The sequence below is a fragment of the Miscanthus floridulus genome, chromosome 3 (genome assembly GCF_019320115.1).
Source record: "Miscanthus floridulus cultivar M001 chromosome 3, ASM1932011v1, whole genome shotgun sequence".
Lineage (NCBI taxonomy): Eukaryota > Viridiplantae > Streptophyta > Magnoliopsida > Poales > Poaceae > Miscanthus > Miscanthus floridulus.
This window is the reverse complement of record NC_089582.1, coordinates 8,957,893-9,029,981: the sequence shown is the minus strand read 5'-3', so window position 1 is coordinate 9,029,981 and position 72,089 is coordinate 8,957,893. Positions and strand designations below refer to the sequence as shown.

The 72,089-nt window shown below is 44.4% G+C and overlaps 3 protein-coding genes and 2 pseudogenes across 10 annotated transcripts; 1 reads left to right on the top strand and 4 right to left on the bottom strand.

Moving 5' to 3' along the window:
• Positions 1–22,038: 22,038 nt before the first annotated feature.
• Positions 22,039–24,232, bottom strand: LOC136544917 (pentatricopeptide repeat-containing protein ELI1, chloroplastic-like). Its single transcript, XM_066536980.1, has one exon. The coding sequence runs from the start codon at positions 24,156–24,158 to the stop codon at positions 22,245–22,247; it is 1,914 nt and encodes a 637-aa protein (XP_066393077.1). The 5' UTR covers positions 24,159–24,232; the 3' UTR covers positions 22,039–22,244.
• Positions 24,233–24,503: 271 nt separating this feature from the next.
• Positions 24,504–26,787, bottom strand: LOC136544916 (eukaryotic translation initiation factor 5A-1/2-like). The gene is made up of 6 exons (XM_066536979.1): positions 26,655–26,787; positions 26,379–26,523; positions 25,231–25,353; positions 25,086–25,142; positions 24,909–24,983; positions 24,504–24,841 (listed from the first exon to the last, which is right to left on the bottom strand). The coding sequence occupies exons 2-6, from the start codon at positions 26,499–26,501 to the stop codon at positions 24,737–24,739; spliced, it is 483 nt and encodes a 160-aa protein (XP_066393076.1). The 5' UTR covers positions 26,502–26,523; positions 26,655–26,787; the 3' UTR covers positions 24,504–24,736.
• A 4,450-nt stretch (positions 26,788–31,237) lies between these two features.
• Positions 31,238–32,440, top strand: LOC136544915 (mavicyanin-like; annotated as a pseudogene).
• A 3,854-nt stretch (positions 32,441–36,294) lies between these two features.
• LOC136544914 (protein ANTHESIS POMOTING FACTOR 1-like) lies at positions 36,295–41,742 on the bottom strand. Of its 8 annotated transcripts, none has more exons than XM_066536971.1 (12): positions 41,581–41,742; positions 41,317–41,383; positions 38,930–39,033; positions 38,449–38,549; positions 38,315–38,381; positions 38,126–38,225; positions 37,319–37,432; positions 37,114–37,251; positions 36,911–36,995; positions 36,757–36,822; positions 36,503–36,685; positions 36,295–36,395 (listed from the first exon to the last, which is right to left on the bottom strand). In XM_066536971.1, exons 1-12 carry the CDS (start codon positions 41,733–41,735, stop codon positions 36,382–36,384), a joined length of 1,194 nt encoding a protein of 397 aa, XP_066393068.1. In that variant the 5' UTR covers positions 41,736–41,742; the 3' UTR covers positions 36,295–36,381. The 8 variants fall into 8 exon arrangements, with proteins under 8 accessions (XP_066393068.1, XP_066393070.1, XP_066393072.1 ...); XM_066536973.1 differs by having other exon boundaries at positions 36,776–36,822; XM_066536975.1 differs by lacking the exons at positions 41,317–41,383; positions 41,581–41,742 and adding exons at positions 39,883–40,061; positions 40,184–40,227; positions 40,312–41,299 and having other exon boundaries at positions 36,295–36,685.
• Positions 41,743–45,227: 3,485 nt separating this feature from the next.
• Positions 45,228–46,792, bottom strand: LOC136543107 (GDSL esterase/lipase At5g03600-like; annotated as a pseudogene).
• Positions 46,793–72,089: the final 25,297 nt, after the last annotated feature.

Here is a 72,089-nt window from a genome sequence, read left to right as displayed (position 1 = left end):
GGAGATCAGACAAATAAATTTCTGAACATGCTTCTCTAGTTCTCGTGTCTCTTTCACGTTGGACAAGCACCTAACTCTCGCCATTGTCTTTGTTTTATTTATTAGGAAAGGAGGTTCAAGGGCCTATTATATTTTATATTTGTTATGTTTATATTTATATACATTTCTATGTGTCGGCGTTTTGAACCGGTAGGCCCTCAACTAACTAGTGAAAATATACTGCGTGCCCCTAATCCCGGATGGTGATGCAAAGAGACACAAGGTTTATACTGGTTCAGGCAATATATGCCCTACGTCCAGTCTGAGAGAGCGATCTTGTATTCCTTGCACCGAGGTGCTTGTAGTAGGGGCTTACAAGCTGAACGAGAGATGGAGCTAATCCCAGGTCTCTGCGTAGTGGCGTGAGTTGCTTGAGATGTTTATCTCGTGCAGTGAGGAGGAGTATGCGTTGTTCGTGCGTGCGTGTGTGTTCGTAGGCGTCTGAGTCCCGATGCGGGAGTTCGTCTCTCTGTCTCCCCCCAGAAGCGGCCCCGGTCACTCCCTTTTATAGTCGAAGGGAGGCACGGGGGCGGTACAAGGATTTGCTACGTGACGTTTCGTGAGCGGAGGCATGCCTAGCCCTGTAGCTTGTCACTGTGGCAGCATGGTCGGTGAAGCGGCCTTGTCCTCGATGCACTGGAGCGACGCGCCGGTCACGCCTAATCCTGTGCGACGTGGGAGCTCCTGCGGCTTGGCGCAGAGTATGGTGCGTACTGCAGACGACGTGCCGGTCGCTGTATGTTGACAATGTAGAGAGCCGAGGCCCAGTCGGTGCAGAGGCCGGACCATTGTGGGGGGCTCGGCGGGCGCGAGTCCCGAGGCTACCGAGACCCCGAAGCGGATAGCCGAGGCTCGTAGGGAGTAGTTGGTCTTTGTACGTCGATTCCGAGGCTATAGGGACCCGGACATGACTCTCCACGCCGCGCTGTCCTCGGAGCAGGGGTTAGGTAGCACAGTGCAGCACGGGCGTCAGTCGTGGGCACAGTGCCGAGCACAGCGGCCGGTAACCCCTGCCCTGTCCTGTCCCGGACGGCATGGCGTCGATGTGACTCGCGTCTTGTCGGCTACTCCGCTGTATCGGGCCGTCGTTCGGCTGATGTCGCGGGAGTGGTTGAACGCGTTAGTTGGACGTGACGTCCTGTCAGAGAAGTCGGTCAAGGCGGAGGCGACGGGGTTGTTGCCGAGCCGGCCTCGAGCGAGGCGGAGAATCGGTACTTCGTCCGAGGCCTTGCGGTTGGGGCCTCGGGCGAGGCGGAGAATCGGTACCTCGTCCGAGGCCTTACGAGCGGGGTCTCGAGCGAGGCGGAGAATCGGTACCTCGTCCGAGGCCTCGCAGTTTGGGGCCTCGAGCGAGGCGGATAGTCGGTTCCTCGTCCGAGGCCTTGCGGTTCGGGGCCTCGAGCATGGCGGAGAATCGGTACCTCGTCCGAGGCCTTGCGGTTCGGGGCCTCGAGCGAGGCAGAGAATCGGTACCTCGTCCGAGGCCTTGCGGTTTCATTTTGGGCCGAGCCCGCCTCGGGTGAGCCCGGATGTTGTTCGAGGTGGGCCAGGTGGTCCAGCCGGGCCTCGGATGCGGTGGGTTTGGCTGCGGTTGTTTTTTGGTTTCGTTATTTACATGGACTAAGCAATTTTTTGGCTCTTGCTTAGGGTACCCCTTATTATGGTATCCGACACTATGTTTATATAATAAAAAAGGAATATTCTCGAGAAAAGATAAAAACTCGAAAAGATTGGCTAACGAAACTCTCGGGAAAAGATAAAAAGAAAAGATAAAAACGGAAAATGACCGGCTGCAGGAACCGTCGGAAACACTGGATAAACAAACAAAAAAAAACTGACGCAAACAAACACAAGACGCACGGACGCGGCTGAGCGGGCCAAAAAATGCATGGACGTTTAACGCGGACGCGGACGCGGCGAGACCCTGGAACGAGCGGCCCAGCGGCAGGACGGACACGGCAGACGGACACAAAAAAAAAAAAACTACGGACGCAAGACGGACACGGCAGGAGGCGAGAGCAGGACAGGGCGTTCGGTGGAACCGTGGAAGTCTACTCGGATCATGATTATGTTGGACGAAAAATTATTAGTGCTATAAATTTTGTCTCTTTAGTATTAGGTACGGACAAATTGAGTTCTCACGGTCCAGACATGCAGAACTTTGCTATCCGGACATCGAATCGAGCTAGGTTTTTTCACGGCTACAGAATTATAGGCCCACCCTTCCGCCGAGGATGTCTAGGTCGACCCATCTTTTGACTCGAGCTGTGCCCCCATCCTCAATACTATTGCATTGTGTGTGCATGAGATGGATGCACGCGCATCCAATGGTGCTGGGATGGGAGCACATATCCTCGATGGCAAATTTAACTTTATCTTGGGCCATCGTCTCTAGTACCAGCAAGAGGTATTAAGGAATAATGGCCACAATGACAGAGTTGGTCGCTTACTTGTATTCCTATATGGATGGTGGCAACTGCCTCTTTGTCCATCTAGTAGCACACATGTCCTTGCGTTGCAACGGGATCTACATATAGGAATCAGACTTTGTATTGTCGTTAGACACAGGTTATTCTAACTTGTATGAACCTGAGTTATATGAGTTCCGGTAGAGATACGAAAGGCATGACCCAATACGTTTTGAAATATAGTTATGTAAACTATATGAGCACACGAGTTGAGTCTGAGTCGTGTATGGGATACGACGGGCGTGAGACCAATTTATGAAGTAAAAAAAGTAGGATGAAAAAAAAAATAAGTTGGAACAAAAAAGCTCTCTTTAATTATTAGGTATATAGGTGTAGAACAAATAGATATAGATATACATAGATAAGATTAATAAAGTCAAAAAGTAGATATAAATAAATATAGTTATTTATGTATTAGTTCAAACGTGACAAAAAGAACGGATGAAAAATCGTAAATAAATAAATAAAATGGCAACGGAGTCGACTTTTAAAAGATGAAACATATATGTAGTGTGACGGCACCGTTTTAGGTGCCAAAGTCGCAGCTGATTCACGTTTCCTCCTCGTGGCGACCACCGACGAGGCCCAGATCACGTCGGGGCGGTTGCGGACGAAGAAGTTTGCCATCCTCTGGTCGTGGTACTGTCTCACCGTGTCGATCTCCCAGTCCATATGGCCATGTACACGGACGGACGGGCCGACGGGTACATGGAGTGCCTGTCGATGTTCTTGATCAGCTCGTGCACCTTCTGCCCGCCGCTGGACCCGCCGCGGACAACACCGGCGCGGCGGAGGATCCGCACGTCGGCCTCGTCAATCTCGGTCATCAAATGGAAGTAGCGCGTGATCTGCTTGCTCTGCTCCTCGTACTCCCGCACCAGGAGGTTCCGGGCCATCGTGGCCAGCTTGAAGTCGTACACCAGTGCCGACAGCCACACCGTCGGCTGCGCGAAGCCGCAAACTCGATCTCGGCGCGGCCGTTGTCGGAGGCCTGGAGATGGACCCCAGACCACCGGAGATCCCTCACCGTCGGCTGCGCGAAGCAGCAAATTAAGCATGGTGGCCAGCGATCGAGCGGGCGAGCCTGCCAATGATGGTCCACGTCCTTGACGCCGTCGCCGACCATGCTAAGCCATCGTGTCGCTACACGCCTACACCATGCCTCCTCACCAAGTGACGTTTGCCCTCTCACGTGTACATATAGTCATGTTCCAGGAAGTGATCGAATTCAAGTAGTAGCAAAACACCAAACTCCTCTTTGTGTGCACACATGCCAGGCCTACCTCATCTATGATTATCATGAATTGGAACGGAACACGGATAGAAAAAGATGAAATAGGCACAGGAGAGAAAAACGAAACGGCAATGGGGAGACTTGGAAAAAGGAAAAATCAGAAGGGAAAAAAACACTGAAGCAAACAGGAAAATAAAAACATTATTTGGATTAGGATTCCTACAGGTTACTCGGAAGCCATATCAAACAGGATCGTAGGGGGCTGGACAAAAAAAAATAGGTGAAGAGAAATTTTGCCTCTTTATATTAGGTAGGTATAGGTATAATATAGATATAGATATAGATATAGATATGTACTCTCTCGATTGTAAATTAGAAGCATATGGAGCGCCTGAGAGAGGGGTCCGGCCGGTACACGGTTGGTTTACACACGCAGACGTGTGACGCGATGCTAGTTCGTCTCTCCATCCGGTGGTGTGGTGTGAAACAGTGAATAGCGCCGCGGCCCGATGGATGGACCAGGCCAGCATGAGAACACCGTCTGTCTCGTGTCTCGATGTTGATGTACGGGCTCACATGCAGTCAGGCGTCTCAGCGTCGCACGAATAAGAAAGAAAGAAAGGCTAGTCCATTAATTGCCCGGGCCGGTCCTTGGCGTGCTCGAATCGAATCGGCCCCTTGTTAGAGTGTAAACCGGCCGTGGGCCTGCCGACCCAGGCTTCCCACCGTGCCTATATGTATGCACTGATTTTTCTGAGTAATACATTGAGTATTTCCCAATTCATACGTTCTCATGGTATCATGGAGGCGGTTCACACCTGCGACCTCTCCTCGCTTCCGCAAACTCTAACTCGCGCCGCCGCCGATCCCCACGATCGCTGGCCGATCCACCTCCGCCGCAAAGCCCCATCTCGCTCGCCGGCCCGATCTCACTTGTCGTCATGATCTCACTGATCGCGCCCGCGCCGTCATCGCTGCAATCTCGCCAGCTCCCATCCTCCATGGCTGAAACCGACGCTGAGCACCAGGCTCATGAGGGGCGCGAGCAGCGCAAACGCGACGCCGAGGAGGCTAGCCGCCGTGTTGCGCGGGAAACCGTGGCCAAGGCTGCTACCGACCCCGCCGCCGTCCTCGATGCCTATGAGGCCCAGCACGCCGCCGTCCACGCCGCGGCCATCGCCATCCTCAACATCAAGGTCCTCATGCCCGTGGTGTTGGATCGCACCACCAACAACTACAATCGTTGGCGCTCTCTCTTCCTCGTCGTCCTGGGCAAGTATGGCCTAACCGATCACGTTCTCACCGACGTGGTCAACGCCGATCGACCGGCGTGGGTGCAGATGGACTGCACCGTCCTCACCAGAATTTACAACACTGTCCTCACCAGTGATAAAGACCGCCTTGCCTTTCTTGGGGATATAGCCTAATCCCTCTTTGTTGAGAGAAAATCTTTGGCTACCCATATACTTTAGCAAACGGGCATCTCCACCATAGGCATTGCCTAAAGCACAAGTGAGCTTATTCACCTCCTTCTTGAGGGTCTCATTTTTCACCATTAATGAGGCATCACAAGTGAGACCATCACTCAAAGGTGAAGTAGAAGTAGTAGTGCTACAAGAAGTGTTAGTGGGAGCAACTATAATGGGCTTATAAAAAGATTCATCAATAAGATCACATGTTAGTCCCACATCACATGATACAATCACTTGCTCCTTCTTGGCTTCCTCTTTGACTTGCTCGATGAGAGAGGAGTGAGCTTTCTCAAGCTTAGTGTGAGCTTTGCCAAGCTTCTCATGGGCTTCCATTAGCCTCTCATGAGTGGCATTGAGCTCATCAAGGGATTGCTCAAGAAATTTGACTTTCTTGTTCAATTCATTGCACTCATTTCTCTTCATCTCAAAGCAAGTATGCACTTGCTCACACATGTCCATGAGCTCCTCCTTGGAGTACTCCTCATCATCATCATCACTCCTACAAGCATCACTTTCACATTCATCATCATCACTCATATCATATTTTACCTTGGTAGGTTTTGCCATGAGGCATGTCGAAGGAGTGTCAAAGATAGAGGGCTTGTTGTTGATGGCGATGCTTGCTAGTGCTTTTTTGATAGATTTCTTGCCATTATCACTAGAGCCATCACTATCCGAAGAGCCATCACTATCCCAAGTGACCACATAGCCTCCACCCTTCTTCTTCTTTTGGAAGGTCATTCTCTTCTCCTTCTTCTCATTCTTTTCTTTCTTATCCTTCTTGTGCTTCTTCTTCTCATCCTCATTATTGTCACTATTGTAGGGACAATTTGCTACAACATGATCATGACTCTTGCAATTGTAGCATCTTCTCACATATTCTTTGCTTTTAGTGTGATCTCTTCTATTTCTTGCACCATATCCCTTCTTCTTCATGAATTTTCCCATCTTACGTACAAAGAGGGCCATAGCTTCATCATCAATATCACTAAGATCATCATTATCACTTGATTCTTTCTTGGACTTGTCCTTGTTTTTTGATGATGATGAGCTAGCCTTGAATGCTATACTCTTCTTCTTTTCTTCTTCTTCCTTCTTGTCATCCTTGTCATCCCCCTCCCTTTCCACACGGTATGTCTCTTGGGTCATGACATCACCTAGTATTTGGTTAGGGGTAATCCCCTTCAATTCTCCTCTTATGATAAGCAATCTCAACATCTCAAATCTTGGAGGTAAGCACATCAAGAACCGATGAGAGACATCATTATCCTTGATCTTCTCTCCCAAGGCCTTCAAGTCATTTACAATCACTTGCAACCGATGGAATATTTCCGGAATGCTCTCATCTTCCTTCATCTTGAAGCTTGTCAACTTATCCTTGAGAATGTACAACTTAGCACTCTTCACCGCCGGTGTGCCCTCATATGTTTCCTCCAATCTCCTCCACACCTCATTTGCTCTTTCACAATCATTGATTTGCTCAAACACCTTGGAATCAATGGCATTGTATATGGTGTTGAGAGCCATTGTATTGCATTGCTTGTTGGTCTTGTCTTGGTTGGTGGGGTCATCGGGATCAATGATAGCATAGTCATTCTCGGTCACCTCCCATACTTGATCATTGATTGAACCAAGATACATCCTCATCTTTCTCTTTCAATAATCATAGCATGTGCCATCAAAGAATGGTGGTTTGACCCCCACATGGTTGAACACAACTTGAGCCATAATTTGACACCGAGGTTGTTAAGCCTTCAATCAAACGGTGATCATGGCTCCGATACCACTTGAAAGGTCCTAATATGGCTAGAGGAGGGGTGAATAGCCTATTTAAAAATCTACAAATCAACTAGAGCAATTTGATTAGTATGATAAATAGCGAAATGCAAACTTGCTCTAGCTCTACAAGGGTTGCAAGCCACCTATCCAATAATTCTAGTTGCAATGATTACTAGGCACACAACTTGCAAAGTTACTACTCACTAAAAGCTCTCAATCTTGCTACTCTAAAGAGCTCCACTAGATGAACTTAAAATAACAAAGCAAGCTCTCAATTCTAATTACACTAAAGAGCTTGCCACAACTAGTTTGCAAGAATATAAATGAGTGAGTAGGGTGATTATACCGCCGTGTAGAGGAGTGAACCAATCATAAGATGAATACTAAATCAATCATCGGGAGAATACCAAAGAGCAAGAGACAATCAATTTTTCTCCCGAGGTTCACGTGCTTGCCGGCACGCTAGTCCCCGTTGTGTCGACCAACACTTGGTAGTTCGGCGGCTAAGAGGTGTTGCACGAATCTCGTCCACACAATTGGACACCGCAAGAATCTACCCACAAGTGAGGTAACTCAATGACACGAGCAATCCACTAGAGTTACCTTTCGGCTCTCCGCCGGGGAAGGCACAAGACCCCTCACAATCACCACGATCGAAGCCGAAGACAATCACCAACCTCCGCTCAACGATCCTCGCTGCTCCAAGCCGTCTAGGTGGCGGCAACCACCAAGAGTAACAAGTGAATCCCACAGCGAAACACGAATGCCAAGTGCCACTAGATGCAATCACTCAAGCAATGCACTTGGATTCTCTCTCAATCTCACAATAATGATGAAACAATGATGGAGATGGGTGGGAGGGCTTTGGCTAAGCTCACAAGGTTGCTATGTCAATGCAAATGTCCAAGAGAGTGAGCTTGAGCCGGCCATGGGGTTTAAATAGAAGCCCCCACGAAATAGAGCCGTTGTACCCCTTCACTGGGCACAACACGGGGTGACCGAACGCTCCGGTCAGTTCGACCAGACGCAGGACTCCAGCGTCCGGTCGCCCGATGCTGGCCACGTGTCATCGGCTTCAAACGTCGATCGCCCGATCTCAACGGTCAAGAGATGACCGGACGCGTCAGTTAGAAAGTGATTGGACGCAGGACCCCAGTGTCTGGTCGTTTCCAGTAAGGTTCCAAACGCAAAATTTCACGACCGGACGCGTCCGGTCATGCTTGACCGGACTCACCCAGCGTCCGGTCACTCAATGTTTCCTCTATGCGCCTCACGTCAGCATACGTCAGCACTGACCGGACGCACCCTGCCAGCGTCTGGTCAAAGACCAAAACCGCGCACTCACTGCTACCACTGACCGGACGTAGGACCCCAGTGTCCGGTCACCACATGACCAGCGTCCGGTCCACTCTGTAAGACCCTGTCTTTTCTGTATAGGGCGCCGGTGGCACCGTCGGACTGTCCGCACTCTATGGGCGGACACTCCGCCGGTGAAGTTTCTAACCCTTGCTCAAATGTGCCAACCACCAAGTGTATCACCTTGTGCACATGCGTTAGCATATTTTCACAAAATACTTTCAAGGGTGTTAGCACTCCACTAGATCCTAAATGCATATGCAATGAGTTAGAGTATCTAGTGACACTTTGATAACCGCATTTCAATACGAGTTTCACCCCTCTTAATAGTACGGCTATCTAATCTAAATGTGATCACACTCGCTAAGTGTCTTGATCACCTAAATAAAATGGCTCCTACTATTTATACCTTTGCCTTGAACCTTTTGTTTTTCTCTTTCTTCTTTTCAAGTTCAAGCATTTGATCATCACCATGCCATCACCATTATCATGATCTTCACCATTGCTTCATCACTTGGAGTAGTGCTACCTATCCCATAATCACTTTGATAAACTAGGTTAGCACTTAGGGTTTCATCAATTAACCAAAACCAAACTAGAGCTTTCACTATCGTTCTGGGTTGATGAAAGCTAGAACCTACTTCCTACCATGCTGGCTTTCCCTTCTAGGCATTTGTCCAACCCTCTGGTCAATATATCTGATCTTGGGCAATCCAGTAATGAAATCCATTGTAACTGTTTTTCCCATGCACAATTAGTAATTGGTAAAGGCACCACATTCTTAGCTTAGGAAAAGCGCTTTCTTTGGCTTGATTGTGGAGGAAAGCTTTTCTTGCTAATCTGGTGATATCGTAGTAAAGCCAAGAGGAATCGATTTAGCAGTCCATACCATGTAGATTTAGGAGTGACCAGTAGTTAATGCCCGGTAGCAAAGGACTCGGCTTTACTTAACAAGGGTTCGCTTTCTGGGAATTCCATCATTCCCACTAGGCAATAATATGTAAACTAGGTATGGAGTATGTTTTTAACGGTGTAAGTACCCCTTCATTAAAGATCCCTTTCCCCAGTCTACCTTCAGTAGCCCCAGGCGGATAAGCCAATCTACACCTAGGATCATTGCATCACCCCTCCAACATTCTTACTTTTGACCTTCTAACTTGGCATCGCATCTCGTGTCAGTCACTATTATTGTGAACCATAGTCTACTTGATGACTTTACCCCACCGGGTTGTTTTGCCTAATTCTAGGAATAGAGTAGCATTCTTAGGCACTACCCTCAGTTGCAGCCTCAGTCCATATAAAACAGTCAATCTACCAGCAGCAGAGGCTGCAGATACATGTCCACCACATGTTTATCTACTACCATAAGCGGGAGCAGTTGCATGTAAAGAGTGTTGTGAGGGCTTTTATTTGCGCGTTAAGGGCTGTTTCTGTTATAGCACTAGAAATCAGTGCCGTTAGTCCCTTCTCAAACAACAGTTTTAGCAATTGAATCAGCTGTTTCCTAATAGACTAGGCTGTTAGCAGGATTTGCAGGCGAGACAGATGAGGAGGCATAGAAGGAGGAATTCCATTATGTGCTAAAAGCTGCGGAATAAGAGCTCTTAGTCCTTTCGGCGTAGAGAACGAATCCTCTATTGCAAGAAGAAGGGCAATGTCGATTGTAAGGTTAAGTATTACGTACGTAAAAACCAATCAGTGATTCATTTAAGTGTTGTGCGAAAAGGTAGCCTTTTGGCAACTGCAACCATCCATAGTGAGCGACGGGAGATCAATAGGCTTCATAAGTTGATAAAAGGAGAGAGCGGCTTAAGGAGAGAAGTAGCACGCACTGGAGTGGGGGAATCCATCGAGTAATGAAGATGTTAACTTATAGTACAAGCAAGAGAACTCTTAAAAGAAAGAAATCTACTGATCTATCATTGACAGATATCTTTTAGTCTATAGCCCTACCTAGGGGGAACTCACACTTGCTAGAAGGCAAAAGCACTTGAAACAGTAGTGAGGTAAGAAATCAAACTACTCGCTTATTCTCAATATGCCTGCTCTTCGAATTCAAAACTCCTCAGCTATACCCCTTTCTACATATGTATATATGAAAAAGGCAGCAGCTATACAAAGCTTTATCTCGCCACTTGAGAACTCGTTTGCTTCTGGATGTCTTACTGGATTTCATCTATCTTTAGCTTACTGGCCTAAGATGTATATGCTTGGAATATTCGTAATCTCCCTCGTGGTTATGTTTTATTATCTTAAAAGGAGTTGCAACCTACAAGGCCTATAACGCCGTATCAGATCTTTCCATTGCCCTATGGTCACTTGCTTAAAAACTGAAAATAGACAGACTAAAAAAGAGACTGAACTTCACTTAGGCTTTCTCGCAAGCTTATTAGAGCATTGAATTGACCTCTACTAAGAGTAAGATGGCTTGGATTCTACTAAATCCAAAGAATGCTGGCTAGGGTGACGCTCGTGCTTCTTTTGAGTACGGCAAACTGAGTAAGGGGTCATGTTATTAAGTCAATTTCTTAGCTATAAGCCTGGTCTTTCACTTTTATTAGTACCCCAATCATCAGTGTCTAAAGTTTCATGATGAATATTGGTTTCACATTTTATTGTTGTAGTGACGAAATAAAACCAGATGATACCATAAATTTGTATGTGAGTTCTGATGAGGAGTGAGGTAGATTCGCAATGTTGAAGAAAGCGAAGAAAAAGGATGCTGCTATGTCTTGCTTTTGGCTCTTTCTTCTATTGGCTAGTCTCAGGCATGAGAGTTTCAATTTCTTTTGAAAAGCAAGTGCGGCTCAGCCATAAGTGTTAGTAATAGCATGAAGTAAGTTGTCGGTTCCAAGAGAGCATAAAAAGATCCGGTCACAAGGAAAGTTTCGTAATCAAAACTTTGTATCAAGTAAAATCAAAGTTACGGTAATAATAAAAGTATCCTTCTTTCCGATAAATCAAACTAAAAAGACTATGATAAGTTCCCTAAGGAAATGCGCCAGTTCATCACAATCAATCTTCGAAAAGTCAAGAAAAAAGAAATAATGTCGGCGGACTCAACATCTAATCTAGTCTTTGCTTTATGTCTTTTACTGTTACTATTATTTATAGAAAAGCATCCTCTCTATACTCTAAACCCTTATCGGGGCGAAGTCACTCTTCTAAGTGCCATATACGAGCAAAGGGAGGAGGTCTGTATGGATAGAGTTCTATCAGAACCCAACCCTGAAAGCTATGACATTACGGGCCACAACGGATGAAGTGGCGGAGATTGGAGAAAGCGGAAAAACTCAGGCAGCTACTAAAGAAGACTTGGTCCTATAATGCCGAGTTCCTAGTTAAAGTTATGGTTACTACCCGGAGAGGAAAGTGATTCATATTATGAAGTTTCCGAGAGGCGCCTAAGGCTAAGATAAGGTTAGGGAAAGAAGAAGACAACAAGATTATGGCTGGCAGCCAACTCATCGAATTCGATTTCCACCGAAACATGTTGGATTCGGAAACCAGAAAAGCTAACTAGAATCCTTCTTTTCCTTCAGATAGTGCTATATTCAGTGAATGCCTGTAGAGAAGAGATGGAAGGCAGGTGTTACCCTTGTAAAAGGTACAGGGACTATTTTGGCTTATTATGGAGCAACATTGACTATTTGATACATTGGCTATTTGCTACTTCAACCATATCGACATTCTAGAGTTTGGTACAGGTACATGCAGCTCTAGAGAAACCCATATGTTTTAGCTACATTCTTCCTTCTCATCTAGTTTGGTTTGCTCTTCCCGGATCTGGTAACTGCTTCTTCTTTGGAAATCAAGTTAAGGGTGAAATGGAAGATATCCCAAGAATGTTGTTGATTATAGAATGGAAAGAGAAGCGTGTTAAGGTAAATCAAGGAGGTGAATTATCTCTGTCTCGGTGCCTGATCTATCTGGTAGATTGGTTTATAGCACTATCCAACATCGATGTAGGGGGACGTGTCGCTATAGGCATGGTTTTCCAGAGGCTAGCGGGTCGAGATGTGAATGCCATTACCTTTGAGATAAGGCAGAACATGCTTTAACACTGTCCAGTGCAGTGGGCTGATGCATGAAATGCGATGCCTTGTGAACCGCAAAGGTGATATCTGGTCTGGTGATATAGTGGCATATTGGGGAGCACTACGATAGATGTGGGGATCGTTCATTGGTGTACCACTAAACTTAGAAAGTGCTTCACCAGGTATTATAGGTGTGAGGCACGATTTGGCTCCAGCCATTTTACTACGAACCAAAAGGTCACAAACATACTGAGGTTGAGAAAGGTTGTAACCCGGGGTATGAGTAAATACCTAGGCGCTAGATGAAGATTCCTAAGATCTTGAAGAGAGAATTGAGTAGCTCAAGAGGCGCGTGCGGCTCATTCACCTTGGATGGATCGGCTAGTCCTAGCATTCTTTTGACACTGGACACTCAAGGAGGTGCTTGCCTACTAAGAACTAGTCCCACTGTCTATTACTCTGGTGCTGAGGCAACTAATAAGAAAGAAGCTTGGGGAGGAATCCAATTAGCTATCTTCACTAGACGGACACCGATGGCACAGATTTAGGCAAGGATTTTTTTAGAATGATTATTAGCCTTCAGAGAATATCCGCCAATATTAATAAAGAGTTTGAGATTGACCACCCACAAGACAAGAGTTTGACCACGGGGTAAGGTTACCATTCCCAAAGAAAAGACCAGTTACGGACTTGTACTCTACAACATAAAAAAAGAGGACTGAATCGTCAATCCTTCGAATAGTTTACTCGACCTTCAAAGTAATGTTCATCGCCAAGTAGGCTTCCTGAAAGGCGGACAGGGCAAGCAAAGTAAAGAAGTTAGTACTTAGCTACTGGACAAGGCTATTATTACAAGTCCAAAAAATACGTTACTCACTGGAGCGATGATTGATTCAAATTTTCCTAAAGATCGTGGATTTACATAGGCGGCTCACAAGGGAAAAACAAGGTGAAATGCCCCAGGGATGGAATGCTGAAGAGAAGAGCGAGATAGAAAGCTACGGCTTATCAAGCTGAACCTTGAGGAAAATAGGTTTCTACCATGGATCTCAGTCTCCGTGAAGTTAGCAAGAAAAGAGAATTATAGAGATGATGGGAAGATCAAGTCAGCCATTCCGGTGGACAAACATGGACTCAGTCATTACTTCACCTTAGAAGGAGAGCACTTGGAATTCATTCTTCTTCTTCGGCTTGCCAAATCCTGCTGACTACTCTTTCCTACCTGAAGAAAAAGAGGGAGGGGGCGAAGATACTCTTACTAGTGCCCACAGCCTGGAGTAGAGGTGGAAGAAGACCCCAGCTCTTCTCAAAGTCAAAGATATAAGAGATTATGACAAGAGCCAATTTAGCATCTTCTCTTAAGATTTTCTATTTCTTTTGCTAGAGTTGTGCCCTCATCATCTCCCACGTTGTCCATATATATTAGAGTTATACTAAAATCAATTTCCTGGTTATTCTAGAAGTTAACTCTTTTAGTTGCGCGGGTAGCTCTCAGGCCTATTACTCCAGGCATACTTTTCTCAGACACTACGTTGCTATAGCTATGCTTCCTCAGACTTTGTTTGACTCCCCTCTCAAGCAGGTAAAGAAGCTCTTTCCATTCTTGCCTAGTGACTAAGATTTTCACACTTGTTGTGTCTAGGCTGCAAAGATTTTCTGATAAAACACTAACTGAAGTGTTAGAGGGATTCACTTTCGATAAGAATCCAAAAGCAAGTTCCCTATACTACCTTCTTTCCCTCCTCTGTTTCTGTCTTTAAGAGGCAGTGCATCCGGCAGGAATCGAACCTGCTTTTTTACCCATTTAGCCTTTCTAGGTTGGTGGGCGCTTTCACCATTCAGCCATGGATGCTTTAGCGAGTGAACTAGGTTTTTATTTGAGAGCGAACTAGGTTTTTAGTGGTATTACTTCTCGAGCTTCTATTTCTGCCGTTAAGGGAGATTCGGGAAAAGATGGAATAGGAAGACGTGTTTCCAGAACGAACTAGATACGGGTAGAGAGGGGAAGTTAGCAAAGTTAGACAAGATTGGAATGGGCATAGGAACATGTATTGATGTACCAGATCGGCTAATGCTCCCAGGTTGATGCTATGTATTCCACCGGTTGACTGGAGACTTACACGTGCCAATGCTAACAAGCCTTGTTCATATCTAGCACATTGAATGCGCTTCACAATCACTCGATACATATAAGAATACCTAAATTTACCTTTAAATCTATCAGAGTTTAGCTCATTTTTAAGAGCCAGCCTCACTACAGAAAGAAAGCAGCAATGCCCTTTCGAAGGAAAATGTTTGGGCCGATTAGAGCTCGACGCGAAGCAAAATGTAGACACTTCGGGAGTGGGTCCCCATGGACTTCCCCGTACAAAAAGAGAAATGGGAACGAGGTGTTCTGTTCTTTGCTGTGATTCTTGGCCGTTCAAGAATCACTATTTTCATGTTAGCTCTCCGCCTCCTCATTATAGTCCTCCTAAAATCCATGGCATTTCGTCGGAATACATCCTATCTTTTCACCTTTGTAGTCCTATGCATAGTCAGTACTATAGCCCCAATCATAGCTACTAATAAAATCAAACTAGAAACAAAAACCAGACGGAATAGTAGGTATAAAGTAAATTGCCCAATGTTTCCAAATTAGTCCAATTTCGTACCTTTCCGGCATAAACCGTATATCCCAGGGAGGTCGTATTTCTATGGGTTGGTAGTAATGGAATGGTTTCATTATCTAAAATGAAGAACATTTCCCACCAAAAGATCAGTCCAATAATACCACTCACTGGTAAAATAGCGCAATACTTCTTCGTGAATCTCCGCTATTTGAATATTGAACATCATAACCACGAATAGGAATGAAACAGCAATAGCTCATATATGAACTACTGGGAAGATCATAGCGGAGAAGTCGAGACCTAACAAAATAAGTAAACTAGAAGTGTCGCAAAAGACTAGGATGGGAAACAAAATGGAATGTACTGGATTTTTAGCACGTACAACCATCAAACCAGAGACCAAAGCAGGGCTCGACAAAACAGAAAGTATCATGGTACGTCGTCCTTCCTTGAAATGGATATTGTTGTTTTAAGATCAGGATTGTGACAGAAGTCGTCGGCACGGACCTTTCCGGGTCCTGGCAGAAAGATTTCCTCTGCTAACGGCTCTGGTTGAGACCTCCTTTTTAGTCCGATGCATTTGAGTTCCCATCCTCTTGATTTTCGAGTCTCGTGAAAGAAATCTAATGCAAAAAAGACAGCAACAACCTTCTGATAGTTAGGAAAAAAAGGCAATCCATGTGGAGCCCTTTCTCTTTCGCTTCTTTTGGCTGTGAGTTCTTCTATTGAATCTTCGATCGGCCCAGCACAGATTGAAATAGGAGTCGGTTCAACAAGAAGCTTTTGAAAACGCAGTGCACCCAGGTAAATAAGGAACAAGATGAATACAGAAGTTAAACGAGCATCCCACACCCGAAAGGTACCCCACATAGGCCTTCCCCGAACCCCCCAGTCACTAACGTAAACAAAGTAGAAAAGGCACCAATTTCTGTACCGGTTCCGAAAGAGCGAAGAAAAAGGGGATGTTTGTCAATAAAGCTATTCTCGGTATAGAAATAGATAAGAAGAGCTCCAATTAGGGGCAGGCGCAATAAGGAAGGTAACCGATTGACTAGACCCACCAGAACTTCAACTTTCAGTCTTCTATATGTTACCTGCCTAGAAACATGTTAGGTCGTGTCTTAACATTCCGTTCTAAGAAAGATTCCGCCAGCACGTTAGACAGCGAGAGGTCATATCCAATCAATTCCGCCCGTCTATGGCCCCGCTAGTGAGTTCCCCAGCTGCCCAACCACACCCAGCCATGAAGCACGCACTGCCAAGTTTCAATTTGGAGCTTTCCCTGCCGTCGGGTCGATAAGGCCATGATCGGCAGGTGCTGATGGCAGCCCTCCTACCGCCACCCCGAACCAATTCACCTGGCCTCCCTCTCCACCTTGCGCACGCCAGAGGAACCACTACCGCCTTCCCATCGCCGTTGACGCGACCGTGCCACCGCGGTGCGCCGCCGCACGGCTCGGCCGCACGGCTCGGCCGCATGTGGCCACCCCTCCTCCATCATCCTCCACCCCAACCATCATCTTGTCCTGGTCCACGGTAGTCTCCTGATGCTCACTCGCTAGCCAGTTAGGTCCGTAGCAGCCCCAGCTCACCGGAGTGGGTGCGCCACCGCCACGGATGGCCGTGCGTCGCCGTAGCTCACTCCAGCGCATCCCACCGCCCCGCGTTGCTGCTTAGTGTTGGCGGTTGGACCGTAGTTGAAGGTCGGCCCGACCGACGGGCCAGCGCGAGCCTCTAGTGGCCGGCGCGGTCGCACCGTGTCACCACCGTGCACTGAGTCACTGGGAGTGCGTGCGGGTGAATTAGGGAAAGGTCGGGGGTTAAGTGAGAAGGCCTGTGAGAGGGGGAAATAGTGTTAGTACTTAGTTGTGATTTGGAAGAAGTTTGAGGCCTCTTTTGCATAAAGCGCTAGCGCGCGGGCGCCTCGCGCATGGGCCAGCCTTGCATGGGCCATGGAAGTGGGCCGCTGCGCGTGCGCTATGTCGCTTGGGCCGCGCGTGTGGGCCGCGCGGGAGACTCACTTTTTATTTTCCTAAGGAATTAGAAATAGTTTTCTAATTTAATTTGTGAGCTGATGTTTGGTAATTAATATAAAATCATATATGTGTCCAAAAATTGTAAAATAAATTTTGTTAGGTTCCTAAAATTATGATCTATATGTTGGTATATTTAGTTTATATTTATATGTGTTGACACTAGGATCTATTAAATAGTATGAGAATGCTTAATATTATTAAGTTGATTATTGTAGGAATTTTTGTGGTGAATTAGCGATAGTTTTGATCCTGAATTTTTTATAATAGTTTCATTGTATTATTATGTGTTCACTGTAATTTTTGTAGCCTTAGAATAGACTAAGCATTAGGATAGTTAGATGCTCTCTGTTTCAATATACATTAAATCATTAGTAGAAATAAAGATATATCCTTGGTTTGCTAAGCTAAAAGTTTGTTAGTTGAACCCAACCCCTTGCTTGATGAAAATGATAGTTAGCTTAGTATCTTAGTCATTAGAGCTAGCTTAATAGCTTAGTATGCATATTCTTATTTTAAGAGTTGTTATTGTCTAAATGCTAAATGGTTGCATCATTATCGCATGCATATAGAGAACGAGTTGGTGGAGATAGTGACCACTAACGATCGCGAGTTCGAGGAGATCATCGAGGAGTACAAGAAGGAGATTCTTGTGTAGGAGGAGGTCCCGGAGCCGCCACTGACTGACGCAGTTGACACCGCGCCTGCCCAAGGCAAGCCCCGGTGCATAACCCCTTATTTTTTGTAATCATTGTATGTATATATGTTATGTGCATTTATGTTACAGGAATTTTATGAAACCCACATGCATAGATATATTTGTCCTATGAGTCTTACTAGTGCAGGTTCGAGTAGCTGCTATGCTTAAATTTTCGATAGCGTGAGTAACCTATCGTTACTCACAATAGGTGATTATTATAATTACTCTCATGATAAGAATGATGAAAGAAAAATAGAGATTAGACAGGGATATGGTATGGATATTGGTGGGTGTAACGAGTTGTGTCCCGCGGCCACGGGGCTTAGCTTGGTTACACTATTTTCTCTGTCCGTGTCGATTGAGGACCGTCCGTTGCTGTGGATGGTAGTCAAGTCACAGACTTATTATCCTGAGCACATACTTGCTTATGGGACGGGAAGGCTCATTACGCTCTTGTTGTGGGTTTCGGCTCTTTACGGACCGATTGATTGGAGGCTGGGAAAGGTGGAGGTCTAAGTACCATATTGAGACCGGATCTCAAGTGTAGGGGCTTGAAGTCCAAGTTTAGACGGGGACCTAGACCCCGTGATAGGAGTGGAATGGGTTGGTCTTGTTTGTGCCTAGGGTACAAACGGGGCATGTGTTTTGGGATACCTAGCTGGGATACATTGATTCGCAAATCGCTTTTCCGTGAGACGATACGACTTGGCTATGGTCTAGCACCGTAGGAAGAACTGGAAGATGAAAGATGGTGAAATGGTTCTGATTGCTCAACCCTTGCTTGAAAGTAGAACATGTGCTTACTTAGAATGGTTAGCTAATGAAGTAATCATGACTGCTAATAAAACATGATCTTCAGGACGTACTATTAGTAATGATTTTCGCAAACAAAAAGAAAACAACAAACCCACATTGCCTATCATACTCCTTGGAGTCGGGAAACTATTCCCACTAGTCGGGTAAGTCTTGCGAGTATATTGTGTACTCATGATTTATTTTACCCTATTGCAGGTGCAGCTTAAAGAGTAGCTCTTGTGTGGAGGATTCTTCTGGTGGGCACAGATGGATCCTTATATCGTTTTCGTTAGATATTTATTTTCATTTCGCTATTTAATTATCGTACTCTGAATCCTGATATTGTAATAAATATTTTCTAAGAACTCTTGTTATATAAATATTCAACTACTTTCCATACGACAGGAGTAAGTAGTAAGCTTATATGATATATAGGAAGGCCAAGCCCCGGACCAAGTCAGGTTCATTTTGTATCTTCGTTTTATTAGCTCTGTTTTTTTAACGATTCTTCTGCTCCGAAGTTCGTAGCGACAGATATAGAATTCATATGTGCATATTCATGATGGTTGGCGTCCTTTTTTTGGGAAGGCCAAGTGTAGCATATGAGTACCACAATTCTACTTACATATATTTAAAACATACAAAGATGGCATATTGTATCCACGTCAATACAGGGCAAGGTGATTCTAAATTTACATGTGAGAAAGGTATTGTTAGCTATTTTACCGCCTTGCATCTTCATAGTGAGGATAGAGAAAAGTAGTAACAAGTCCTCTGTAAGGAAGGCCGGCCAAGTGTAGCATATGATTATCACAATTCTACTTAGTGTAGCATATGATTACCACAATTCTACTTACATAATGAAATTTATTTTTTCGGGGATGTAATACTGATGCAATTTGGTCGCCACCAAAATTCTATAACTTTTCTGATAATATTTGAGCATTATTAATTTTTAGAAACTTAAAAGAGACTAAGAAAATTGATGCATAAAGTATACAAGATATTGAATTTTTCCTTGTATGTTTGCACGTGCTGTTAAAAAGTACAAACGCACTAACATATATGCTTATTTAGAATTTATGCTGTTAAAAAGTACAAACGCACTAACATATATGCTTATTTAGAATTTAAGGATGACTTTTACAACACGTGTAGCTCAAGTGGTAAGTGATCCCAGTAAATAGGCATAAATGCATTTAAATTCTCGGAAACAAAAAAAACATATTAGTGGTAATTCTCGGAAACAAAAAAAACATATTAGCATAAAACGGAGCTAATGCTTGACACCGTCCATCACCGGCTTGCCAGAATCGATGAAAAAAAAATTAGGTGGGGTGCCTCAACCCCCAGTTAAGTGCCTAAAAAAACGGAGCTAATAAAACGTAGATACGAAATGAACAAGGCTGCAAGGGAATTTTTGTGAAGAAAAACAGGTTTTCAGGGCTTTTTTTTTCCTGAAATCCGCAAGACACAGAGCTTCTCGTGTGCAAAAGCAAAATAGAGGAACTCGAGTAAACTGCAACGCGGTCACGACTGACCGTCCTCCAGTCACACCACGTTGGTTGACTGGGTCATCGGCGCATCTCGACCGTTTATGTGCGCATAGATGGTCCAGATCTATCCCCCACTTCCGGTCTACGGATCACAAGAGAGAGGCTGCGCAGCAGCAGGGCGGCAGAGGCCAGCACCGTGAGTGACAGAGGCAGAGGCAATCATGGGCCTTGTTTCTGATGAATAGTACCATTTTCGTTTTATTTGATAAATATTGTCCAATCGTGGACCAACTAGGCTCAAAAGATTCATCTCGTGATTTCCAACTAAACTGTGTAATTAGTTTTTTTTTTTTACCTACATTTAATACTCCATGTAAGCGGATAAAAATTGATGTGATGGAGAGAGAGTGAAAAAACTTGGGATCCATGGCCGGTATTCTTGGAAAGTAGGAATCTCCAGAGTCCAGGACCAAGATTCCTGTAGCAGAGATGCATCCTTGAGCTTTCCAGGAGCTCCACAGCTGCCTCGTGAAAAAATGGAGATGGTAAGCGCCTCTCTGCCTCATCTCTTCTGCTGGAGGTGCGATCCACAGCTGCCTCGTCTATCTGTCTCATCTTTAAAGAAAATGGCATATTGGGCTGGGTCTGCTCTGGTCTTGGGCGGCAGAGTGTAGGGCACAAACCGAAAAAGGGTCGTTAATACTAGTCCGCAGCCGCAGTGTGAGATCTGCGATCAGGGCGATGAAACCAAGGTTTTAAATCTCCGACTATAGCCTTCGCTATCTTCGGCTATAGCTGTTTAAGAAGGATTTAGCTAAGTTTTTCTATGTACAAGTTAGCCTTTAGTTATCGCTATAGCCCGCTATAGCCGGCTATAGCCTATTTTTGGACACAGAAAGCTAAATGGCATAGCCGGCTAAAACCTCGGATGAAACAGCACATCCCATAATTGCAGGGTCAGGTGTGCCTTTGCAGTTCAGTTCTGCCATCGCCGAGCTACACCACACTGCGTGCAATGCCTTGAGACTCTGATCTTGTGGCTCTTTTGCTGCTGCCAACTTTGGAAGAACAAGGAACGGGTTCATCTTCAGGGGAGAAGCTGATACCTCGGTGCAAATGGTATCTGACAAGGAAAAACAGTAAGTTGGATAGGTTTTATGTTTGCTACTACGTAGTTGATGGCTCTGGTGTGGTCTGAAACTATGAATGACCTTGTTTTCTGCGGTCTTTGTGATAATTTTGTCAGGCTATGCATGGTGAACGCTAGCTCAGTGGACAGTGGTAGTGGCATCTGGAAAGAAAGCAGTCATGAAAAACCGGCAAGTCATTCGGTTTTTCCTTTTGCTTGGTTTTCTGCGGTCCCTGACTATTTCCGTACATTTTATTTTGGTACACATACACCCACTGAACATGAAACTTTTGTCTCTCTTATAACATGACTTTGTGTTTCCCACTAATATCTGCAAATTCCGCTGCGTCACCTCGCTGCCTCCCTGCCTGTATACATTCAAACTACAGCTGTATGCGCAGTCACCCAGCTGCCATCCTGCATGCACCTTATCACCATTCACCAGTAAGTTTGATTTAATCACTCTCAAATTGAACATGTGGTGACTTTGCTCTAGATTTATATTAACATGGATTGCTATTTCTTGAAAGCTAGTACAATCTTCCATTTGCTCTGTACCTTAGGATTTGAAACTCTGGATGTTGCTCTCAGGCTTTGAAACTCTCAAGATTTGTAAGGATGAAAAAAGATAATTGTACTCTGTACTTCCATGTTGATTTTACATTCTGTTGTTTCACCTCCTCAAAAAAACAAAAAAAGAAATACCAACATGGTTAATTAGAAGCTTTTTTTCTTCTTCTGTGTCTAGCTTTCATCATGTGCTTCAGCAATTTGCACCTTCGCTCTAATGTTTGATCAGACATTTTTGTCCCTTGTCTTCAGAATCAATGCCTTATGCAGAAAACAATAGCATATAAATTGTATGTTTCTGTTAGATTACATTGACAACAATCAAAGACGAGTTCATTTGTTATCCTTTCATATTTGAAAAGGAAAAGACAGTTACACGTTGTTGCTTCATTGTACCAAAATTAGTTGACTGTTTACATTAACACTTCAGATGTCAATGCCATTTACTTTTATGCTTAATCAGACTATCTTATGCACTGATTACACATTGTTCAGCTGCCATCCTGCATGCATCGCATCACCATTCACCAGTAATCTCCACAAGTGCATGACCCGTCGACGAAATGGTGGAACCTGTTTCTATCCCTGAACACGATCCTCCTCCCCGTCACCTCCGACGCCAGCTTCAGCACGGCGTGGCAGTCGGCGCACGCCCGGAGGTTCTTGACAATCTTAATCGCCGTCCCAGGCGGCGTGCTGATGAGCCCGAACGCCAGGGCCAGCTTCTCGCTGTGCACCGCCAGCGCCTGCTCCTTGGCCGCGTCGTCGTCGTCGAGGTCGTGCAGCACCAGCTCGGTCCGCGGCACGTGCCCGCGCGCCCGCGCCATGCCCTTCACCTCCTCCAGCTTGGCGTAGATCTCCGCCGCGCGCGGGTGGCTCCGGTCCCCGGCCACGAACTCCACCACCCGCCGCCCCACCTCCACGGCGCTGCACCCGGGCTCCTTCTGGAAGCCGCTCGCCCTCATCATCGACCGCACCCGCCCCACCTCCCGCCAGTTCCCCGCCGCCGCGTAGATGTTCGACAGCAGGACGTACGTGCCGGAGTTGGCGAGCCCGTTGGCCACTAGATAGTCGGCGATCTGCTGCCCCAGCGCCATGTTCTTGTGCAACCGGCAGGCAGAGAGGAGCGACGCCCACATCACCGCATCAGGCTTTGCCGTCGTCGTCTTCATGCTCTGCACGAGGTCGAACGCTTCCTCGACGCGCCCGGCGCGACCGAGGAGGTCCACCATGCAGCCGTAGTGCTCGACCTTGGGCTGGATGCCGTACTCTTCCTCCAACAGCCTGAACAGCGCGCGGCCTTCGTCGACCAGCCCGGAGTGGCTGCACGCGTTGAGCACGCCGATGAAGGTGATGTCGGTCGGCCAGAGCCCCTGCGCCCGGAGCTGGCTGAACGCCTCCAGCGCTTCCCGGCTGTGCCCGTGCATCGCGTACCCGTTGATCATGGCGTTCCACGCGACGACGTCCCTGTCGGCGCCGAGGTCAGGGAACACGGCGACGGCGTCCTCCAGGCTCCCGCACTTGTAGTACATGTCGATGAGCGCCGTGCCGACCCTGGCGTTGAGCCGGACCCGGCGGCTGCTGTTGTTCACGAACGAGTGGAGCCACCTCCCGGACTCCGCCATGCCCAGCTGCGCCACCGCGGAGAGCGCCAGCACCACCGACACCTCGTCGGGCTCCACGCCCGACCTCAGCATCCGCCGGAACAGACGCAGCGCCTCGCTGGGCCGCCCGTGCTGCGTGTACCCGTCCATCATGGCGTTCCAGCAGATGAGATCCTTGCTGGGCAACCCGTCGAACAGGCTGCGCGCGTCGTCTAGCAGGCCCATCTTGGCGTAGCAGGTCAGCATCGCCGTCACCGACACCACGTGCGGGTCCGGCCGCATCCCGTCGAACAGCGCCCGCGCCGCCGCTGCCTCCCCGGCGCGCGCGTACATGCCCAGCAGCGCGGTGGCCACGTACGGTTCGCCGGAGAGCGCCAGCTTCACGGCGTACCCGTGCAGCGCGCGGCCGACCGCGAGGCCGCCGCACGCGGGGAGGGACGCCGAGAGGGTGTGCGCGGTGGGGAGGAGGCCGTGCGACAGCAGCATCTCCGAGAGGAGCGCCAGCGCCGCTTGGTGGAGGCCCCGGGAGGAGTGCGCGTGGATGGCGGAGGTGTAGAAGACGGCGGTCGGGTCGGCCGTGCGGCGGAGCAGCGCCACGGCGAGGTCCAGCCGGCCGGACGCGGCGTACGCGCGCTGGAGACGGAAGTCCACGGCTTTGTCCTGGTCCACGCCGGCGCGCACCGCCGCGGCGTGGAGCTCCGATGCGCGGCACGCGGACGCGCAGCCCGTCAGCAGCGCCGCCGCGCGGTCCGCCGTGAGGGCGCCATGCTGGACACTGCCGCCGGACGTGTGCCTGGTCGATGCCGGGGAGGGGAGCACGGCGGTGGTGGACATGGGATGGGAGTCGCTGAGTGGCCCCGTAGCTTATCTTCACTGAGCGCGGCTGCCGTAAGCGATAGTATCCGTGAAAGGCGCCAAATGCTCGGTAAACAGAGGACGGGGTCTTGTTTGGAACTTAAATAAAATAAAATTTGTTTTAAAATATAGTGAGAGAATACTTAGTTTATGGATATTTTTGACAGCTAACTTCCAGTTTGAAAAACAGATTTGCATAACAGAGGATAGAAGTGGCAGACACATTCATCATCATTTGAGAAATAACAGAAAGCAACCAACTGAATTGCTTCCACCCACAAAAGTGGTTGCTTCATTTGTTGCAGCATTCACAACCAGGGCACCTTATATATATATAAAGCAATTCCCATTGATAACCGGAGTTACTTCAGTTCAAAAAAGATAACAGAGATCGATAACCAAGTACCACAAAGTAATAACACCATCTCATCAAATTCCAGGTACCCAAAACCACAGATAACTTAAACGCCTATGTATGTATCTCAACTCAGCTTCTCAACTCTAAGCACAAGACAACAGGTATTGCCCTCAAACAGCGGGTCCGAAGAAGCAGAGCTTTAGTTCTTGCCCCCAATCTCCTTGACAGCACAGATCTGTTCCTCACCCATGGCAGACATCACGGTCAGGAGGATGTCCTTTCCTTCATCATATCCACTCTTGATCTGCAGATGTCAAGCAAAGTGTCTAAGAGATTTGGAACAGAAGCGTAGGCTTGTGCGGCTAACTGACCTGGGCTTGCAGAGCTTCATCAGTGGGAAGCCTGGTGTCATCCTTAGTGCTGCCAGTCTCAGTCAAAAGGCTGACCTGTAAAATGCCATCATCAATGTTATAAACCGGAATGTACTTGCCAAAAAGACAAAGTTGAATGGAAAGACAGAGGCCAGGTTGGAATGGAAGCAAACGCACAAATCCATCTTCAGAAATGTCAATCAGCTGATACTCAACACGATTAACATGTGGAACCTGTACAATGCAGGCATGAGACAAAAGGTTACCAAATTCTGTGCACTTAACTGAACAAGCAACGCAAGGAGTCATACTGATAGCTTACATCACAGTTGTGAGAAGAAGGAACAATATCCTCAAGCTTCTTTCCAGTGAAAATGTCAATGCCAACAAAGTGGCACTTGGCATGGCCATGCTTCCCAGTCTTGGAAGTGGAGACCTCAACAACCTAAAACAAAGCGTATACCAAAATTATTGTCAGACCAAGGGTTGCTTGACATGAGCATCACGCTAAGAGAATTGATAGATCTAATGAGAGAATATAGCTACCATACCAGACATGCAAACCAGAAAGGAATATAACAAAGTAATAAAATGGCATTCTAGTTATCATCCCCAACTCCAGGTAAGCAAATAGGGTAGCAAGAAAAATAGTGGAGTCCAGTATGAAAACATGTATAACCAGGCTATAAACACTAATGACAGAAAAGTTGAATGTTGCCTATCAACTCGTACCACCATAAGTGGATAATGACTCCAAACAACAATTCATCAATGATGGACACTGCTCCAAATAGCAACTATGTTGAAGGAAAGGTGCCAGGAGCAAAAAAGAACTTTGCCAAGTAGAAGCCAGAAGAAAAAAAAACATGGAAATAGTTCTAGTTTAACCAGCATTGTTGAGCTAAACATATCATTCAGAACCACCAAATAGCAAGTCCTAGTTTCAGTCTGCTTTCTCCAAATAATCTTGCAGGAACTTGTTGTCTCATAAATGAATATCCAACTGAAACACCTTTTTGAGACAGGTATATATGTGATATAATTCAAGATGGATAGCTTGCTAATCCACAAGGCTGTCTAGTTGTTCAGTAATAATCATCATTACGTACAGAAATTGTTTAGACAGATTCAGAGGACATGGCATACAGATTACAGAACCACTGTAGGGAAGTAGCCCCATGGAGCACATAAGCCAGATGGAAATTGTTGAAAAATTGAAACCTTACTAAAGGCACCAAACTAAAGATCAAATCTTTATCCTACAGAGCAACATATCTATCCACATCTGCAGCAAACATCCTTTCACGGGTTGATATAGCAGATCTAGCACTTGATGCATCTCTAAGCTACGGGAATTAATTAAAACAAAAGGCTACCAACAAGAAAGCAATTTTTTCCCAACAACAAAACAAGCCATGAGATCAACTGCATGACTTAACAAGCGACAGAGTGGGAGATGGTGAATCTCACCTTGCAGGGACGGCCCTTGATGACGATGTAGCCGTTCTTGCGGATGGTGCCGGCCTGCTGCGGGTAGGTCTTGGAGGCGCCGGCGTCGGCCTTGGACTCGAAGTGGTGCTCCTCGTCCGACATCTCGGGGAATCTTATAGAGATCCTAGTAACAGTAACAGAAGAACAGCGGCAGCAAGAAGAAGAAGAGCACAGAAAGATCAGAAGGAGGAAAAAAGCAGAGAGCTGACAAATTTCAAAAGATCTGAATCGAGGGACACGCTGGTCGCTGCTCACCTGCGGAGAAGTGGGTGAGGAGATTTGCAGGACGGATCCGCGACCGCAAGGCTAGGGTTCTACAGTTCGGGTTCTGCCAGATTTTTATCTGAGGGCGACGGCCGACGGGATGTGAATTGGGACGGGTATTGGGCTGTCTCTCGTGATGGGCCAGCCCATGTTGATTTGGACGGGTATCTAAGGAACGCGTTAAAGGCCCATTGACGATCTTTGCTACCGGTTGCTATCTTCTATTCTATCTTTCCACGCGAAATGGTTTTCTAACCTAGAGATGAAACCATATTATGATATATGAAATAGAAATTTGTTCGGTCAAGAGTTTCTTAAAAGTGACAATCGAAAATTGCCATGAAGTTGGTTGAAAATGACAACTTTTATATTTTGCTAAAATCAAAAGTGTCTGAAAATAGCATAATATATAGGAAAATGGTGTATGTGTCCCAAGTAACCAGAGAAATCAAAGCTGGCTCTAGGAAGGGTCATCCCTTGAATAGGGATGTTGCTAGAGGTAGAGCAGGGCTCAAGCATATGTGGTAGTATATAAGGTTCTTCACACATATCCTTGAACAGTTTTGCTTTCGAAGACGACCTCTAGTAATTATGTTGATGTGGAGGAGGTGGTAACATAGCAGGACTCATCAACCGATGGTGGAGTAGGGGTCGTGCCCCCCCCCCCCCCCCCATCCAAACACTTGTTGCTTAAATTTTCCTTTGTTAACCCTAATACACTAGCATGGATATCTTGCTACTAAGCAAGACATTTATGAATATATGTTTCTTCCATTTATATTTTTTTAATCCAAATTATATTTTCCCAATCTTGTAAAAAAATATATTTATCTAGATATTTTCCCTTCTTCTTTATATTGTTTGGTGTACCATGGAAATATGAATCTGCAAGCTATTGATATCGCATATACGGACCAAATGAAAATATTGATGATACATATAGTCTATTCATAGACTTGTTGATTATTAATAAGGTGGTATAGACCACCAATTTTTTGTTTGGCCCCCCTCCTATGCCTAATTCCTGGCTCCGGCAATGTCGTGGGGTGCCAGCCACAGCCATCTTGGAAAAGGTAGTGAGGTTGATCAGTAGAGGGTGCAATAGGGAGCGAGGCAATAGTTGGGTGGCGTGGCGTGGCGAGATGAGGCCAGGCGAAGCGAAGCAGATTGGTGGATAGAAAGTACCCTTTGCTCCAATGCAACCCCTGAGGCTTGAGCCAAAGCATGTATTGGTGCTTCAATCACCAACCTTTGATAGGGTGAGCACTTTGCATTGGAGATCTGGATCCGACTTCTTCACGTGAGCCCTGCATTTGCGTGTTCAGAGAGACAACGCAAATGCAAATGCAACGCAAGGAGGTATGTTTCCTTTGCTTGCTTTGCTGTAAATCAGAGGGTGAACAGAGATATATTTAGGTTGGCATGCAGGGGAGCACCTGAGAGACGAAAAGAAGCTTGATGACTGGTATCAAGACTTGGAGGGCGGTCCAGGCAAGTTGCTGCCCATGACCATGAGCAAAGCAAAGCAAAAGAAGCTCATCACATGGCCATGGTGCAATCCTGCATGCTTTTGATGAGATATGGGATAGATATGTGTGTGGAGCCAGCAAGAAAGTAGTAGATCAGTTGAACGCAAAAGGCACACTGATGAGCGCCAGCCACACGTTGCTGCTAAACTTCAGTGGCATTGTCGGAAACAAAGGAGCATATGGCCCGGCATCTCCTCGCTCACCTCACATGGCCGGGCCTAACTAATAACTGCCCCCTCCCTCTTCCTCCTATCATGCACAGGTCTCTCATCTCTCTTGCAGGCACGAAGCCAGAAAAAAATTTAGAAGAGGCTGAACAAAAGAATAGAGACTTTTTTTATCTTCTTTTAACCTTAGCCCATCCTACCTAATACATATATGCATACAATTTCAAGAGAGGGTTTAGGGGGGCTCCACGTGCCTAGGATCAATAGGGGGGCTAGAGCCCCCCAAGCCCCACCGCTGCCTCCGTCGCTGCTCTCTTGGATGTTTATAGTTGGTTTATTTAAGAAGCTACAACCAAGCTTTTGTGCCTATATACCATTATCACTAGTTCACTTTTTAATACTCCCTATGTTTTTACATGTCGTATTAGTTTTGTCCCAAATTAAATATTTCTATCTTTGACTATATCAATTTTAAAGCTTTATATAAGTTAACCACACACCACATGATTTATATTTCTAGATATTCACTATAAGAAATACTTTCATAATATATAGTTCGCATGTTGTGAACCACTTCGCTTTTTTCTAAATCCGGTCATCTAATACGACATGTAGAAAATTAATGGAGGGAGTAGTAACGAATCTTTGAGACGGTGAATCTTGCAAAAGGCGGGTATTGTTTTATATACAGCTATTATAGTTATTAGTGTGTAACGATGGTCCATTGCTGAAGTTCGTCTTTCTCTGGTTGCATTGGTGGTTTACATTATTCTTTTGTTAAAAATGCAAGTAATTGTAAGTTTATTATAAGTCAAATTTCTTTAGCATTGATTGAGCATATAGAAAAGTATACTAGTATCCACAATAACAAAGAATAGTAGTTGATGGTGGATTTAATCGAACTAGTTTCATTTTATAGATAGATGTTCATGTATTTTTGTAAAAAAAAAAATCAAAGCTAGAAAATCATGATTTAAGATAAAACTAAAACAATCTATATATATTTTTAGAAGGAGGTGTAATAGGCGAGACTGATTTATATATATAGTGTACTTAATGAGCTTCCACAATCTAAACGTTGCGCAATGACCAATGAGACCGAAATGCTAACAGGCAGGCATGACTTTTGAGTTGCGACGAGATCACCAACATGTCAATTCGGAGATGAAAATAAATGACTTGTAGTACCACCCGCCAGGAGTCACAACCATCATGATTTCTTTTCTTTCTTTTTTTTTTTTTTTTTTTTTTTGCTTTTTTCTTTGGACGAATTGAAACGTGTGCTTAGAAAGAAAACCATCTGATTGGTTATAAATGTCATTCATGTGGAAATAAATTAAAAGAATGCATTGGGTACGGTAGGTTGCTTGCTTCTGAAACACTCCATGGCTTAAATGAGCAACCATGCATTAGCTAGGTAGGAAGAAGGAAACTGAAAGGAAGAAATGGCCTTGCGTTGCATTGATCGTGCAGTTCTCGCACGAAATGGCTTTAACGCCAGCCGCTAGCTGTTGTACACACGTTGCTGTAGATCCTCCATCATCATGAGTTCATGAACAATACTATTACTACATACAGACAATGATGATGGACCGAGTGCCAATCAAGGTAGCACTGTTCCAGGTGATGCTCAATTGAGCCCTGGTTTAGTTCGCCAAATTTGGATTTTGGGGCTACAGTAGCACGTTCGTTTTTATTTGGCAAATAGTGTTCAAACATGGACTAATTAGGCTCAAAACGTTCGTCTCGCAATTTCCCACCAAACTGTACAATTAGTTTTTCTTTTCGTCTACATTTAATGCTCCATGCACAGGCCGCAAACATTCGATGTGACAGGTACTGTAGCAACTTTTTGGAAGTTGGGGTGGAACTAAACAAGGGCTGACTGACTGCGCGAAATGAACCAAATGCCAATCAAGGTAGCACTGTTCCAGGTGATCCTCAATTGACTGACTGCGCGAAATGATGCATCCATGATCTACGTGAGTCCATGGCATGTATAGTTTGCTATATACCAGATGGTTAATTATTACTCCATGGATTACCAGATGTCTGAATAATTGCTGCACACGCCCACCTTTATTAGCCTTTGAGGTAGTACCTTCAGTAATCCTCTCTGTCTCAAAAATAGAAGTGTAGTTCTCTTTTCTTGAAGGAGTTAAAGAATTTCAATCTTAATCAAATCTATAAAAGACTAACATATATATATATATATATATTATATATATATATATATATATATATATATATATATATATATATATATATATATATATATATATTAGGTATTGTTAGATTAATGATGCAATATATTTTATAGTAGTCTACCATGTTTTGATACCATTTTCTAAAATTTAGTCAAAAATTTAGAATTGTATTTTTTTTACAGTGGGAGTTATATATTGTCACTGTATACGTGTACGGCGTAGAAACGTGTGAATCTCAGGCCCGTTTAGGTACGAAAATTTTTGGTTTTGGGCTACTGTAGCACTTTCATTTGTATTTGGCAAAAATTATCCAATTATGAACTATTTAGGCTTAAAAGATTCGTCTCGTCAATTACAGACAAACTGTGCAATTAGTTATTTTTTTTACCTACATTTAATGCTCCATACATATGTCGCAAGATTTGATGTGACGGGAAATCTTGAAAATTTTTGGATTTTAGTTGGGATCTAAACAGGGCCTCACTCGATTTGATCTGACGTCGTCCATGCTAGTTACTGACAGATGAATAAAAAAATAAATCCAAGTCCTCTCCTTCTGCATCTGGAGGGTTCTTTCTTGGCAATAGAGTGGAGTACTGTATTCACTCATCCAGATCAGCAGCAGAGGTCACCAACTGCTGTCCGTCCGTTGGTTCAATTCGTCCCCACCCACCACCACCCCCACACACTGCCACTGCTGATAGATAGCTCAGCTCCTCAGTCCTCTCTTCCTCCAGCTACCTGCAAGCTCATCTGGCCGACCGGTCCACCTCCCATCCGTGCCAGCTCCCAACCAAGCACAGCCAGCAAGCAGATCAGAGGAATGGCGGCGACGCGGCTGGCGCTGGCCCTCCTGCTGGCCGCCGTGGTGGCGGCGTCGCAGCTGCCGGCGGCGGCGGTGGCGGCCAACTACACGGTGGGCGACGAGAAGGGGTGGAACCCCGACGTGGACTACACGGCCTGGGTGAAGAAGCACAAGCCCTTCTACAAGGGAGACTGGCTCAGTAAGCATGCATCTTTTGCTGTTGTTCTTCCTCTTCTTGTCCATGCACCAGCACGGCATTGGCATGGATCCATGGTGATGATATCTGCCATTGTTGGATCCTTGCAGTCTTCCAGTACCAGAAACGGTCGGTCGGACGTGGTGCAGGTGGACGAGGTCGGGTACGACAACTGCGACAAGGCCAGCGCGCTGAGCAGCTACAGCAAGGGCAGCACCTACGCCTTCCAGCTCAAGGAGGCCAAGGACTACTACTTCATCTGCAGCTATGGCTACTGCTACCACGGCAATGAAGGTCCACGTCACAGCAAAGTCCTCCTCGTCCTCGTCCTCCGGATCCGGATCCTCCGGCTCCTCTTCCGGTGGTGATTCCTCCTCCTCTGACACCTCCTCCTCCGATGACTCGCCCTCGCCGCCCGCCAAGAAGTCCAAGGCCAAGTCCTCCAGCGCCGCCTCGCCACCGCCGTCGCTCCTCGCCGCCACGCCATTGCCGCCGCCGGCGTGGCTCTGCTCCTCAACAGGATGCTCTGATCTGATCTGAGGAGTAGTCATGTGGCTCCATCAGTCGGTCGGTTCAGGCTCCAGATCTTCTGTGCTGATGAGTTGTGGTGCTGCACCTACACTACAGTTTTCTTCTTCTTTACTTAGTTTTTTTTTTAATTTTTTCCTTGAGATCGATGATCTCTACTACTACTAGTTTTTTTCCTGCTTCTTGAGTTGATTGCGTGATTATTGGTTGGTTCTTGCTTCCATTTTTCTTTATCTCCATCTCTCCTTTTCCTAGCTACTGTAGTCCAGTCCAGTTTGTTGATGCAGTTTTCAGACAAGATTAGTATAATGTCGAGTGTGAATGAAGAGCTCTATTTATTTATTATCTACTAGTACACCATAAATTATACTGCTACACACTGTTCTTATTTATTTATTTGTTGAGTAAAAACTACTCTATTCTCTCCGCTTTCTTACGGTTTTGTTGTTTCATTTTATTATATTAACCTCACGATAAGGGCATCGATGAGCTCAGATGCATCCATGGACAGTCCAGCAGCCACCTGTGGCAGGGCAGGGCAGCCATGTCCCATGTGCCTCCTGGATTATTTTCTTCTTCTTCGTATACATGTATGCTTGCTGCTAAGGATGAAACGGACGGAATCGAACGGAGAACTCCTCAACCGTTTTCTACTTTTATATTTAAATACGAAAACGAAAACGAAAGCGGACAAACCGAACACGAAAACGAACACGAACTTACGGAATATCGAGAATTTCGAAAACGAAACAATTCGAGCGGAATTATATCGAACACGGTCGGTATACGAAAACTCAATACGGAATACCGACCCGTAGACCAAGTGCATGACTAAGTGCATACATGATCAAGTTCAAGTGCATATAATAATTAACAAGTGCATATTATAGAAACATGAACTCGAACTGAGTCAGAATAATTTTATTAATCTTTTAGAATAGATGTAGTATTTTATTTTAAAGATTTATTCAGATTTTTCTTTTGAGTAACAAAGATTTATTCGGCTGATGCAAAAACTATCAAATGATTGACTTTGCAAGTGGGGGTTAAACCGATGAGCTTGATGGGCTATGGCCCAGGTGGGCTTTCGTGTAGATGCTGCCGGTTTCCTAACATTTAGCACCATCTCATGAGGTGAAGAGAGACGAGGCTGAGCGCCGTCTATAAGAGAGGGCAGCTGGCCACCAGTAGAAAGAACACAGCTGCGTGGTGAACAACCTGTAATTGGGCTGTATGACCTGTGCAGTTGGCCAAATTCGATTTAAACCGAATTTTCAATTCGGAATATTTCAAATTAAAAGTAGAAAAGTAGAAAACGGTCAGAAAAATGTCTAAACCGTTTTCTACTTTTACATTTGAAATACGAAACATCTGAAATGCGAAAGCGAAAACGGTAAAGTCGGACAAGAAAATGCGGATTCGATCGGATTAAATATAAAAAAAACGATACGGTTGGATTCGGGATATTTCCGTTCCGTTTTCATCCTTACTTGCTGCTGCTTTGTTTACAGTTGAGCAGCAGCGCGCGCTTCTTTGCCTCACTCCTACTCCACTGACTCTTTGCTTTGCTGCCTCGTCAGCACACCACGTGCTGATGTGCACCGACACCCACCACACACAGTTCCAGGCTACCAGCACCATCTTGTCTTTTTTTTTTTCTGGATCGTACCTTAGGCACGTTTTTCCATTAAGAGGGAGTTGCGTTTAGAAAGATACAAAAGACTCGTAATTAATCCAGGGATTACCACAGTCCGAAAAACACAAAGAACAACGAGAAAAAACGGAGGGGGGAAAACGACCCCCAGCCACAACACCCACACACTGAGCCTATGATCAGAAAACAACACAGAAGTAGCCTACAGGTTGAGTGGTTGACGAAGACGTGGTGGCAAAGCATGCACGCAAAGAAGACCAGACGAGCTTCGGCAAAGTATCCGCCCAAAGAAGACCAGACGAGCTTCGGCAAAGTATCCGCCAAAGAAAGAGCCAGAGCATCCTCAACGGCAAAGTATCCGCCACAGAAGCCGGCGTGACCACAGCGACAAAGTATCTGCGGGAGAAGAGACCACGGTGGCCAAGTATCCGCCGAAGACGAGATGAACACCAGCGGCAAAGCATCCGCCGGAGAAGTGACAAGCGGGGTGGCAAAGCATCCGCCGAAGAAGCGACACCACCCTGTAGGACAAACTCAAGTGTTGAAGGAAATGAAGCGCGCACAGGCACAGCGAAAATCTCCACAGCCAGACCACAAACAACGACGGCAGCCACATGCAGCACCAAGGAAGATGAAAGGCAGCCCCCACGCGTGCGGCGGACAGGGAGTAGTCGGAGGTGGGGTCTAGGAGCGCGGCCGCGTTGCCCCGAGTCGCCTCTCACGGGAGACGACGCGGGTACCGTGGGAGCTTCTTCAACGATTCACTTCATTTTTACACCGTCATTCATTCCAACAAATTTGAAGTCATTTTTACCTCCCCTGGCTATTTTAGATTGAGCGTCTGATTGTGATCGGCACAGCTTCTTTTGGTTCTGCCTCCTACTACTAGTAATTGTAGTAGTGCTATTCACAAAGAGTTGGTTCTTCCCTCTATTCTCACGATATAAATTAGGAGTCCGAGAGAATCCTGCCAAACAATGATTCATAGACATCCATATAATGTGATTTGTTCTGTTTTTTTGCACAGGTTGTAATTTTGTAGAGATGACACTATAACTTACTTTATTCCCTTCCATATAATCATTCTTCCCTTGGAGAAGGCTCAAGTTATGCTTTAGACATAACTTCTAAACATTGTATTCCTAAGACAGAGATACGACACGCATAATGTGTTTTTCTTGAATTCTTTTATTCATTACTAATAGTAACTCGTAGTCAAAGCTATGTTTTAAGACCTTATTGATGTCTTCAACGACAAGAATTATGGAACCTCAATCCCCTTAAGCAATACAGATTACATTCATGTACTGGGTTCTTTCAAACAACTTGGGCCCACATGTCACACTCACAGCCAACAACGTTTCTGATTTTGGCAAGGTCGCGAACATCTCATTTTGGCCATTTCCAGAATCTGGGCGTGGCATGACAGGGACACTAACTATACAGGCACTTCAAACGCGATTTTCTTTCTCGATCACGCAAAAGGTTTGCGTATCTTTGTATTAACGTAGAGAAAAAAATTAATATAACACGCTTTAGCGGCACCTAGGGGGTCAGGATAGTTGTACATAGACGCTTAGACCGTCTCTAGTGTATATAGAGAACGAAAGGGCAATTTTTTTCAAGCACGATTTTAGGAGAAGGAAATAGAGGAAGGGCAGATATCATTAGTCGCTTCAGTTTTACGAGTGTAAGTGAACTATGTGAACTGTTCGGGTGTATAATACATACTAAGTTCAATTTTTGTTAAGAAGACTAAGTAAGCAGTTATATTAAAAAAATATTGTGGTAACTACAACTACCTACCAATATCATGGATTTGTTTATTGGGTCACCAACCTGCTAGGTGGTGCTAGGTGGTGGTAGCCTTAGATATTGATGTGGACGCATGTTTTGTTAGGCTGTCAATGTGTCTGTTGGTTTTGTTTACGATTTGGAACGCAGAAATTTGATTACATGGCGTGCCAACTGCCAAAGCTAAGTTAGCTTTCCTAACTACTATACTAGTACTACTAGTTTGTCCTATAGAAAAAGAAACGTTCGTAAATAAATAAAAAGAATAGCCTGTACTTTTTTTTTGAAAAGTAACGAGCTGAGGTCTGTTCGGCTGGTATTAAAGTCGGCTGAAGTTATTTTATTATAAAAAAATACTATAAATTCTAGTTAATACAACCTGAGTTCATGTTAGCGACTGCGTAAGCAGAAAAAGGAGTGATGTGATGTCTCCAGTTTCACTTTAACCTGCCGACAAAACAAGATGGGCCTGTTCCTTTGGCGGCCTGCTAAGAGGCCCATGAAAACTATTTACCAGCCAGTTGCGGGCCTAGCCAACGAGCTCGAACGCTTCTTAACACAGGAACGGATACCTAATCCAATCCAAACTAAACATGCCTACATCATAAAGGGCACCTTTTGTTTGTTTGGCTGTAAAAAAGAGATATTTTCTTGCACCTAGATAGAGTATCACAATGCACAACTTGAGCAGACGACTCTTATATAACATGCTAATGTGCAGCATACTTCTCACGACACAAAGCAAAATTACTGTCATCAAGAACAAAACCCAATTATCACAACAGATCCATACAGAAGCTCCGCTATAGTTTGTTGTTCCTCGTTCACAGCTGATGACCTAATTAAGAGTCACTGAATTGTAACAGGATGAGAAGAAGTTTAGACAATCTCCTACTATGCTTACTCTTAACTGAGCCGCGTCAACCAGCCACACGGCAGATTGCAGTCCCACCTCTTACCATTTGCATCTACTCGCTGTCGGTGTCGGCAGGGGCCTGGGTGTCGGTGATGGTAAAGGATTCCACCTTGGACAAATCCGGCACCCAGCAGGACAGTTCTGTTGTTCCTGTCACGAACATCAAGGATCCTGGTGACCACCTTACCCGTGGCGGTTTGGTATCTGTGCTTTGCCAGCATGCAACCTGATGTCCAAGAATGACCGTACATCAGTCATCAAACAGATATATAACATATAGGTAGTTTCAATACCAACATGACATGTTCTTCTGCACCTTTCCGCTCTCAACATTCCAAGCGTAAACACTACCATCACCAGAGCCTGCAAGAGAAGACGATTATGCATTGCTATGTAGACCAAAAAGATGGCAATGGCTGCAAAGGGCAGGTGATAAGGAATGGTTTCTAACCAGATATGATATGGTTTCCCTCAGGACAGAACGATGCCTCCAGTGTTGAATTGGTTAATATTGGCTTTGCATGAAACGTTGCAATCTGAAAGAAAGAAAGAAAGAAAGAAAGAAAGAAAGAAAGAAAGAAAGAAAACAAACATAAGAACCACATTTTACTAGAACTAGTATGCATGATATAAACTAGTAGGTTGCATGCTTACCCTATTGCCTTCGAATGAATCTAGCACATGAACACGGCCAGCTTTAGTAGTTAACAAAATCCGCCTACCGTCACTGCTGAACTTTATAACATGGGGTTCTGAATCATCAGTACCGACAGAGAAGGTCGCAAAAGGCCCCTATGGAGATAATAAGAAGTTAGAAGAGCTGAACACAAGGTCAAACAACACATTCAGTCACAACTACCTTTCCAAATTTTCGAGAATCATACATCCTTATGCGACCACCAAAGGCAACAGCAAATACCATGCCCTGGCCATCATATGAAACTGCAGGCCTCCTTTGCACACGCAGTACGCCCTGAAAAAACATGACATGATTTTGCTAGTCACCAGCAATATATAGTAATTCAATTAATGCCGACCAATGCTCAATGATCCCTCTTGATCCAAATTGTAGGTTGTTTAGGACACCGACAGGATTCCAATGTGATACTTGGAATAGAAAATACTGTGAAAATTGGTTATCTTATATAAAAAGTGTTATCATGAACGAATTTTCATTACAAATCCAGTAACATAAGTCTTATGTGGTCAATCTACATACATTTATATATGTTTATTACGGTCAAAGCCAAAATGGTTTAAGCGGAAAAAAGAATCCTAAAAACGACATATTCTTAACTGAGGAGTAGACGTTGCGGTTTTCAGTTAAACAAAATGACCAAGCCCAAGATACTTCATTTTTTTCCTTTTTACAGGAATGTCCTGAATTCAATATCCATCATCCCAGAAGTAACAAAAAATACAGTACACAACAACAAGGGTTTTAATGATTCAGTTGCAACAATGATACATTTTGGGTTCCAACTTCCAAGTGATTCAAGGAGTTGCTTCAACAGGGAACAAGTAATAAGAGAAGATTAGAAGAGAAATCCAAAATAGCCTTCCTCATCGAAAACTGCATTTCATCAAGTTGGTCGTAAACAGGTAGTGAAGCAGAATCTGGAGTTTATCTCGTGTCACAGGACTGTGTGCAGCATCATTAGTTTACCTGTGATTTTTCAGCCCGATGATCCCATAATAGAACTTTACGGTCAAGTGAAGCAGAGAGAAAATTTTCTTTTCCAGAGCAAAGTGTGATGCAGACAACCCTGGACAAGGCAAATCACATTAGCATCCCCAACTGATATTAGCATAGGCGACATTTAACTATAATTTATTGTAAGATAGTGTGGCATACCTGTCAACATGACCTTTATAATATCTAATAAACCGCTTATCATTCATTGAGAGTAGACGCAGAGATTCTGCATTATTACTTCTTCTCAGTACATGACATAAATCATTTTTAAGTTGAGATAACACAGGACTTACCATCCCAGCCATTGTTCGATGAATATAAGACAATAGATGGGTTATCAGTGAAGCACACAAGTTCAGCCCCATATTTTTTGCTATTAATAGTATTCAAACACCTGAAAACTTACATGAGTGAAAAAACAATACATATCACAAAGAAAGAAATAGTTTAGAGCAAAAAAATAAAATCACTACAAAAAGGTACTGAATCATTGCCATAAATGAAAGTTTCTTGTGTAGAATACTAAAGTTGAACAGAAGTTTCAAATATTAGTCACTAAAATAAAGTAATAAATACACACAAGAATTTGCATTAGTGCAGTGTTATTGTTAGGAAACTGAAAATAAATAGTAAATTCTAACATGCCAACTAGACAAAACAACTACTGAACTACAAGAATGTAAGAAATTGCATCTTTTATAAGACAAAAAAAATCAATAGTGACCGTGTTTACTCAAATATAAAATTCCAAAGACAGTAATGATCCGCACTCACACTGCATCTTGAGTGTCGTATAGACGGATTGTTTCATCATCGCTAGCTGTCACGAGATAGTTGGTATCCTTCCTGTGAAAATCCATAGAACTAATTCTGCCATTCTGAAATAGAATTATGATACCCCAAAAGAATCAAATGAGTATAGTGTGCATAGGTATGTCAGTGTATATTGAGCACTTCTCTTAATAGAGATGTGCATTTGAAAGGGATGCAACAAAGATATAAGTCAAAGAAGCCTTTCAAGTCATAGAAACACACCATGATTTTTTTTTTTTTTTTTTTTTTTTTTTTTTTTTTTTTTTTTTGCTTTTTAAAACTGGTCATGTACCCAAAGACTTAGCCTTAGATAGGAGTGCTTGGAAAATAGCTATTCATGTGCCTGAACCTTGATTGCTTCTGTTGGGTTTCAACTCTAGCCTACCCCAACTTGTTTGGGACTTAAAGCTTTGTTGTTGTTGTTGTTTTAAAACTGGTCATGTCCATTACGATCCACTGATAGTTGGGTGCTCCAGTCTGACATCAATCGGATAGTACATGCCAAGCTAATTGAAAATTTAATACTTGGCACATGGTAGCAAGGGCACATTATTTGATTCATTTTGCGCTAGGATATATACATAATTATATCAAGAAAATTTCCAGTACAGCTAAAGAAAATGAACCCTCCCACCACCACATATGGTAACATGATAAATAACGGCTAAACCCCTTTGGGCAATATATAGGAACCAATGCACCTTCCAAGCCCTTGCATTCACATTCATGCAGCAGTCTAAACTGAACTCCCTCAAGAAAGCGAAGTAAATTTAATAAGAAAAGCAAGTCAACTCAAGTATCAACTTAGCACTGATTTCTCTAAAAAAAGAATTTTTGGACCCCAGGGGTGTAGAATAGTTTAATTTCCAGCAGGCAATTGCCATGGGTAATTTGGGAGAAGAACAAAGGCTTACGTAGCCTTGGAAGACCAGCCCTATCTTCATGCTCTTGACAACCTCATCAGTGATCTCCATGCTCACCCTGGGTGGACTTGTCATGGCAGCAAACCCTCCAAAAATCTTTGGAAAATAAGCTGCGACTAATCAATCAGGTACCAAGGATATGCCCTTGGCAACTGAAGAAGAGGAAGAACCTAATCAAACCATAGATGGATGGATTCAGATTAGTAGCAGCGCAGAAATTCATGATAAAACTGACTGAGAATCCAACCATGAGAAGAACTGGATACATCAAGTCGAAGGAAGGAATTCTCACCAATAGAAAGAACGAGGTCGGGATGGATGGATTCAGATTTGTAGCTGTAAGCGAATCCGCAACAACATGAGTGGGAATCCAACTCTAAGAAGGACAGAATCCATCCAAGCAAAGGAACGAGTGCTCACCAGCAGAAGGAACCAGCCAATCCAAGACAGGATGGATGGATCTCTCCTCAACTTGGCTGAAGGAGCAGCGGCGCTGTGGCGGCGTGAGGAACGGCTGGAAGAGAGGAGGGGAGGGACTAGCGGGCGTCTGCTTGGCTGCGGCAGCACAGGATTCTCGAGGGCTATTTGGTTTGGATCCCCACGAGCTTTACCAAGTTTGGCAACACCAAAGGAATTTGGATAGCATTTTGATTGCTGCCAAAATTGGTGTGCACAATGCTAACGACAAGCTGTCCACCAGTTCATTTGCGAATGGAAGCCATTTTGCCTGCCAAAATTTTGGCTGCGCAAATGGCCATAGTACTGGTGCAGTGGCGCTACCAAATCAGCAGCATTAAATGCTGATCTCTTGGATCATCTAGCTGCAAAGGATCACACATAAACTGTGCACCCAATTTGGAGTCTATTTTCACTATTGTCTTACCTGCTATGAAATCTACAAAAGAAAAGGTAGCCCTTGCTATATTCAAGTAAAGAAACATTGAATGATAATTGAGTACTACATGTCAAAATCACAAATGCAGCAAGCTTTGGCATCACTGCAGTCCAAACACCACTATTTTCTTCAAGTTTGGCATCACCAAAGTATGACAGGGATGACACGTCTCTCAGTTCATGGCAATAATGCTAGGCTTCAAAGGAGAAATTTGAGAGGAACTGGAAAGAGAGTGACTGAGATGATAATTATTTGGGAGCAGGGGAAATGAAGCAACATTTAGCATGTTCTGTCTGTTCAACGTTTAAGCTGTACTATGTTCTACCCAGGGAATTTAACTATATACGCGGCCATTAAGAATGTGACGTTTTTATATGCCTCTTTTAGCAAATGACAGAAATTTCTCACCACTGAAAATATAACGTACCTTGATCCAACCCAAATTTCACCACGTATTGGGCGGCAACAAGGTTAGGTTGTCCATGGTCAAGCATATGAATTGGAAGTGACGAGGAAAACAGGCTACTCACGTAGTTTCGGCAGGCCAGGCCGACCTCCATGCTCTTGAGCATCTCGTCGGTGATCTCCATGCTCACCCTTGGGGCAGGGGCCGACCCAGTAAAGGGCATGGGTGTACACCCGGTAATTTTTTGCAAAAAAAAAAACGAGGTTAGTAGGCATACAATGCTACACCACATTTGTAATTGGATCAAATCCGAATACAGATAGCCAAATAGTTAGGGTCTGGTGCTGGATATCGTAGACCAAGAAAGGGAGAGAAGGGGCAGTCGTACATGGTGGTGGTGTGTTTTTGTCGCCGGCGAAGGGCCCCACGAAGACCTGGGCACCTGGAGGCTGGAGCGTAGGGCGGCGGCGGCGGCGGTCGTCGAGCCGTCGCCGAGGGAGAGAACGCGGGGCGAGGTGAACGGCGGTGGGCGGTCACCCTCATGGGCCGTTCTTTTCCTGGGCCGTGTGTTTCGTGGGCCCTTCTTTTTCCACGCAATTATTTTTGCAGTTTCGTGTCTTCTTATTTCTTACTTGGAACATGGCAAATGACCAGTGGAACATTTGTTATTTTATAATTCATAAATTAGTGATACAGTAATAGTAATATTTATCAGGAAACTGAAAAAGATCAAACATAATTTTTTTATTTTTAAAGTTGGGACGTTTTCTCTCACGAAGTTAGAATCATTTTCTCTTCAACTTGAAAAGTTAGCGAAGTTATGACACCTTTCTACTAAAAATAGAACATTCTCTTTTCAACCTAGAACTATTTTCTCATGTATCTAGAACATTTTTATTTCAAACATGGAGCATTTGTACCGCGAACTTGGAACATTATTCGTCTATGTAAGAAAATGTTCTAACATTACTAGAAAAATATTCTCCAAGAAAATATAATTGAGATAGTGGGGTTCTATCTGTAGCTTTTATTCTAAGAAGCATAATATACGATCTTAATTTATTTAATTTGGATGTACCATCTACAAACTATGTTTTTTATGTTTCACATGTTTTGTGATGTCACTGGTGACTCATCACCTTGCATGCTTGTTTTCATTATGACTAGTTCATTGACTACTTGGTGCCAACAAAATTTGTTTTTGTTATGCAACATTATGAAACTTTTTTTTTCCAAAGTTTCAACTTCTGAAATAATTATGATTCTTCTCAATGTTACAAAAGTAAAATCAGCTACAAATACATGAGAAGTAGTTTTATTGTTTAACCCACATCTGCCATAATTGGGGCCATATACATTGAGCTCAGTGATAATGTCTGAAACAAAATATTCTTTGAATAGTTACATATTTATGTTTTGTGGCAACATAGGTTGAACTTTAATTTCTTTGAATACTTTTTGCTCATGTGCTACACATCATAAATTGAATTAGCACTTAGATATTTCTATATCTATATTATATCTTTATCTATATTTGTATTTGTATCTATATCTATATCTATATCTTTATCTTTATCTTATCTATATCTGTATCTGTATCTGTATCTGTATCTGTGTATCTATATCTATATCTATATCTATATCTGTATCTGTATCTGTATATCTATATCTATATCTATATCTATATCTATATCTATATCTATATCTATATCTGTATCTTTATCTGTATCTTTATCTTTAATCTATATCTATATCTATATCTATATCTATATCTATATCTATATCTATATCTATATCTATATCTAAAATATCTAATATCTAATCTAATATAAACTAATATCTAAAATCTATCTAATCTAATATAATATTCTAATTTCTAATAATCCTAAACCCAACTAGAATTCTATCTCGACATGCAAGCCACCCACATCAGTAGTCCACTAACGAATGTAATTATGGCACATATCTATTCATCTAGGCTTTCTATGTCAGCAAGTCACATCATCCATAACATGTATCTATTTGTCCACATCAGTATACCATATCATCCAATAATTGTTTATCCCTTCATACAAGTAAATATAGATCGTCTAATTTTATTCTAAATTATTCGTGATCCATGTAGCAACATGCGCAATATCCTTCTAGTTTACAGTATATATGAATCCATATATGTACTTGTAATTGTTGAGTATGCTCATTTTTTTAATGTCCGCCTCCATTAATGCATCAACAAAGGTGGGCTCTTAAGCGGCTCACCTCTCTTTAATCGAGCATTAATACAGGCGGGCCTTTACCTTAGGTGTCCATCTCCATTTCTAGAGGCAACACCCCTTTATGCCTATCTATGTCATCCAATCCCTGTCTCTTAAAATCAGATATGTGGTAGTGATAACATTTACTATCAACTTGGGAAAGGTAGAAGCAGCAAATCTACAACTCCACTTCTTTTTAACAAACCAGTTAGGAGAACTGCTAGCTATATTAAAATAAGAAATAAACCTAGATCAGATACAACAGAGCAACAATGACCTCGAAGGGTCAAACAACAACACACTAAAGCACAACTGTAGACGACGGGGTTGGATTAGGACCTCAACACACGCGACACAACCCTATCTCACCATTGCTCTATACTACCTCTTCACTCAACCACCAAATTATACAACTAAACCCACTCCATCGTGTTATCAGAGACGGCAGAGAACCAGTTAAAATTTGATATGTGAATCAAATTATGTTGAGGGGTTTGGACAAAATTTAAGGTAGTGTCGTCCATAGGGTTTTTTTAGAAGGATCCAGAGGTATTTAACGAACATGTCGTGTCGCTACTATTGAACGAACTCATGGGGTTCATCATGTAATCGAGTCTAGACTAGCTCGATGGCGCGCGCATCTGTGATCTTGGACGAACAACCCATTAGCAAAGAGGTTTAACTAATATAATAATACTTTAAAGGTTACACGTATATACAAAATTAAAACCTATGACATCCAAAGCAATTTACTCTCTGATAAAAATGTATATAAAAATATTTAAGCATGCATAAGTTTGTAATAAGTCACATTTCTATTATGTTTGTGCCAAAATAAAAAGAATGCAAAGGTATACATACTCAACACAACAAAATATATCTATCTATCGATGCTCCATTATTTTTAGATGATGAATGAAATATAGTGTACACAATATATATAGAGGGAATTTCTTGTGAGCCATTAAAATAGATCGCAATTCCTTGTGAGCCGTTGAAAAAGTTTGGCGGGCTTCAGCGCCACTGCTCCAACTTTTTTTTGCCCTCCATGCCACTGTCGTCAGATTGGGCTCTAACGGTGTCAAACTGCAGGTGTAAAAAGTCAAAAATACCCTCAGGTCTAAATATGCCATTAATTTTTTTAGTATCTTAACGACTTCAAATGGAAAAAACTCAAAACTAGAAATTTGTAGATCTCGTCGAGATCTATAATTTTCATATAAAAATTATCTTTATTTAATACCACAAAAAAGATATAATTTTTCTAATATATATATATGGCAACATCAACTGGGTGGACCGGGTGGACTCCAAACCCTAATAAACTGCTAGCATCAGCTGATGATGGACTCCAAAACCATAATGTGATTACCATGGACTACCATACCATGATAGCTAACGTATGTGACAAAATATGATTGCCACGTAATTTTTTGTTACACTGTTCATCATAACTAGTACATGCATGTTGTAGCGTTTTTAATTTCCCAACGAACTCGTTGGCTCATCTGGGATCTGGATGAACAACCCACATCTAGCTAAGAGGTTTAATAACTAATATAATAATACTTCAATTTTGAAGAAACGTTGCACGTATATGCGAAAAAAAGTGACGTCCAATGCAATTTACTACCTGATCATAAAGGTATAAAAATATTGAAGCATACATTTTTAATGTCACATTTCCATTATGTTTGTGCAAAAAAAAATGCAAAGGTATATATACTCAACCCAACGAAATATACCGATGCTCCATTATATTTAGATGATGAATGAAATACAGTACAATTAATATAAGGCAGCATCAGCTGATGGACTCCAAACCCTAAACTGATAGCTATCTGATTCTATGATAAGCATAGGCAATCATGGACGAAGAATTATTAACTATTCCAAAACTAAGCTAGTAGCTAGACGCCTAATCTAACTAAGCTATAGTCTTAGTCCATTATAGTTTATTTCCATTATTCTCCATGCAGATCAAATCCTAACAACTCAACTCAAAAGTGGTTGAGCTGTGAGATGCCAAGGAAGGCCATGATGGGTCCCTGGAGCATCTGCATGACGGCCCTCCACCCGGCCTGCGTCGGGTTGACGAAGTCCCAGTAGAAGTAGTCCTCCGGCCGGTCGCAGAGCCAGTACCGGCCGTCGGGGTCGCCGCAGTATGCGCCGTCCTCGTCGTAGCTCTCGCAGCAGGGCTGCAGCCGCTCCTTGAACCGCGCCGACAGCTCCGACCCTTCCGCCGGCGGCGCCACCATGTCCATCATGACCGTGTACACGTCCAGCACCATCACGTCGTCGTCGCCGTCCAGCCGGTCCCGCAGCGCCGCGTTGTGCTTGGCGGGCCCGTCGTTGGAGCCGTCGAGGCACGAGGTGTAGTTGGAATCCCTCGCCAGCCACGGCGAGCACCCGAACGGCGGCAGCGTGCTCACCACCACCTTGGTCACCCCCATGTCCTGCAGCTGCGACACCACGCTCGCCACCTCGTCCACCACCGTCGGAATCAACGCGTCGAACTGCATATCAGATCAGAGTATCAGACTCATATATATGCATGCATGCAGATCGATGACATAAATATATTTATATATATACATGAGAATGAAAGTTCTTACGCCGTCGGCATCGACTTGTGCGTAGTCATTGCCGGAGAAGGCGACGAGCGCCACCGACTCGTCGAAGTCCTTGTCCTGCAGAAGGCCGTCGCTGACGAGGTCGCGGAGCTGCCTGACCTGCGCGTGGAGCGTGGCCACGCGGGGCGCCCGCGGGCGCGGCGCCCGGGGGCGCCTGCACGACGCCGGCGCCGCCGACGGCGAAGTTGATGCCGGAAGGGTCGACGACTTCGCCGTCCCAGCCGTCGCCGTTGTAGGCGGGCGGGGACTCGCGTTTGCCCATGATCTTGGCCATGTAGTCCGACTGCACCAGCCCGTCGGAGAACCGGCCCGTGGGCTTCCGCCCGTGCGCCGCGTCCGACATGCCGAACGGGTAGCGCCACGTCTTGGAGTAGCCGCCGAGGTTCGCTTCCGTCGCCAGGTTGCCCGCGTCCGCGAACTCGTCGCCGAACACGAACAGCATGTGCTTGTGCGTCGGCCGCTCGCCGCCGTGGTGACCATGCTCGTGGTGGCGCTTGGACGACGGTAACGTTACCGCCGCTGCCGGCCACTGCTCGCGACTCCGCGACTGCATTACATGCATAGAAATTCATTCATTCAGAATCTATCTGTATGTATATATAATGTAGACGACAATGCAATAAGCTAGAATAGCATTACCATTGAGAAAGAGGAGAACGAAGCAGCAGGCGGCGAGGACCTTCATTGTTGTAGTCGCTGGGTGGCGAGCCATGTGGGAGATGGAAGACGAAGATGTTTGGCTGCGTGCTCTCAACGGGTTGCCGCTGATCCTATTTATAGCCCTAGCTAGGGATAGGGGAAGGCCTTCCCAGATCATTCGGTTATTTTTTTTCTGCGTTGCGGTGGCAGATATATTATATTCATAATAACCGCGCGACGGGAGTAGTTGCGATTACGAATGTTCTCCCAGTTGTACGGTTTTGTTGTTCTTTTCAAATCTTTCTGTTCATTACAGGAGTTAGATACGTTCTGGGCGGCCGCAGAGCGTGGACTAGACTAGACCTGTAAAATTCGTGAGTTGATTTCAGAAAAAAATATGTTATACCGCTACTTCGCATATTTAAATGCGTCCATTTTAGTGGAGCTTGTTACTTTTAATTTTTTTTATCTAGTTACAGACGTAGATGCTTACATATACGAACGCACACTCAATCACACTTAAATGCGTCTATTTTAGTGGAGCTTGTTACTTTTTAATTTTTTTCGGGACCCATATACACGATCGCACACTCAAGCACACTTAAATACGTCTATTTTAGTGGAGTTTGTTACTTTTTTTTTCAGGACACAGATGCTCACATACATGAATGCACACTCACCCCTATGAACACATGCATGCACACTCTACCCCTATGAGCACCTCCGAAGAACTGAGTTGGACCGACAAATCTCAAGATTGACGAAGTCACCACATGACGCAGATGTTCACATACACGAACGCACACTCACCCTATGAACACATGCATGCACACTCTACCCCTATGAGCACCTCCGAAGAACTGAGGTGGACCAGCAAATCTTGAGATTGACGAAGTCACCATATGCACCTCGTTGTCGAGGGACACGTCGCCTACCACTGAAAGAATAGCGCTGTTAAAATCTGGAATAAATTTAGGAAAATATGAGCACCTGCGTCAAGTCGGGGACTTGAATCCGGGTGAACAGATTCTACCACAAGGAACCTAACCAACTAAGCTAGATGAGCTACGCTTAGTTCGCGCTACTTAAAAGGCCGAATACTCATTTTGGTTGCAAAAGGCTCAGTTTGATTTCTACATTTTCAAAATGGCCATTCTTTTGAGCTCAGTTTCTTACTCAAACTACTGAAGTGATCGGTTTAGGTCCTTAAACTTCATATTTTAGAAACAATTTCATCAACAAATTATCAAAGTGCATTTTAGTCAATGGTGACGCTCGCGGTGCCGCTTGGACGACGTAACGTTACCCGGCTGCCGACCGCCACTGCTCGCGACTCCGCGACTGCATTACATGCATAGAAATTCATTCAGAACCTATCTGTATGTATATATAATAATGTAGACGACAATGGAATAAGCTAGAAGCATAGTATTACCATTGAGAAAGAGGAGAATGAAGTAGACGGCGGCGACGAGGACCTTCATTGTTGTCGTCGTCGCTGGGTGGCAAGCCGTGTGGGAGATAGAAGAAGATGGAAGAAAGAGAGGTTTGGCTGCGTGCTCTCAACCGGTTTGCGCGGTTCTTATTTATAGAACTACATAAACTAGTCCTAGCTGGGGATAGCGGTCGCGGAGGGCCTTGGCAAATCATTCGGTTTTATTTTTTTTCAGCATTGCGGTTGTGGATGCCAGATATCATATCATCAGGCTCGCCCCTAGGGTAGGGCGAGCGGGGTGGTCGCTCTAGTCCCTCCATGGCTCCATGCCAAAGGGCCCCACTAGGTATGTATATTATACTTTGTATGACTTTTGGTTCAGATTTGTCCTAAAAGTAGGTTGCACGTAGAGTTACATAGGCGGGAAAGAGGAAGACATGCTGGGTGGCATGGGATGATATGATTATGCCAAAGTTCCTTGGGAGAATGAGATTCCGAGATATATATTGAGCTATTCAATCTTGCTTTGCTTGCGAAGCAGGCTTGGCGGATCCTTCAGGAACCGGCATCTCTGAGCACCCAGATTTTAAAGGCGGTTTATTTTCCACAAGGTGATTTTTGGAGGCTAATTTTGGCTCCGCCCCCTCTAAAATTTGGGGATAAATTTTTGGATGGCAGGGAAGTGCTTCAACTCGGCCTAATCATGAGAATCGGCACATGTCACTACTAGAAATATCCACTTCTAATCTTAATGACGATTCCGAAACCATCATAAAAGGTCGCTTTTTATGATGAATTTTTCTATTTCGTCATAGATCAGTGGTGACGATCCTTCAACCCTCCCTATCTATGATGAAAACAGGCATCATCACAAAATACGTCATAGAAGAGCACATGGTTTCGTCACAGATCACTCGCATGACTCATCTGTAACGGTCTCCTTTAATATTGTGACGAACAGGGTTTTATCATTGAACTAATTACATATCTATGACGAACAATTTTCGATCTGTAACGAACGGCTTCATCATAGATCTCCACATAATATTTTCTCCATCCGACATGTATATGTGGGACCTGTAGTCACTCATCCGTGACGCTTGCAATTCATCATAAAAATCTTCGCTCGATCATATCTCCACACGACGTGTACCTGTGGGACCCTTCTCTATCCGATGTGTACCTGTGGGACCTGTAGTTACTCATCCGTGACGCTTTTAGTTCATCATAAAAGTCTCTGCTCGGTCCTTTCTCCTTCTGACATGTACCTACGGGACCCTTCAGCATCCGACCTATGGGACCCAATGACTTACGTGTCATGTGTACCTATGGGACCATTCTCCATCTCCATCTGACCTATAGGACCCGACGGCTTGCGTGTCATGTGTACCCGTGGGACCATCCGACCTGTGGGACCCGATGGCTCATGTGTCACGTGTACTTGTGGGACCTTTCTCCATCTCCATCCGACCCATGGAACCCGTCGGCTTACGTGTCACTTGTACCTTTTGTGTCGTCGGGGTCTAATAAATTAAAAAAAAACTCAATGCCTAAGAGTCGAACCAAGGACCAGAGGAAGAAATGCATGGTCTTTACCATTGCGCTAGATGCCTGGTTGTATTGATATGTCTTTGGAGTCGCTATAGTATTATATTCTCTGTGTGGATGCCATATAAGTTGACCTATATTGGATAGTTTCCCCTTCAAGTGGAAACAAATCTGTGCCCGTTAGACTAGCGGCGGCGGTAGCGGCGGTGGCGAAGGATCTTTGGTGTGCTATGGTGGCTTCGGTGTCCTTTTGGAGGCTAGGCGGTGGGGCTTGCCGATGGAGCACGGCGGCATTAGCGTCCGTGTCCGTTGTGTGCCGCAATAGAGGCAACAAATTCGATCCGCAGGTCTCCTTTCTCGCCTTTTCCTGTTTGCTTCACTATTTTGGTCCTTGCTTGAACATGAGGTATACAAGAAACATTTTAGCATTGGAGATCTGGTTAGGCCAATGATATTATGATGAAAAGAAATAGGAGGTCTCTCTGGTTGGTTTTCTGCTGATGTCTTGGTTTTCTACATATGTTCAGTTTTGTTACTGTAAATGCCTATGTGCAACTAGGCCTATTAATTGTCAAGTGCTTGCTTGATTATACCTATCTGTCAAGGCAAACAAACAGGCCCATTGCTTCTGCCTTTAAAACTGTTGTAATTATCGTCCTCTTAATCTTTGTCTGTTTCCTATGGATTCCTATGGAAGAAGCTCTGAGCTCGTGTACTAATTGTAAGTGTGATGGATAGACTTGATTTAGCTAGAATTGTAATGGTTACAACTCCATTAACTGCTACTCTAGTTTAAGTAATATATATCTATGTGGTGCTACTCTAAATTTGTTTGAGGTCGTAACCATGAAAATTGTTAATGGTTGTTAAAGTTGCACTTTGGTATGAGTTGTGGACTTCACTTATGGATCTTTGTTGGATTATTTCCTCTTTAGTGATCTCATTACTGAGCAAGCTCGCCACACTGACGAAATGGGAGGAGGCCACCAACAAGAGGAACACACTGGCGAGCCTCATGGACGATGCCATTGTCGAGATCCTCCGTCGCCTCCTGGCCCGCTCCTTGTTCTGCTGCAAATGTATCTGTCGCTCTTAGAACAGCCTCATCTCGGACAACTATAAGTTGATGCCCTAGACTATGGCTGGCTTCTTCTATGATGGATTCTACGGCCAACGAAACTTCATCAGCATCTCCCGTGTTTACGCCCCTTGTCTTTCTTGCCCTTCACCATGAACAATGTAGCTATCTTAGATTGCTGCAATGGCCTCATCCTTTGCTGGTGCCTTGGGGCTAATGGATACCGCTATGTCATCTACAATCCAGCAACACAAAGTTCAAGGAACTATCACCTAGAATCTATTCTGTTGGTGAGGCTCGATCCAACAGCCTCCTCACACTTCCATGTGTTTGAATATATGGAGGAGAATGGTTAGTGCATGGGTGTGGACATCTACTCATCTAAAACTGCAAGCATGAATCTTTAAGGAATCTAAATGGGGCGAGAAGGCTCAGTTGACATTTTCAAAAATAGGAACTGTGTTTCTTAATAGTTGTCTGCACTATATTGGGTTTCTGTGATGGTTACCATCATATACTTGCTATGGATATGGAGTGAAAGACATGGAGGAGAATTCCTAACTAGACGCTTGGTCCTGGTTTTACATTCGCCTTCCTTTAAAATCAGGGTCACTTGTGTTAATGTACTGTTGGTGGTCGCAATACGTCCAAGCTTTCAATCTGGATCCTTGAAGACTATGGTACTAATAATAAATGGACATTCAAGCATACTATGAGCCAGCATAAGTTGGGTTACTTTGATTTTTAGTCATGCTACAGAGCGGTTATAGTTCACCCAGAATAGAATTTGATTTTTCTTTGTTGGGGTTGGGGGTGGAAAGCATTGTCATCGCATATAACATGGACAACAGAAAAGTTCATGTCATCCCTACACATTACGTTTAGTATGGTAATACGTGACATCCTACCAGTAATGAACGACAGACCTACCAATCTTCTTTGTGTTCCCTTGTTCTCGGAGTTGGAGTCATTAACAAGTAGTAAATAAAGCTGCATTTGATGTATCTCTCTATCATGACATGTTTAAATGGATCAATGTTGCTTGATTGTCTATGCATATGTTCAGTGTTGTTACTATAAATACCTATGTGCAACTAGGCCTGTTAATTGTGAAGTGTTTGCTTAAGTTATATATATCTATGTGGTGCTACTCTAAATTTGTTTAAGGTCATACCTTGAAAATTGTTAATGCTTGTTAAAGTTGCACTTTGGTATGAGTTATGGACTTCACTAATAGATCTTTGTTGGATTATTTTCCTCTTCAATGATCTCATTACTGAGCAAGCTCTCATCCTACTGCACATAGATGAAATGGAGGAGGCCCCCCAACAAAAGGAACGCACTGGCCAGCCTCACACGGACGATGCCATTGTTGAGATCCTCTGCCGCCTCCTTGCCTGCTCCTTTTTCTGCTGCAAATGTGCCTGTCGCTCCTAGAACCACCTCATCAAGGACTACAACAACCATAAGGTGCTGCCTCCAGAATGTGCAGGCTTCTTTTATGACACCGAGCCAAGGCTATCGATGGTACACCAGAGTCATCGGTGAACACCCCTCTTTGTCCTTCTTGCCCTTCACCTTGGCCAATGTAGCTGTATCAGATATCTGCAACGGCCTCATCCTATGCTGGTGCCGAGGGGTTGATGGATCATACTACTATGTCATCTGCAATCCGACAACCAAGGAGTTCAAGGAACTACCGTCTAGCATCCATTCTGTTGGTGAGGCTCGATTGGGGTTCGATCCGAAAGCCTCCTTGCACTTCCATGTGATTGAATATATACATGAGTTACCGTTTGATCGGTGCAGGGGTGTGGACATCTACTCATCTAAAACTACAACATGGATCTGTAAGAAATCTAAATGGGGCAAGAATACTTGTGTGACAATTGAGAGATTAGAAGATATGAGATCATCAGAAACTGTGTATCTTAATGGTTGTCTGCACATTATGGGGTGCTCGGGGTTTTACCCTCAGATACTTGCTGTGGATATGGAGGGAGAGACATGGAGGAAAATTCCTTGCCCACGTCATTCTGAAGGTTCCATCCATCAAGCTCAGGGTCACTTGTGTGTATGTACTGTTCGTGGTCACGATATGCCCAAGCTTAACATATGGATCCTTGAAGACTATGGTACTAATAAATGGACATTGAAGCATACTGTCAGCACTCTAGACGTGTTTACGGAGACTAACATTGAATTTGGTTACTGGGATGTTGATTAGTACTACTCAACAATTCACCCATAATGGAATTTGCTTCTCTTTGTTGGGGTTGGGGAGGAAAATGACATCGTCGCATATAACATAGACATAAGAAAAGTTCATGTCATCCTTACACGTTGCAGTGCGTTTTTCAGACAGGATGTTGTGCCACAAAACATCTATAGACCTTACTATCTTCCCTATGTTCCCTTGTTCTCGAAGTTGGAGTCATTAGCAGAGGAGTAAATAAAGTTCCATGATGTATCTCTTTGTCATGACATGTTTAAATGGATCAATGTTGTTTGATTGTCTATGGACATGCTAATTTCTTCTTGGATGGATGTTGTCATTATTTTGCAGCAACTTTAACTTGTTTGTAATGTAAGCTAAGGTCTGTGCAGTGTGTCAGATGCATTCAAACCTACAGAGGTCGGACTTTCTTGCGTGTGCAGTAACATTTCAATACCAATGGCTCCTCTTTGTTCTCAAAAAATAAAAAAAACACCAATGGCTCCTCTGTAGTAGTGATATATTAACCGATGCGATCTCTTCTGCAACTTCGCTTGTTTTGCTTCCTTCCCTGATGTGGTAGAACCACCTAATCTAATGCCTCCTAGGAGTACTCGTCTTCCATTAGACACTAAGTACTCAAGGGAGGACACCAAATTGCGTGGTTTCGTTGGGCACACCCCAGGGGAGAGCCCCAAAATCCACATTTTCCCATCAGGATCACAAATGAGAGAATAATGCTTACAACATTCTTAACCATTTCTTACATCACTTTTCATGCAACATCAGAGTATAATATTTATTGTTATAATAGCAAAATGTAATCAGGTTATCAGAGTTATGAACAATTTAATTTAACAGTGGAATATAAACATGTGAACAGAGTTACAGTAGAATTAAACATCTATTTATGACATGATGAAGTATTGATATATAAACTATGATAATAGATTATAACACTTTTATTTATAAAAACAATTGGTGAGAGTTATAAATAAAACTATGATCGCAGCGTAAAGGAATCCCCTCTGAGCCCACCAGGAGGAATCCACACATAAGAGTCAGCTCTAGCATCCGTCTGTCACCCGCAACAGGGGGAAATAAAACCCTTAGTACTCAATTGTACTTAGCAAGACTTACCCGACAGGAGAAAAGAAAAGACTCCAAGGATATGCAAGGCTATCTGGCTTGTGGGTTTGTTGCATCTACAGGAAGCATTACTAAGTATGCGTCCTTATATTCACTTTTATTAGCAGTCAACATTAGTTAATTAACTATTTATTCTATGTAAGCACCTGTGCTACTTTGAAGTAGGTGGTAAGCAATCAGATTTCCTTTTACCATCTTTCATCTTCCAGTTCTTACTACGTTGCTAGAGTTTAGATAAGTCGTACCGACATGGTGGCGATTCGTGAATCAATGAGCCTAGCTGGGTATCCCAAAACACATGCCCCGCTTGTACCCCAGGCACAAGCAGGACCAACCCACTACCCTCCTATCACGGGGTCCAGGACCCTGTCCAAACTAAGACTCCAAGCCCCCGCCCCTAAGTCCCGGACTCAGTGCGGTGCAAGGACCTCCTCCCAAAAACCACCCTAACAGTTGGTTCAGAAAGAGCCGGAACCCACAACAAGAGAGCAACAAGCCTTCCCTACTCCCATACCCAAGTATGTGCTCGAAATAATAAATCTGTGACTTGCCTAGCGTCCATTGCAACGACCGGTCTTTAACCGACACAGACAGGAAAAACAGTGTAACCAAGCTATGCCCCATTGGCTGCAGGACACAACCTCTTACAGCCACCAATACCCTAACCATATCCCTGCCAAGTCTCCATTTTTTCTTTCCACCATTTTATATATTCCAAGTGATAATAATACAGTAATATATTTCCTATCTCTCGCGAGTGACGGGCAATCACTCGACTTCTACCGGAGTCCTATAGCATAGCAATCTACATGATCCTATCATACTAGTAAGACTCATAGGATAAAGATATATATATGCAAGTGGGTTTCATTCAACTCCTTAAAACTTAATGCACAAATATAACTTAAAGTGTAGAAAAGTAAGGGTTATGCACTGGGGCTTGCCTGGGTAAGATATATACTAAAAAGTTAGTATCTGCATCTTCAGATCATCCACCATCAACTGAATAGAAAGCCCATTGCATCATCTCCTGGAGAGAATACCATTACACCATCTTCAAATCCCCAATCATCCTTCAATTGATCCGTTGATCCATCATCGTACCTATATGATATGCATTGATGCAGATGATGCAACCGATAATTAACAAGGAAACAACAACTCTTACAACAGAGTACATACTACTAACTAACAAGTTAGTTCTAATGACTAACGTACTAATCTACATATCAACATCATCGAGAAAGGTGTCATTTCCCAACAAGTGTTTTAGTTATACAATTTCAAGGTGTTTCTTTATCCCATTCTATCAATTTAATCTTTATTCAAAATAGGGCATCATTACCTATCTAGCAAACTAATTATTCTAGAGCTACAAAATTACTGTGAGCAGCTAATAATATTAGTAATTTACTGTAAAAGTTTCAGAGTCAACACCATCATCGATTTACCACGGAAATTCCTACAAATTCACATTTTAACAACACTAAACATTTTAAAATAATTAGAACAACCCTAGAAACATTTTAAACTAGATGAACCAAATACGCTAATAGATAGATCATGATTTTAGTAGCCTAACAAAATTAGTTTCACCATTTTTGGACACCCACACAATTTTATTTTGAATTTACAAATTTACCTTATAAGCTAAATTAGAAATTGCTCAAGAAATCAAAAAGGGCCGGCGTTCACGACCACGGCCCAACGCGAAATGCACGCACATGGTCTAGTGGAGGTCGGCGGCCCAAGCAGATGCGCGGCCCAGGCGGGGCGGGGCACGCGTGCTGGTGAGAGTGGCCCAGGCACGGGACGGGGCACAAGCGGCCAAGCAAGCCAAACACGGACGCGCGGCCCAGGCGCGGACGACAGCAGGCTGGCAGCGCGATTCGACCCATAGGCGCGTGTGCGGCGTGAAGCAGGCCGGGGCCACGGAGGCACAGGGTGAGCGGCCCAACAGGCCGGCCCACACGGCGTGGCCCAGGCACGACGCACATTTTTGTAGAAAGGACCCCGCACTTTTCATGTCATCCTTACACCTAGAACCCTGAACAAACTTTCTACTTCGATTCTTATCCTTCTCCCTCCCTCAGCAAAAAAGAGGAGCAGAGGAGCACTGGCTTTGCCCGATTCCCACCGGTGGAACGGCGACTAGGCGGCATAGTGGCAGCATCGGACCCAGCCATGCACGCGGTCATCGATGACATGGCCTAAGGCGACCCACAGCATGGCGGCCACGCATGCATGTGGGCGGCCATGGGGCGATGGTGGTGGAGGTGAAACGGCTCAGCGTCGTGGGCGCTTCACTGGCTCCAGGCTGCAGGTGGGCCGACGCGCACGACGGTGGGGCAACGCGTGGGGCATCGGTGGGCGCGACCTTGGCAGGTGCTGTGGGGCAGCAGACAATGAAGGTGGAGCGGTGTGGTGAGGCAACATGGGCCTAGGCGCGCTTGCGCACACGGTGGCAGGCAAAGGAAGCGGTCGTGCAGTGGAGCTGCAAGGAGCGCAGAAGGGCGGCGCTGGTAGGGCGGCTCCTTAGCACCGGGCGCTCACACGCGCAGTGGCGATGGTGGAAGCGGCCACGGCAGGGCGCGATGGTGGCGTGGGGTAGCATGGTCAGCAGCGGCCATGTGGCGCATAGTTGTGGACCGACCGACAGCCAGGTAAGGGCACGGTAGCCTACAGCGCGAGAGCGTGCGACGCGGGGAGGAAGAGGAGGGGCACCGGTGTTGCATGCGGAGGAGAGGAGGCAAGGCGGAGTAGCTCGGTGTCATGCTTTGCTCTAGTGGTATGGGGCTCTAAGCTGCTCCAACGGGATGAAGAAGGAAAGGAGTGGGAGGTGGGGTCCATGCCGTGCATGATGCGACAGAAGGACGAGGCACCATGAGATTTTGCTATGCACTGGAAAGAGGAGCAACTGGGTCTGAGCGGCGTTGGCTAGAGATAGAGCAGGGCAGGGAGATGTCCCATCATCGCTGTGGATCTGTTCGCTCGCTAGTCAATAACTAAACCACGACAGACAGCTGATGACCAACTACGGAGATAGCTCATAGCTCAGAATTAATCACGCTCTTTGGATTACGCAAGATTGTACTACGTATAGTAGTAGTAGCAACAAACACATGGGCATCGCATGGCTCTGCTGGTGGTGTGACTGTGCGTGAGACGACGTGACGCGGATGTGAACGACGGAAATTTTAAAAGATCTAAATCCTATCAACTCCACCAATAAACATCTCACGCAATAGCTCATACTCTGTACCAAGCCATGGAACAAAATATTAGGGTGCTATGTAATTATTTCTTTATCACTAATATTCATACACACATGCATATATTATTGTATGTTTAAACGTATACTTATCTATAGAGATACACTCGAAAAGAAATAAGTTTGTACACTACTTTAATTAATATAGCAACATGCTTATCAAAACGAATTACGTGATTGTATATATATATATATATATATATATATATATATATATATATATATATATATATATATATATATATATTGGTTACTAATTTAGACAATTAGCAATATCTAGGTACAAGAAAAATTCCAACAAAGCTCGGATTTAAATTTGATTCAAAAGCTATAGATATATATATCGTTCTATTTAATAATGTATTTTATTTCATTCTATTTTTGAGTTCTCTTCTACTCTACTCTTGCTCTAATTTATTATTAACAAGTTAATAATTACACATTTAGTGCTAAAGGGCTCGTGTAACACTAGAGGTGTTACACCCGAGCCCTCCCATTCCCACTGTAGATCTAAAATCACTAGGAATGTGCGGTTGCCTTCTCCAAATCTACTTAAGTCTTAGCCATCGCCATGGTGAAGGGCGAGCCTTCTATGAAGCGCACACGGGAGGGGGATGATGCTGTGCCCATGGTGAAGGAGGATGACGCCGTGCCCATGGTGAATCAAGATGAAGCTCCGGTGGATCCCTTTGAAGATAAAGACGATTGGGCCGTTAGCATCATGAGTAAGGCTTTCTTGAAGATCAGGCATGTGCTATAGAGCACCGGTCTGGGCACCCTTAACCCACCTCGGGAGGAAAAGGTGAGCAGTTACGTCTTCATTTTTCACGAACTCGCCGATGTCCTAAAAGAACTACCAGCCTACCTGAACAAGAATCACACGGACAAGGCGGAGTATATCCTCACCTGCTACCGGAGCCAGATAGATGGCTTTGACACTAGCATCGCAACGCAGGGAATCAACACCACCCACAACACCGAGAAGCACTAGCGCAACTAGGTTCATGCTGATGCTGAGTAGGAGGCCAATTGCATCGCCGCTGACGAGGATGAGGACGACGTTGATACCAACGAGGAGGATAAGGACAAGGACATCAATGCGGATGATGAGTAGAGGAGTAAATAAAGTTCCATTTTATGTATCTCACATTGCATTTGATGTATCTACCTTTGTTGGGAGTACGGAGGGAGTACCTGTTGTTGCTCTTTCCTGATATTGTTACTCTTCCTTATGTATCTTCCCTTGCATTTTATGTCAGACGCATTCAAATGTAGAGAGGTATTGATTTGTTAAGTCTTTTTTGCATGTCTGTGTTTACTATATTGTTGAACTTTGTATTAATTAGGTGGGTTAAACTTTGTTGAGCATGGTGTAGATCAGGTCCTTTGGTCATTTGGTAGCCGATTTCTAGCCGTTGTTGGTTGGTTTTGCCTATAGATTTCTTTCTGGTTCTCTTTCTGATCTATAGTTATGGTAAACATGTATAACAGAATTCATCTAATTAAGTCTCACATTGATTTAATGCCTAACGGATGAGCCACGTAGCTATTCAAATTTTACATCACACGTAAGAAAGTCCGAGCATCATAAATCTGACCAGGCCGGACACATCTCATGTTATACAAGGAAACCTGTTTCGTACAAATACATTCATTGAATTCCTAAAGAAACAAATAAAATTTAGAATCTTTGAGGGAAGGGGGACACTCCTCCCGTATAGACCTTGCATGGTTGCCGAGAGTGAAGTGAATACACAGGAAAGCGGGACACAAGAAGTGCATCTTAGAAGAAGAGCTTTTGACAACCATGCCACGCTTGAGACTTGAAAGCCTGGTGCGGCTGTGAAGAGGACTCACAACAGTCGAGGGGCAGTAAGGTAGTCAGCTAGCTGGAGATGGCTATATAATGGGAGTGAGGCTAGATTTTGTACACATAGGGACATCATGAGGTTCATCATTACTAGTATCCGAGTAGTGAATATTTTAGATAGTCGGACCTTCTATCATCCGGTGAAGTATACAGTGCACTCTAATCCAAGCAATCGTAGGCTCGCAGTAGTCGAGGGGCAGCAGCTAGCTAGAGATGGCTACATGGTTTCATAGGTTCTGATTGACTGCACTCCCTAGGCTGTGGTTGATGTTGCCGCTTTATTAGGTGCCCGCTGGTTTTATAAATAGTCTATATTATTAGGCGTATCCTAGAAACAAGGCTGCAATTCACTCCTAATGGAAGTCGAGCTCGTCTCTGGTTCATTCCAAGGCTGCATGCATACATGCATGGAAGCTAGGGAGACGACTCCAATTGAGGCTTGGACATGATATTTTTAATTAATGCAATTTCACAGTCTTCCTCCATTCCTTGGTATATGAAATTTCATCCTATGCGCATAACAAACCGGCCCAGAGGCAGTATGAACAAATGCACTCAATTTGCTATGACTTTCAAATGTGGCTGCATGTTGTATCTCACTAGGCGAGAGGGACTACAAACCGGTCCTGATGTGACCAAGGTGAGTATCTCCCACAGGAATCCTCTCTAGGCATTCCTGCTGAGGTAATCTACCTCCATAAATTACCCCCACTCGCCCCCTGTCGGGGTTTAGTCTAGTTCTACTAGTTTAAGTTCATAGTTATTATCCTCAGGTTCATAGAGCTCATATCACATCAAGGTAACCATTACCTTATCATTAATCACATTATCATAATCAAGCTCACAATTATTAATTCATAAGGGGTTCCAAGTGATATAGGTTGGGTTTATTAATTAGTGGAGATGGATAGTGGAGGGTTTTTGGTGGAGGCTAGCAAAATGTAATGGTTGTGGAAGGGAGGTGGTTAAAGGATGGCATGTAATGTAGAGGGAAGGAATAGGTGGGTGTTAGGACTTGCCTCCATTCACTGACGATCATATCCTTATTTTGAGACTCTGATTCATGTGTCTCCTGTTCCTGTCTTCTGGACTCCATCGGGTTCTCTCCACGTCTTCTATCCTACGCGGTCTAGCGTCGACATCCAAGAAAACATAAACAAGGAAATAACAAGCAAGGCATATAAAGCAAGCATAAGCAATTAAAGTGATGGAAACGATCCTGGATGGGTTGGGTCCTATTAGGTGATGGGTGGTTATCTGCGTCATCACTATTACATCAATCTGAAGTAATGTTTGGATAGAGGTATTCCATCCAAAAGGTAGGGCTTCTACAGGTTAGGTTAAGGTGGGTGGTTGGTTTGATGGAAAACCAGACCACATTATTATTAGGCTTCACTATTATGTGAACCTAAAAGAGAAAGCCTGACCAAGTCATCATAGATAACTTGTTTGCCTTCTACAGGTCCACCGGGTTAGTGGCACATACTCACATGCATATGTATGTGTCTTGGGTTAGTCAGGTTAGAGAAATGGCAAAAGATAAAGTTAGCCACACATAGGTTACCTAGGTATTGAGCGTAACCATGTTTGTATAGATATCCTATTTTAGTCAATTGCGTACGGATATAATCGGGTATGTGGCACGGTACATGCACCGACATGAACATACAAGGTTAACTACTACTACAGTGATGGGTTATCACTATGGTTAGTATTTAATTTTAATATTGAAAAGAGAGAGCAATCAAACTAGAATTTAAATGGGCACCAAATAATAGGACAAGGAGTATGAATAGATGGAGCTTGAATTTAGAAGAATATTGGTGGTGGAATCAAGTGATTTGGAACTACGATGAAAAAGATATGATTTATTGAAGCTTTAATATGAAAAGGTATATGGAATATAGACTTGGGAATTAACTCTGGAAATTGGGGTAATGAAAATGGTATGAAATAGCTTGGGTAGGATCTGGGATGTACCTAGTTTATTTAGAAAATTTCTGGGATTTTTTTCTATGCAGGGAAATTAGTTTTGCACTCCTCGGTGTAAACTGCTCGGGGTGCACCTAGCATTTTCTCTTTGGTTTTAGTGGCTGATGCGCAGGCCAACGTGAGCAGGGTTAGCTGCTGATGGCATTGTGCTGTGGACTAGGTCTTCAACTATGTCGTAGACCGCTCGCTCCCTCTCACAGTACACATGAAGCGAGTCCACGGAAATCGACAGGAAGGAGAGGGCGGCTATATATACGACTGACGTGTGGTGGTGCCAAGGGTCGGTAACGCATGGGCCACCCATTGCCTCCTCTCTCAAATGGATGAGGACGCCATTCTGGGTCCGGGCCCACCTCACAAAGAGAGAGTTGGATGGACGACGACGGCGACTGAGCGGTGACGGCAGTGCAGCAGTGAGACAGCGTAATGGCTCGGTGTTTGCTGCAGTAAGATATGTCGGTGGCGACGGTGCTGGGAGGTCACCCCCAACTAGTTGCTGGTGTCCCAGAGGTCCACCCACGATAGTTGGAGGAATCCTCAGTGACCGTGGGTGCTCGCGGCGGCGATGGTGGCTCGCTAGAGTAGCAACGGCGGCACGGTGATGGATTATGGGGTGTTTTGTCATGCGAGGGTGGATGGTGTACGGTCACGGTGTGCGTGCGAGTGTTTAGAGGCGGTTGCTTTGCTTGGCTATGCAGTGCTAATGACGGGTCATGGTGGCGGCAGCGGATGGCTTGCGGTGGCAGAGCAACACAGGGGCTGGGAGGAGCTAGCAATCGGTGGAGGAGGTAGTAGAGGAGCCTAGGAGCAAGCCGGCCACTTCTATTGGGCTATGATGCTCCAAAGAGGGAGAGCTCGGAGCTCGTGCCCATGCTGACCACAGTGAACTAGAGGTCTTACAGCAAAAAGGGGTAAGATACGTACCTCTGGTGTACTAGTTATCGTGCCTACGGTAAACGCTGGGTTGGAGAAAAATGACCTAGAGCTCGGAAGGAGGAAGGAGGAGGGAAGAGAAGAGGGAGATGGTGTGTTCTGCGCCAAGGCAAAGCTTGCTATGGTGATTGGTGAAGCGGAAGGGCACTAGAGAGGCCAATTTATAGGCGCCGAGGTCGATTCACACTGGCGAGATATTTTCTCGCCACGCCTTGGTTACGCAGGCTCCAAGTTACCTTCCGTGCACGTGTTCAAACCTAAGGCGATGGCGTATAGTGTGCTCTCATCTATCTCCTGGCTAGCGGTGAGCTAGAGAGGAGCACGTCCATGGCGGTGGCTCCGTGGGTCGATGACTTCGGTGACCTAAGCACAATGGTGGCGGTCCCCATGCATGGGTGCGCATGCTCGGTGGATGATGACGATAGAGGTAGGCGGTGCCGCACAGTGGGTCTGCGATCATGGCAACTTGGCCACAGTGTTGTCGTTGATGTGCTAGAGAAGAAAGTGCTGATGGCCGGGGTCCATTCACCAGCAAGAGGAGGGAGAGGCGAAGGGCTGTTGCGCATCTCGGCTGTGTTGCGCGAGTGGGCCGACCCATTGTGGAAAGGGAGGAGAGGAGGGAGTTTTCATGGGCTCTGGTTGGCAGTGCCATGGTGGCCCAATGCGGAGAAGAAGAGGGGGAGGGAGAGGGCTGCGGTGCGGGCCAGAGAGGGAGAAGGGGTGATTTGAGCCCGTGAGCCATTTCTCATTTATGTAGTGCCTTTTTTTTTCCCAAAAAATGAACTAAGTACATTTGGGTATATTTGGGTTTGAATTCTAGAGAATTTGAAAGGTGGGGAGCTTGGAAAATGAGGGGAGGGTCAAGGAAAGGTATTCGGTGGAGGATGCTTAGAGGGAATTATTTGATGCCAAATAGATTCTAGGGCAAGCAATCAAACAATCAAGTAATCAAGCATACACACAAGCATTCAAACAAGCAAAGTGCAGACGATGAATTTAAATGCAAAGCTATTTTCTAACCCTAGGAAGATATCTCTAGCGCTACAACTAATTCCTACGTGGCATAGGAATGCATATGGTGGAGTTTCGATGCAACGGTTGTTAGAAAAATATATTTTCAAATCGGTTGTGCAGAAATAGATAGTCAAGGTTTTAATTTGTTGTAGAGTTTAAAAAGTTCGAAATTTTAGTGGTTTTTAACATGATGCAAAAATAGGGTGTTACATGACTTGAGGTGTGCCAGTCAATTTGACCCTTCAATTGATAAGGGGGAAAGATTGATCAGTAATTTAAGGTGGAACATGTCGGTGTTGCTTGATTGTATCCAAGAACTTAGCTTGACCATCGTAAGATTCCCACTTACATTTCCTAGTGCTCTGTTCAAACAAAAAATTAGATCATAAGTCATTATAGAAGAAAAATTCGATTTCATGTTTTCCACAACAATAACCAACTTCATCATAGTCAACCATATGGCCGCACCAATGGCCTATTCCAAGCTCCGAAGGGACTAGGCCATAGTTGGCTTTAACACCACATTCGCACAACATAGGAGGTGCTTCGATGATTATCCTATCTTTCTTATTTTCCTTTTCCTTTGGCTCCGACCAATGAGGCTTAGGACCATAGAGCCACTCTCTAAAATGACACTTCTCAAATCCATGATGCTAAAAGAGGATAGATTAGTACATGCACACATAGAGCTAAACACTTCAACAGACGCACTTTCCACTTACTTCGTGCTTGTTGCCACACACAAACTCCAACGAATTTGAAGAGGATATCACAGCTCGATCTTCACAATGGCATAGAGGAGGTGTCGGTGCGGGACCCACGGGATACCCCACAAGGAAGGGAGAAGACCTAGTCTAATTAGGATTCTTCTCCAGTAATCTTAGTAGCAGTATTACTCTGTAATCCTACTAGGAACTCTTATTGTAAACCAACTAAGACTCTGGCCTCCTGACTATATAAAGGAGGGCAGGGTTTCTTGGATTGGGAGTTCAAGAGAATAATTATACGACACAACACTTTACGATCAATCCAATGCAAAGGCTAACGCCGACTGGATGTAGGGCTATTACTCGATCAAAGATCGAGGGTCTGAACCAGGATAAATCGACTGTCTCTTGCGTTAACCGTCGAGTTCTGCATACGCTGAAGCCCGAATATACTGCCCCGGGTACCCCCGTGGCAGGCTATCGGTGGTCAAACATCGACAGCTGGCACGCCAGGTAGGGAATGGCAAGCTCCAAGGCCGTCTCCTCAAAGATTCAGATCATCATCAGGACTTTTCCATTTCGACGACAATAATAGATCAGCTGACCGGAAGATTCGCACAGCTCGTAATGTCCAATCCGACTCAGATTTCATGACTTCATGCATCCGATTCAAACTCAAGTTCCGCTTCTGAAACAAAGTCTTATCCGAGTTCTTTCAGAAAACCGAGTTCTTTTTTGACAAAGCTCCGGAACATGACGTTAACTTGTCAAGAATACTACTCGAAGTACACCCATAGTACTTCAAAGAAGTCGGGTCCTCTTCTGTTCGGACTCCACAACATGGCAACAACTTATCAGACATGGCCCAAAGGATCCACTTATCCCATGCTTAGAATGCCGCTGAAGGGAGCCCAGGAAGGTCTCGTTTTAACCATAACATCTCAAGACTGCATCATTCACTGACCAGGTACCATTCCTAAGGATGACGACACCCAACTAGTCGACGATACGACAACAGCAATTCTACCCTACCAAGAAGGAGATTCGATCTATGACTTTGAAACCTCTACTGAAGTTGTCAATAGCTCTGGCAGTACAGAAATCAACGACGATGGTAGAACAACTCATGCTAGAGAAGTATTCATGATTCGCCGTCCTCGATCACCATTGATCCCCCTAGAAGCACCCGACGTAAGGTCTTCAGATGAATCCGAGTCCAACATATCACCTTTTATCCAGGGGCATGATGGTGAGACTGAGAGACCGAGGCAAGCGAGAGAAAGAAAGAACAAATTAAAACAAGGACGTCAACGCCGTGCTAAACAGCGAAAGGACACTTGGATCAAATATGAATCAGACCTAGCCGAGTACAATAGAAGAAAATCAGAACGAGAGGTCAAAGAAGGACGAGTAGCGAATACACCCTACGATAAGATCCGAGAAGCACTAGAAGAACTCAGGGCGACCTCATATCCTAATGAAAAACAAGAATAGCTCCAAGACTTTCTCTGATCAATAGTCTTTAGGACACACGACGGAAGAGCAACATCTCATGAATAGGAAGATCAAAATCAAAGGAAGTCCGCTTTCGAGAGGCTTGGACCAAGCGGAAGTCACAATGGAGAGAGCCGAAGAAATCATAGTCAAAACAACCGAGTCGAACAACTGAGAAAGGCCAGAAGTAGAGCACCTACTCGGACAGCTACGCAAAACTGCTCTCACCAAGATGACAGTTGGCAAGAAGGGAGCGCAAAATCAGAATATACAGAAGCCAGAACACATGATAGATTCCCCTATTTTGCAAACAGACTTGCTTCAATACAACTACCTCACAAGTTCAAGCTGTCCAACCACTCCAAGTATGATGGCAAGACCGAACCAAAGCAATGACTCAGGATTTACTCATAATCGATTGAATTGGCTGGAGGAGATGATGACATCAAAACCTTGTTCTTTCCCATGGCCCTAGAAACCATGCCACTTCAATGGTTTGACAAATTGAATCTAGGATCAATCAGAAATTGGGAAGACTTGCAAAGAGCTTTTTGTGAAAATTTCGTAGGAATTATTACACATCCAATCACCCACGCAGAATTAAAAGGACTCAAGCAGAAAGGAGGTGAAAGTCTCAGAAATTACTATCGATGATTTGGCGAACTACGAGCTCAAGTACATGACATCACACAACGAGAAGTAATCGAAGCTTTCTCTCACAGAATCGTGGCTAGGTGGCAATTTCAAGACTTCTGCAAAGAAAACCCAAGAAACAATGAAGAATTCAGAAGAACAGTAGAAAAAATGATTACTGCAGAGGAAAAAACAAGAGAAAGATTCCCAGATAGAAACAACAGAGACAACCCGGACAAGCAAAATCCTCGAAACAACAGACATCAGGAGAGAAAGCGAGGTCCAGACAACATAATAGCAATGGCTGACAAATCAAAGAAATTTACCAAGCCCAGAAGATATGACGACATTGAGAACATACGTTGCCCCTTGCACCCCAACGGAAAGCACACCATCAGGAATTGCTACACCTTCAACGAAAGATACACTAGAAAAGATAACAAGGGAAATAATAAAGAAGACAATCAGAAAAAGAAGGAGACAACCATGAAGACAAGGGATTCCAAAAATCCAGAGGGACATTGGCAGTAATCTTTGCCGGGGTTCCAGACTCTAGAAGCAAACATCAAGAAAAAGTAGCATTTCGAACCATCATGGCAGCAGAACCTGCTACACCAAGATATCTCAACTGGTCAGAGTACCCAATTCAATTTTCAAGAGAAGACCAATGGACCAGCGTAGGAAACGTAGGCCATTACCCATTGGTTCTAGATCCAACCATTGCCAGTATGACTATTACGAAAGTACTAATCGACGGAGGAGCAGGACTCAACATCATTTTTTTAGAAACTCTAAGGAAGATGGGACTACAACTCGCCGGGATGATCACACCAACAAGCATGCCTTTTTATGGCATAGTACCCGGCAAGGCAGCAATGCCACTTAGACAAATCACTATATCGATTACTTTTGGGACTCCTTCAAACTACCGCACAGAATTCATCAAGTTTGAAGTCGCAGACTTCGATTCATCATATCACGCAATCCTCGGGCGCCCAGCACTAGCAAAATTCATGGGAATACCGCATTATCCGTACCTGTTGCTTAAGATGCCAGGGCCTAACGGCGTTCTTTCTCTTTGAAGTGATTTAAAGCGTGCATTTGACTGTGATGTTCAAGCAATCCAAATTACAGCAAAAGCACAGGCAAACAATGGAAGAAAAGAAATAGCCACCATTGCCGTAGAAATAAGCCAAGAAGAACTAGAGATACCGGCTAAAAGACAAAAGAAGCTGACATCAAGCAGAACGACCTAGGCACCGGTGATCCCTAAAAAACGGCAACCATCACTGCCCACCTATCAGCAAAATAGGAACTCATGCTCACCAACTTTCTTCGGGACAATAAGGATATCTTCGCTTGGAAGCCGGCCAACATGCCAGGGGTCCCAAGAGAGTTGGCTGAGCACGGAATTGATGTCAATGAAGGCTCCAAGCCTGTGAAGCAACAACTACGACGATTCTCTCCCGACAAGAAGGCAGCAATAAAAAAGGAAATTACAAAACTAATGACAGCTAGATTCAGCAGGGAAATCCTCCATCCAAATTGGCTAGCAAATCCAGTTCTGGTATAGAAAAAGAACACGGACGAGTGGCGCTTGTGTGTTGACTACATAGATCTCAACAAACACTGTCCAAAGGATCCGTTTGGGCTATCACGCATTGATCAGATAGTTGATTCAACAACAGGATCTGCCCTATTATCCTTTCTTGATTGCTATTCCGGATATCACCAGATCACATTAAAAGAACAGGACCAAAGCAGGACATCTTTCATCACTCCGTTCGGCGCCTACTGCTATAGGACCATATCGTTTGGACTTAAGAATGCTGGAGCCACTTACCAAAGAGCCATCCAAACATGCCTTGGTGATCAGATCGGCGAAAACATAGAAGCATATGTGGATGACATGGTTGTAAAAACAAAGAACCCGGATACACTGATTAAAGACTTAAAACAAACCTTTGAGAATCTAAAAAGGTGGAGGTGGAAATTGAACCCAAACAAGTGTGTATTCGGAGTTCCTTCAGGACAACTACTCGGATTCTTGGTCAGTCATCGCGGAATAGAAGCAAGCGCCAAGCAAATTCGAGCCATAACAGAGATGGGCCCTCCTCGAAGTATCAAAGATGTACAAAAACTAACAGGCTGCATGGCGGCACTCAACCATTTCATATCAAGACTCGGCAAAAAAGGGTTGCCTTTCTTTAAACTACTAAAGAAGACAGACAAGTTCGAATGGACGGAAGAAGCCAATGAAGCTTTCAAGAAACTTAAGGCATACCTCACCTCCTCACCAGTCCTCACACCTCCAAAGAAAGACGAAGACATGATGCTATACATTGCAGCAACTTCTACTGTAGTCAGCACGGCGATAATAGTGGAAAGGGAAGAAGAAGGGCACGTGTATAAAGTACAACGCTCAGTATACTACATTAGCGAAGTACTGTCAGAATCAAAAATCTGGTACCCGCATGTGCAAAAACTACTCTACGCCCTACTGATCACTTCACGCAAGCTTCGTCACTATTTTGAAAGCCACAAGATTACCGTGGTGACAGATTTCCCACTAGGAGACATCTTACACAACAAAGACGCAACAGGACGCATATCCAAGTGGGCGGTTGAACTCGGTGCTCTCAACATCAATTTCACCCACGGAAAGCAATTAAATCTCAAGCCCTTGCTGATTTTGTTGCCGAATGGACAGAAATTCAACAACCCGTGTCAAGCGCCATCCTTGATCATTGGAAAATGTACTTTGATGGATCACTCAAGCTAGGCGGAGCCGGTGCAGGCATCCTCCTAATTTCTCTAGACGGAAAACAACTAAAGTATGTCCTTCAGATATTATGGCAAGCTACCAACAATGAAGCAGAATACAAAGCTCTCATACACAGGCTAAGAGTGGCTATTACCCTTGAAATCAAGCGATTACTCGTATACGGCGACTCGGCAGTAGTCATCAACCAAGTCAACAAAGATTGGGATTGCACCAAAGAAAACATGAGTGCTTACTACGCTGAAATCTGAAAACTCGAAAAACATTTCCAAGGATTAGAAATTCTGCATGTCCTGCGGGATTCCAACATTGCGGCAGATGTCCTTGCCAAGCTTGGATCAGACAGGGCAGAGGTCCCACCTGGTGTTTTCATAGAGGAGTTATCAGCCCCCTCTATCAAACAACCCGGACAAATAACCCCTCAAATCTCAGCAAAAGGCACCCAGATCTTGGTAATCACCACTTCATGGACCCAGGTTTTTATTGATTACATCAAAGAGAATAAATTGCCAGCGGAAAAATAGGAAGCCACATGAGTTGTTCGTAGAAGCAAGAATTACGTTCTAGTAGGAGACAAGCTATACATAAGAGCCGCATCATCAGGAGTACTCCTAAAATGCGTCTCATTTGAAGAAGGCAAACAAATCCTAGACGAAATACACTCAGGTTGCTGTGGAAATCACGTCGCTTCAAGAACACTAGTCGTCAAAGCATTTCGCACTAGTTTCTACTGGCCAACCGCTTTAAAAGATGCAGAAGAACTTATCAGAAGATGCAAAAGTTGTCAGATGTTCACAAGACAGGCTCATGTGCCAGCCCACAACCTCATCTGCATCCCACCCGCTTGGCCTTTCTCCTGCTGGGGGCTGGATCAAGTAGGACCTCTCAAGAAAACAAAGGGCAATTTCGAGTACATCTTTGTAGCAATTGACAAGTTCACCAAGTGGATCGAATACAAACCACTAGCAAAATACAGCGCAGCCAAAATAGTCGAGTTCATCCAAGACATTATGCATCGCTTCGGCATGCCCAATCGAATCATCACAGACTTGGGTTCTCCCTTCATGGCTACAGAATTCAAAAGTTGGGCACAGGATTGTGGCTTCAGCATAGATTACGCATCAGTCGCACATCCAGAAGCCAATAGACAGGTAGAAAGGGCTAATGGACTCATACTAGATGGATTAAAACCAATATTGTATGAAGAACTAGTAGACTATGGGTCAAAATGGATTGAAGAATTACCCAAGGTTGTATGGGGGCTACGGACTCAAATAAGCAGAGCCACCGGATACTCACCTTTCTTCCTGGTGTATGGATCAGAAGCCGTACTACCCGCAGACTTGATCTGGACGTCACCAAGGATAGAGCAATACGACGAAGGAGAAGCAGAACACACACGAAGATTAGAACTCAACAGTACAGAAGAAGTCAGAGTAAACGCTACCCTACAATCAGCAAGATACCTCTAAGGACTAAGGCGCCACTACAACAAGAATACCCAGTCTCGATCATTACAAGTCGGAGACCTAGTACTAAGAAGAGTATAAAAAACCAACGGACGCCACAAACTACTCAGTCCATGGGAAGGTCCTTTTATAGTCACAAAAGTCATCGGACCAGGCACATACAAGCTCATAACTGAAGACGGAAAAGAAGTCAACAATACATGGCACATCAGTCAGCTACGAAGATTCTATGCATAAAAACAAATCAAGGGAAAATATGTATACAAGACACAAGAGATCAACGTTCATGATCAACAAAGATAGCGCTATGTTTCATTGTAATACACCAATATTCATGATCAATAAAGATGATTATCTCTCGACAAACATATGTCTCATGGCTCTATCCGAGTTGTTTCTTAAATGCAAAATGGCTGAAAAGACGCCTGAGCATCCTGGCCAAGAGCAAAATAGCTAAAAAGATGCTTGAGCCCGCCGATGAGGGTAGCTAACAAGCTAACACCCGAAATAAAATGCAAAATGGCTGAAAATACGCCTGAGCATCCCGACCGAGAGCAAAATAGTTGAAAAGACGCTTGAGCCAGCCGATGAGGGTAGCTAACAAGCTAACACCCGAAATAAAATGCAAAATGGCTGAAAATATGCCTGAGCATCCCGGCCGAGAGCAAAATAGCTGAAAAGACGCTTGAGCCAGCCGATGAGGGTAGCTAACAAGCTAACACCCGAAATAAAATGCAAAATGGTTGAAAATATGCCTGAGCATCCCGGCCGAGAGCAAAATAGCTAAAAAGACGCTTGAGCCCGCCAATGAGGGTAGCTAACAAGCTAACACCCGAAATAAAATGCAAAATGGCTAAAAATACGCCTGAGCATCCCGGTCAAGAGCAAAATAGCTAAAAAGATGCTTGAGCCCACCGATGAGGGTAGCTAATAAGCTAAAACCCGAAATAAAATGCAAAATGGCTGAAAAGACGCCTGAGCATCCCGGCCGAGAGTAAAATAGCTGAAAAAACGCTTGAGCTCACCGATGAGGATAGCCAACGAGCTAACACCCGAAACAAAAAGCAAAACGACTGAAACTAAGCCTAGGCATAGACCAGAGCAATTTCAAGACAAGACCCTCCCTCTAGCTACTTGTCCCAAATAGCAAGAGGCTCGGGATCTACACTGGAGATACCCAAGAACAAAAAGACCTACATATAACGAGTCGTTTACATAGCATGGAAGGACCAGACAAGCACTCGATAAATCAAGAAAGGTTGTCAGCACAAAGATCTATGTATATAACAAGTTGTTTACATGGGACAGAAAGTACTCGACAAATCAAGAAAGTTTATCAAAATAGCGCGCAGAGTTGTTTACAAGGCAAAGACGAAAGCAAGACAAAGTACTCGACAAGTCAAGTAACTCTGACCAATTGGACAAATCATCCAAGGAATAAACAAGGCATCAGGCAGAGAAGACATCAACAAAAATCTTCATTCAAAAGAAGCATAATGTCATATTACAAGGCACGGGCATAAAGGTCAAATACATCAAGCCTCATCATCAGGAGAAGGGAGAACAATGTTAAGATTATCTACTATTCTACTAGCTAAGTCTTCAACTTCAGGCTCCATCCTCTCAACGGCATCAATGTATTCTTGACTATCAGCTTCCTCTACTATCTTGGACAAAGGAGCCACTGGAGCAAGAACCTAGACCTAGGCCAGGACATTCTTGGTACACAGTTGAGCGCACCTCTTCACAAACTCTTGGAAATGAGTCAGAATTCGAGGAA

Excerpts from the sequence above, each read along its gene's own strand:
- LOC136544916 (XM_066536979.1), bottom strand. The coding sequence starts at position 26,501 with ATGTCGGACGAGGAGCACCACTTCGAGTCCAAGGCCGACGCCGGCGCC. Across the intron at positions 24,984-25,085 it reads ACATTTCTGAAGATGGATTT|GTCAGCCTTTTGACTGAGAC; the intron begins GTGCGTTTGCTT and ends GGCATTTTACAG. Across the intron at positions 24,842-24,908 it reads ATGAAGCTCTGCAAGCCCAG|ATCAAGAGTGGATATGATGA; the intron begins GTCAGTTAGCCG and ends TGACATCTGCAG.
- LOC136544914 (XM_066536970.1), bottom strand. The coding sequence starts at position 41,735 with ATGAGGGTGACCGCCCACCGCCGTTCACCTCGCCCCGCGTTCTCTCCC. Across the intron at positions 41,384-41,580 it reads CAAAAACACACCACCACCAT|GGTGAGCATGGAGATCACCG; the intron begins GTACGACTGCCC and ends CCCTGCCCCAAG. Across the intron at positions 37,252-37,318 it reads ATTCTCGAAAATTTGGAAAG|GGGCCTTTTGCGACCTTCTC; the intron begins GTAGTTGTGACT and ends TTATCTCCATAG.
- LOC136544917 (XM_066536980.1), bottom strand. The coding sequence starts at position 24,158 with ATGTCCACCACCGCCGTGCTCCCCTCCCCGGCATCGACCAGGCACACG.